At 46.4% G+C, this 72089-nt stretch overlaps 2 protein-coding genes and 1 long non-coding RNA gene across 3 annotated transcripts in view; 2 read left to right on the plus strand and 1 right to left on the minus strand.

Moving 5' to 3' along the window:
• The window catches only part of LOC135821575 (uncharacterized), a 1458-nt gene extending 1245 nt beyond the window's left edge, over positions 1 to 213 (minus strand). The window contains exon 1 of the mRNA XM_065334573.1: positions 1 to 213. This exon is cut by the window's left edge and continues 1245 nt beyond it. Coding sequence (XP_065190645.1) covers positions 1 to 213 — 213 coding nt within the window.
• A 9136-nt stretch (positions 214 to 9349) lies between these two features.
• On the plus strand, positions 9350 to 35019 carry LOC135821515 (zinc finger protein 263-like). Its single transcript, XM_065334516.1, has 6 exons — positions 9350 to 9543; positions 17104 to 17324; positions 18643 to 18791; positions 19296 to 19644; positions 31815 to 31942; positions 33637 to 35019. The coding sequence occupies exons 1-6, from the start codon at positions 9435 to 9437 to the stop codon at positions 34313 to 34315; spliced, it is 1635 nt and encodes a 544-aa protein (XP_065190588.1). The 5' UTR covers positions 9350 to 9434; the 3' UTR covers positions 34316 to 35019.
• Positions 35020 to 65548: 30529 nt separating this feature from the next.
• On the plus strand, positions 65549 to 67535 carry LOC135820614 (uncharacterized). Its single transcript, XR_010554139.1, has 3 exons — positions 65549 to 66122; positions 66640 to 66788; positions 67323 to 67535. It is a non-coding gene; the product is annotated as an uncharacterized LOC135820614 (long non-coding RNA).
• Positions 67536 to 72089: the final 4554 nt, after the last annotated feature.

Here is a 72089-nt window from a genome sequence, read left to right on the forward strand (position 1 = left end):
GTAAGCGGGAGATAGTGGATCGTTGCTCTTCTCTGCGCCTACGAAATGGTCTGAACAGATCCTGCTACTGTAAGTTGGCTTCCAATTCTCTCGTCTCATAGCCGCAACCCATAGTTTGCGCCGCTCGTCCGCTACAGGAAACTTGTAAAACTTCACAGCCGTTCCAGGATCGGCACGATTGCTACATCCGACGGCTGCACAACTCTTCGGCATGTTGAAGGCTAAAAACTTCAGCAAGCGAGACACCAGCGGAAATCAAAATAAAAGTGAGGAACGATATGTCGACAACCAACAACAAATTTTACTTTTCCTCTCAAAGACTAGTAAAAAATAGTTCAAGCAGAAACGACTTCATTTTGCCACCCCTGCCACTCGCAGCCGCCTTGGCGCTCCTCGTGACGTCATTCGCATAACCTCTATAAAACGGTGCACAAGTGTCATCATTGTCCGAAAGAGTTTTCTAGAGCATCTAAACTTCGTGGGAATGAACGGGTTCATTCCGGAGAACGACCATTCAAGTGTAATGTATGCAACAAATTATTCTCTCAGTCAGGACATTTACGAGCGCACCTACGTATCCATACGGGAGAGAAACCATTCACGTGCAAGGTTTGTCACGCAACATTCACGCATTCATCAACTCTACGTCGTAACGAGAGTACACACTCAGGGAAAAGGCCTTACAAATGCGAGACATGTGACGCATCGTTCAAGTCAGCTTGCAACCTACGCACACACTGTATCGCTCATAGAGGAGCAAGTCGCGTACATCGAATTGCAACAGACCAAGTAATCGACCTGAGCAAAAACGTGAATATACAAGAAAAAGGTCGTTCCGGGAACTCCCAACGTCTTTTCCTCATGCCCGAACTCGTACAGAAGACAAACTCCATACATGTATTGTGCTCAAACATCTAGTACTAACATTCATTTCATGAGCATGTGTTTACACATACAGGTGTGCTTGCAAGCAGTCCTATATTTCCGTGAATACCTTACCCTTAGAATCATTGACTCCACACAAACACATTCATAATAATCCCGACCAGACATTGACTATTTTACTCCGCTTGTGTATATCTGCTTGTTTGTTATGACATACAACATCACACCTTTCTCTATAGCAAGAGCCCGTTTTTTTTACCGTCGTGCTACAAGTGGGAAAATTTGTTTTCGTATTACGAACAGCTTTGATTTTTAGCACACGTCTTGTCACGGTCCAATTAGCAGTACATACTACATCGCTGCACACATCTATTGTAAATCATGTTCTGTGTGTGTGTGTGTGTGTCTGTGTGTGTGTGTGTGTGTGTGTGTGTGTGTGTGTGTGTGTGTGTGTGTGTGTGTGTGTGTGTGTGTGTGTGTGTGTGTGAACTAATTCTTCCACTCAATCGTTTTTGTAGAGTTCTTTATTCATCATGTACTTTCCAGATTTAGTTTCGTACTAATCATCCCAAAACACTTCCGAAAGCTCGCTTTTACAAGTGTGCTACCTGTGTTTCCGAGGAACCGGTAAAGGATTCTACACAGGGTCCCAAAAGGGAGCTGGTTGGACAGTTTTGATCTACTTGAAGAGACAAATAAATAACCTTTCAACTTGGCAAACAAGTATGATAGCAGAAGAGCATTTGCCCTCACATGGAAATACAGCCCTTCCGGTAGATGAGAATATCAAAGACTCCATACATATTGATTTCTAATAATTATAGTTTTATACCTCACTCCATATTCACCCACATACAATTCGCCATCTACATGTACATAAGTGGTGAATATTGCTGAATATTCACCGCATATATTCACCACTTACCTCATATTCACCACTTCTCGATACTTACATGATTGTACTGTCAAGAGAGCAATACTCGGTGCTGCGCTTGATTCCTCTTCAGCCAGCGCACCAGAGCTGTCGAGTGCCATCGAAAATTTCTACGCTAACTTCCGTAGACATGGCTTTTCTGAGTATAAACGAAATAATTCCTTGCTTGCCATTGCCTCTGGATCCGCATGTGACCAGGTGCTGACAGTGAGCATCTTCACGGACGGAGCGTTCCAGCGAGCAAACAAGGTTTTGGACGCTCAACATGTCAATGGCCGGATGATTGCGGATCAAGCTGCAAGCCAGGAATTTCGTTTGTACTCAGAACAGCCCTGTTCAAGGACGTTAGCGTAGAATTTTCCAAGGGCACACAACAGCTCCGAAGCGCTGCCTAAAACGAAAAGAAGTGAGGGTAGAACAGCTTGGCTCACTGTTATAAACCGACTCCTGAATTGGCGCGATGATCGCGAATTGGTCAAATTTTCGCGTGAAACGAAACCTCTCTCTGATTGGTCAAATCTTCGCGTGAAACGAAACCTCTCTAATGATTGGCTCCCGCCACAAAGCTGCACGAGGGTGTTCTCCATGGTGATTGGCACGAGTGTGTTCTCCAAGGTCGTCACCTCCCATTCCACATGCACCAGTACGTGTACACGATCAATTGAAAAAGATTCTGGACACGCCGCCCTCCGATTCAGGCAAGAACACGCCAGTCGGTCTGAAGGCTCAGTGAAGCAACAACGACTTACGTTAGTTCTGCGTACATGTACATGTATGACCAACAGGACTCGTTTGTTGGGTTTTAGGGACGAGAGGGTGAATATGGAGAGGTATAAGTCTAATATTACCTTCAGCCTCGTGAATATGGGCGAATATTCACTAGTTGAATAAACCTCGGATTCGCCTCGGTTTGTATACTAGTGAATAATCGCCCATATTCACTTGTCTTAAGGTGATATTATAATACATATTCCAAGTATTACTCAATCTGCGGACAGCATGCTGTTTCGTTCTTTTTGAACTCATCAGCGCAGCACAGAGGAAATGAGGCCGAACCTGATAGCAATGGAAATAAAAATTTCCAATCAGGCCCGAACGTACCTTGCCAGAGTGCTCAAACTGACAAGTCAGTGAGCTCTGCATAACGCAAACAGCAAAGGCACTACCCCACGCAAGAGTGCTCAACTGCTACAAGAGCAGGAGCGAAATACTCAATCTGCGGACAGCATGCTGTTTCGTTCTTTTCGAACTCATCAGCGCAGCACAGAGGAAATGAGGCCGAACCTGATAGCAATGGAAATAAAAATTTCCAATCAGGCCCGAACGTACCTTGCCAGAGTGCTCAAACTGACAAGTCAGTGAGCTCTGCATAACGCAAACAGCAAAGGCACTACCCCACGCAAGAGTGCTCAACTGCTACAAGAGCAGGAGCGAAATACTCAATCTGCGGACAGCATGCTGTTTCGTTCTTTTTGAACTCATCAGCGCAGCACAGAGGAAATGAGGCCGAACCTGATAGCAATGGAAATAAAAATTTCCAATCAGGCCCGAACGTACCTTGCCAGAGTGCTCAAACTGACAAGTCAGTGAGCTCTGCATAACGCAAACAGCAAAGGCACTACCCCACGCAAGAGTGCTCAACTGCTACAAGAGCAGGAGCGAAATACTCAATCTGCGGACAGCATGCTGTTTCGTTCTTTTCGAACTCATCAGCGCAGCACAGAGGAAATGAGGCCGAACCTGATAGCAATGGAAATAAAAATTTCCAATCAGGCCCGAACGTACCTTGCCAGAGTGCTCAAACTGACAAGTCAGTGAGCTCTGCATAACGCAAACAGCAAAGGCACTACCCCACGTAAGAGTGCTCAACTGCTACAAGAGCAGGAGCGAAATACTCAATCTGCGGACAGCATGCTGTTTCGTTCTTTTTGAACTCATCAGCGCAGCACAGAGGAAATGAGGCCGAACCTGATAGCAATGGAAATAAAAATTTCCAATCAGGCCGGAACGTACCTTGCCAGAGTGCTCAAACTGACAAGTCAGTGAGCTCTGCATAACGCAAACAGCAAAGGCACTACCCCACGCAAGAGTGCTCAACTGCTACAAGAGCAGGAGCGAAATACTCAATCTGCGGACAGCATGCTGTTTCGTTCTTTTTGAACTCATCAGCGCAGCACAGAGGAAATGAGGCCGAACCTGATAGCAATGGAAATAAAAATTTCCAATCAGGCCCGAACGTACCTTGCCAGAGTGCTCAAACTGACTCAAACTATTCCAAGTATTACGTAGCTGGGGTAGTCAATGACCACTTTGCGTGGCGGTTGAAGGGATATATTTTGTTGCTCCCCTATAGCGTGCAGATTAACTGTTTGAATGCAATGACTTCTGACACTAAAGAAAATTTAATTCCCGTAGCTATGCAGAAGACGTTACTTCAGTAACGTCTGGCGCTATAGCCAGGGTCCACACAGCTTTAATTTGGTATTTGTGTGTTTGTTTGTTTGTGTCACGCCTGGCGCTATCCCGTATCTGTCCCGTACTGTACCGTGCCAGCAAAGACAGCTGGCCACAATATTTTTGTTTGTTTGTGCCATCAACATGCCTGGCGCTATCCCGTACCTGTCCCGTACCATCAACAGTACGGTACCAACTCTTGAATGAGTATATATGCGAAGTGTATCGGGGGAATGCATTCAGTGCAGTAACATTTTGTGTGGATTTGTGTGCGAGGCCGAGATCCCACTAGCAGGCTGGCAGGGCCGCCTGTCGACCAGCCCGGGAATCGCATGTAGGCGGATAGCATGATAATTATAACGTTTATACAGTCATGTAGATGTATAGCAGGGAGTCATATTATGTAAACGACTCCCTGCTGTATGGGGAGATTTTCTGGAAAGAACTACGAAGTAGGGAGACGAGTAAATGCAATCAGAATGGATGTTAGTTGCCGTCAGTATAATAATAAGAAGAAGATAAACTCCCGTGATCGGCAGAGTCAGCGCCGGTCCCAGGAAACGTCAGGACAGACATCCCGTCGATTCCAGAACGCCCGTGATCGGCAGAGTCAGCGCCGGTCCCATAGCTATGCAGAAGACGTTACTTCAGTATCTCATTGAAACGTTTTTGCAATACAATGATGTAGCTAATCAAAGGAAAAAGCATTTCCATCAGCTCTAACAACATGCACGAGGAGCTAGGCAACAAAACATAGCGCAGGGCCCTGAGCTTCCAAGCTCTCTCGTTAACCTTGCACGTATTATACGTATTATATGAGTTCCCTTCGGGAACGGATACGATAATTTACTTACTTACTTTTACTTTATTATATGTTGCCATCCCGTTGCCTTTACCATTTTTAGTCCCATAAGAACATTCTTGATATGCGAACTAGTGCTTCATTGGTGCCCACAGTTTTCCATGTTACAATTATATTCCTTGTTTCACAATCTGAGTTCTCAGTGCTTCATTACTTTGAAATATTTACAGAAAATGAATCAAGCGTGTAGAAGTCGTGTTTTCGGTTTCTTTTCCATCCTAGTATATCCATAGAGGTATAGAAATTCTAGCATAAGGGATTCGAGTCCAATATTTGCGGGTATAGAAACACTGACAACATGAAATGGAGACGGCAGTGCGGATACTAGCATAGCAACATATATTAATTAATTTTAATAATAGATGGAGATCACATTCCTATTATCGTAATTGGCCGAATGTGGACAAGTAGAGCGACCGTCAAGCCCCCTAGAAGTGAAAAGGGCAATCGTAGAATCACCGATAGATATACAAAAGGACGCGAACAACAGAGTGGGGCTGCACGCAGCAGCAGTGGCGATGTGGTTTTAGCAACTCCACCGACTAAGTTTCTGGGTATCTTTGCCGTGGATCTGAGTGCAGAACGATACAAGGGAGTGACGTATATGTGTACGTATTAAGTTGTTTATCAGAATCAGTAATTTAGTAGGTTCTTTTGCGACCAGACGAGATCAAACCGCATGCGCATACCAGCGCGAAATGTTCACCAGCAACACTCCACTGCAGGAAGTAGTTACTCCTGACAAGCTTTCTTCTTTCCATATTGATATAGTGGGATCTCACCAGATGAGAGGAAGCGTCGAATGAATCCGGGGGTAGTAAAAAATACTTTTTCTACAGCAGATTAAGATACTGTCGCAAAGTAAACACTCTCAACTAACACACATATGTGACAAACCAACAGAAACCAAATAGTGTAGAATGGAGGTGTTTGAACCCTGCCAGACACAACTAACAGAAGTTCTAATTCACTACCAAAGAGAAAGAGAGGTAAATAATAAGACTGCGCTAAAACTAAACATAGATATTGGGTGTTAATAGAGAATGTGCGATGTAGAATTGACTTGCACGAGTTTCGCCCTTTTTCTGAGGATGAGGTACTTCGGCACCTTCAGAAACTCGACGGTACGAAAGCGCCTGGGCCAGATGGTCTCCTCCCGAGCATCCTGAAGGCCGTTGCATCAGTTATCGCCTTCTCCCTCACCCTAATATTTAATACCTCTTTGTGCACTGCTGTGTTTCCGACACAATTCAAGTTGGCTAATGTCACGCCGATATTGAAATCCCGTATGGGCGATCCTACTTCTCCTTCAAACTATCGTCCTGTGTCACTCACGTCGATTCTGGCTAAGACTCTGGAACGTCTGGTTCTAAATCAGGTATGTGACAGTTTGACCATCGAAAATCACCTCCACGATCACCAATTTGGGTTCCGACCAGCTCGTTCCACGACACAACTGCTCACACTTGCTGTAAATGATTGGAAACTGGCCCAAGACCGCGGAGAGGCTACCAGTGTAGCCTTTGTCGACCTCAGCAAGGCGTTTGATGGCGTCCAGCATCAACAGTTACTCATTGCGCTCCATGGCATGGGTGTTCATGCAAGCGCCCTGCGTTGGTTTGCGTCGTACCTCGCCGGGAGATCTCAGCGTGTCGTCACGCAAGCCAGCCAGTCCTCAAGTCTTGCAGTGTCTCGAGGAGTTCCTCAGGGAAGTATTTTAGGCCCTACCCTCTTTAATGTCTACCTGAGGGACCTTCCCCGGCTTGCGGAGACAGCGGGTTCAAAATTACTGATGGTCGCAGATGACAAGACAGTCTACTCTAGTGATCCGTCGAAGGCGCGTTCCGAAGCCAAGTTGTCATCGGCACTGGAGATACTAAACAACCACCTTGGCTCCATTGGTATGCAGATAAATACCGACAAAACCGTTGTCATGCAAATCCATCCCAAACGTGCCACAGGGAGTCAGCAACAACAACAAAGGCAACAACTGCAAATCACCTTGTCAAATGTTACGCTAGGGGAAGTGGAAAGCACCAGATGCTTAGGAGTCGTTGTTGACAATAAGCTGTCCTTTGACCAACACATTAACAATGTCGTCCGGAAAGCCTCACGGAAGATCGGTGTACTGCGTCGATCTTTCCGCCAGATGAACCTGTTTGCCCGCCGTAATTTCGTTGTCGGTGTTATTCAGCCTGATCTAGAATATGCTCTCCATGTATACCTTTCGTTTATATCCGCTAAAAATAGAAACAAGCTAGCCTCACTCCACCGGCGCGCTGTACGAGTTGCTTGTGGCGCATCACCCCAAGCTAATATCACGCCACTTCTTCACCACCTCAATGTTTCCTCTTTCCAATATCGATCAGTATTTTTGTTCCTTGTATTCATTTTCCACTGTTACTGTATTAAGCCGGCTGTTTGCTTGCAGTCCCTCTTTCCCATCTGTACGTCTACCCGAACTACTCGCGGCTCTACAACTCATAACATGAGTATCAATCGCTATAGATCTATGTCTGGCTTTCTGTCCTTTTCAAGTAAATCGGCTCTCGTTTGGAATTATTTACCAGACGACCTGAAGTCCTGCACTACTATTGCAGATTTCCGCGTCAAATTGGCTATTTGGCTAAAAGACAGCTTAACTCTTAATCATTGTTGTGATTTGCTTTCAAGCAATGTGCATAATCAGTAACCGTTGCTGTTTTTGTTTTTTGTTTTGTTTTTTGGTTTCCCGTTCTCGGGGCCTTCTATTCGGTACTCTTTGTAGTTGTACTTCTGTACTGTTGAGCTATCCGAATTCAAATAAACATTAAAAAAAAAAAAAAAAAGCCACATGACAGCCAACCAAATCATATTGGACGTCTAAAGTGACATGTGAAAATCGCCAAATGCACAAGAAAAATACATCAGCAACTCACAAGTCAGCGACGGTAGGTGAAACGAAAGGCTGGCAGGGTGTGGTGTATATGTGCGAATTGACCAACAGTGATTTGCCAATGAGTTTTGTCCATCCAGATCATCACTTCAGGGCGAGCGTCTACCACTTGGATCCTTGAAGTAAATTTTATCCCATAGTACGTAGGAAACCATGGATTCAGCCAATCAGCAGCCGTTGTCTCCGGGGAATAAAGCAGTTCATCGGCGCAGTCCATACATATCCTCCGTGCCAATTTCAGATTTGTTGGTCCCAGAGAAATTATATATATATTCGATGATGTCATCTTAAATGGTCAGAGGATTCATAGTATTACTGGGTTCGTGTCTCGTCGTGACGAGAACACACCACACTTTCGAACATTTTTTCAACAATGTTTGATAGAAAGTATCCAGGTACTTTGCGATTACGAAATGCTAAAATGGCAATCGTCATCAAGTAAATCATCATCATAATAAGCTGGTATGGCTACCATTTACAATCACTTCAAATAGTTAGCGTCTGGGGTGAGACTGGGAAAAGTCACCTACAGGTTTGTGGGTTTACATCTGGGCATCGTGCAGAGAATAAAAATAGCTGCACTCTATTTTTTTGAGTGACGATGACCCACACCTTGATCTAGAGAGCGGAACTAGGAACGTTCAGTGTCAGCCGTGTGATGTTGGGAGACGGACCGGTATAGCGCGCGAAGTACTAGAATATCTTCGTTGATCTCTGTTTGGCTGAGGTGTAGAGCAAATCTTTGCTAAATTGGCCCTTCCATTTGAATACCCATTAGCGTGCCAGGTAGGCACGATCTTGTATACCCTGTAATTCAGTTGACCAGGATCAGGTTTACTACACGTCGATATTAATTTTGTAGTGCTGCACAGTTTAAGTGATGCAATTGAACATCACTGAAGTATTACCACGATACTGCGTGACAAACTGACTTCCTCCTTGCCTACTCTTGTGCCGAGCCAGTGCTACATACTGGGGTCTGTGCAGTGTAGTTGACCTTACAAGAAAGAAAAAATATAGCACAATACTGGTACTGGAAATGCATATCCATGTTCACACTATGAGAAGGTACACGATCGTGCAGTACAATGTCACAATGAGACTGGCGAAATACCACTATTACACTCTCTTACCATAACTTCGATGATTGTTACTGTTTCTGCTGAGATGTTACACCATCAACAACGGGGTGATACAATCTTCAACACTACGCGGCCAAATAAGAATTTTGAGACAGTGCTCATTATTTTCTGAAATTAGTTGAGTATTGACGTTTCTATTTTCAAGTCCGTGTGTTCATCAGCCAATGAGTCTCTTTAGAAGTGTTTTCCTCTTCGTATTCGACAACACACAGGCATAGGGTCATGGAAGACCGGAGAAACAGTGGTATTGATGGTAGTGACCAGAAAACGGGACATGCGCAACAAGAGTCCGATGATGAGCTGTTCTCGTACCTCAATTACCCGACGGCACGTAAGTACATGTACATTGTATACAAGTTGTTGAAAACTAATGGTCCTGTTCCAATATTCTAAGGAGTGTAGCCCAAATCCATTGTTGGCTGTTTCATTGCAAACTAGGGTACCAAGCTCTTTGAAAGACCAACATTAATACTAGACTTCCCTTCTTTTCACTTTGCTGACTCGTACAGCTCTCTCTCTTTTGTTTTTTTGGTGCGCGTTTTTGGCCGTGATGCCAATACCTCAGGTTGGCAGAGCCATCAATGCCCTACCATCAGTGCTGCGTCTCGGTGCAGGCCCTGCTCAATAGTGGTCACGTTCGTCCTGGACGCAGTACCATTGTCTTTCTTCATTATTTTCGAGCTGGGAGTGTGAACATACATGTAGCAAAAAAACTTGGTCTGGATTTAGAACTGAGTTTGCGAGCAAATGTTTTCATGGAGAAAACAGGAAGGACAATATATTATGGGTTATGATCAAAGTGCACCAAAGTGACCATATGATCATAATACATGTAGATACACGTCGTCGAATTGCAGTAAGACCAGTATGGCCAAATGTCCCGCTAATGTCGTTGTCGTTCATAGACTTTTGGTTCTCTTCGTTGCCGTGGGACATAGCTAATGCCTATATCCTTTGCTCCTTCCTTCCCTTCATTCGACCTCCCCCTTCCTGTGCTTCCCAAGTTCACAGGTTATGGGTTTCTGCCTCGAAGGCGTGAAATACCGAGGTGTCTAGTCGCTGAATGTACTCTTCTAGTTCGTTGTGTGCCTTTCATCGTTCTCGTTCATAGCATAAATTTTATGATCTGGTTACCTTGGTGCACATTTAATCATAACTCGTACAAGTAGTATAATGTAAATGTAAAATGGGTGCAAATGTGATGCGCCCGAGTTCGTTTTATCATGTTATTATTGTTCGAATTAGTGGTTGCGACTTCGGCGATGATTTGTAAGAAAGGGTTTGCTCCCCACACCGGAGCTCGCGCTATTCCGCCGACTTTATTGTTGTCAAATATAATCTTAAAGCTGGTTGTTCCAACGAGGAACCGCGGCACGCTTCTGCTGAGCTTGACCATTGACTTACTCATGACTGCATTCTGAGCACACGAAGAGCACTTCGCACCTTCCACTCGGCAAACCTGCAGAAACGCGTCACACCACAATTCACAGTGTTTGGGGTAATTCACCCCTCGTCAGTTGAGCTTGAGTAGGCTGAGGAAGATTGTGCCTGAAAATCACCACATATATAGTGCCCTCCAGATCAAACCATCTCCAGGGATACAAACTTGCAGAGACACTTTGTTTTGAGCGCGACAAACACCTTGTTGGAGGTGACATCGTTTTCAAGAGCCGATAGCTCTCAAAGACTGCTTAACACAACTTCATGAGCGACTCTGACTCAGGCATAACCTTACTCAGCCAAACAAAAGCCAACTGACGAGAGGTGAATTTCCCGAAACACTGTGTATTGAGGAGGAAGTGGTGCTTTCTTGCAGGTATGCCGAGTGGAATGTGCGACGTGCTCCTCGTATGCTCCGGATGCAGTCATGAGTCAGTCAAGTGTCAAGTACGGCAGGAAGCGTGTGTTCCTCTTTTGAACAGCCAATTTTAATGATTAACACCGCCGAGTTTGTAACTTCTAAGTTCATATTATGAACTTTACGTAATCTGTAAGAAGGACCGAAATGGATCAGGTGAGCGCATTCAAGACAAAAGCATGCTAAACATCACAGCAAACTGAGAATATTCTCTATGACGAGTTGGAAACGAAGACAAAAACTACGGCACAGAACAGGAACGGCTTACTTCGAGCACGCGAAACAAAGACCACCCAAGTTGGGCTGCTCATGTGTATCGGAGATAAGCAACAAGGTTGGAAGTTACCCGAACACGAAGTGAGACAGAATGGTTGGTAAAATCTCTTCGTCCTAAACTACATATAGAGTGGAATTTGTGGTGGGATTACGAACGGCAATAACAGGTAGTATCACACGAAGTAGGTTTGGCCATCTGGATTCTGACGACTCATCAGGTGTGAATGTAAGACTCGGACGGAGAGCCAAGAATCATTGTCAAAAGAAAATACCAAAATTTTAAATTGTGGCCGTAGTTTGTGTCCAACAATAGCAGAAACAAGTCAGAAGGTCCCGCAGCTAACACAATACTGAATTGTGTGGTACAAGTTTCATTCTAGATTTAGTTAAGTCTCGAGTCTTGCTTCCGCTCACCTTCCCCTTTTTTCATGGTTTATTAACACGCATGCACTCGCTATTGCAGACCAGTGGAGAGCACACATCATATGGAGGATTCATGGAGTGCTGGGCAACCGAATCTGGCATGTGATAATCATGTAGGATAGTCCACGCACGAGGTGCAGCCCATGAAATGGGCACCCATGAACTGGGCGGAGTGTGGACGGCCTGTATGATAGTGTGTATGTATGTCCACGCACAAAGTGCAGCCCATGAGATGGGCACCCATGAAATGGACGGAGTGTGGACGGCCCACGCACACGAGGTGCAGCCCATGAAATGGGCACCCATGAACTGGGCGGAGTGTGGACGGCCTGTATGATAGTGTGTATGTATGTCCACGCACAAAGTGCAGCCCATGAGATGGGCGCCCATGAAATGGACGGAGTGTGGACGGCCCACACACGAAGTGCAATGCCCGTTAGGAGGCAGGAGTGTGGGAGTATGAGTGTGATAGCCGAAGGCAACCATAGCTGGCCCATGGTTGCCCAGCCTCCATGCTAAGTTGTGACACATTGCAATGCACGTGAATGACACTGTTGTTGCTATCAGCGCAGTTTTTCAGCACAATCCTAGCAGAGCAAGTTGCTGTGCTGTTCCACACGGTCAGCCGTGTGGGTACGTGCATGGGTGCGAGTTGCGTGCCCGCGTGGCGGGTTCTTACATACCTCCATGCGTTCTGTGATGCGCTTGTACCTCTGACAGCTTTTGGGTCAGCTGCCCCATGTCTGTGTCGGTTGTCCTGATGTAGCGCAAGACACTGTCGCTTCTCCATCGGCCCATTGCCCTGATTAGCCAGTCCGGGGTGCCCGCCATGGCCCCAGTTGTGGCGGCACCGATGCGGAACGAATGACCAGCGTAATCGCGTGACTTGGGTGTTCCCGTGAGTGGGAGAAGCTGTCGGAGCTCTTCTGTCAGTGCCTGCCTGGTCAGCGGCCTCCCAGGGCGGTAGCGGAAGAGTGCGTCAGTGGCGTCAGACGAACAGACTGTAAAATATGCCAGGAGGGCGGCAACCGGGCAAGGTTGTGAAGTGGTACTACCGATTATCTGCATGGCCCTGACGGAGTTGGTCCGTCTTCGATTGCTTGATGTGGAAGCGGATATATGTGCGTCCTTTAGTGACATCCAGAGTCACATCCTGGCGCGTGGCATGAGTGGCAGGGTCAAACTCCGCTTGAGGAGCAGTGAATTCAGCGCATCGAAGAAATCCGAAGAAGGCGAGCACCATTGCCGCCTTGAGCATGCCCTTGTCCTGCTGGTGACGCCGTTGGTCCAGGCTGAGTTGGTTGAGGAGCTTCCGCAGCAAATCAATGGTGATTGGGAGGCGAGTGCGCTGGATTGCCGGGTCAGTCGCCGTCCTCTTGATGCCTTGCATAACACGTGGCGGCAGCAATGCGTTTATCGTTGGATCTCGGAATCCGGCTTCGAGATGCATGTTGCATACTGCGGCCATGTAGACATGAATTGTCTGTGGTTGAACCGATTGTGCGAGGTGTGCTGCGAAGCAGCTGGGCATTGTGTCTGTAGCTGGCATGGGCGTCCATCTCTGCAACGCACAGACTTGCGTAAATTTCCTTTCGCCAGTGGTGTACGTGCGCCGTGTTGTCGGGGCGATTGCCATGGCTGCCAGGTCGGTGACCTCCTGCATCAGTCCAGGAGAGGGAGGCGGATTACAGTGTCCGGGGCTTGCTGTGCCGATGGTGCCAGCTGCTGGAATGCCTGTCAGAGTGATACGGAAATAGGGCTTGGCGCGGCTAAACCTCTTGTTGATATCCCATAAGCGCCGTGTAAATGTTCTGCCTGGTACGACGACGCTCGACGCAAAGGAGAGTTTCCCCAGGAAGTGATCGAGTTTGCGTTGCGTGGTCTGGGTGCAGCGTGACGGCTCGCTGAGGAGCTCGCTGGGGAGCTCGCGGAGGTCCGCCGGTTTGTCGTCTGGGAGACGGGCTTCCATGCGCACCGTGTCCAGCATAATTCCGAGGAAGGCAGTAATGTGTGAAAGCGAACAGTGTTCAGGGGAGTGGAAGTCGGCTTACTTTTTCTCAGTGGGCTTCGAAGTCTTCTCGTGGCTATCTGCAGGGCGCTGCCACCTGAAGCGGGTGGTGCTGGTGCAGGATGTGGCGGCATGTCCTTTGTCTTCACATGAGCTGCAGGCGTAGAGACGGTCGCAGGGTGTGCGGGAACAGGGCCTGCCGCGGTTGAAGTTAAAACAGACTCGGCGGGTGCTGCCCGCCACTGATGGAAAGGGCTTCGCGTGTTGAGCTGCGGCATGTGGGCAGCGGTCGCGGCTGTTTTGGAGCGTGCATTTGGTGCATGACGGACGGGGAGAGCGGAGTAGGTGAATACTCCACAGCGTCTGATTGATCACGTCCCAGCGCAGTGCCATGCTGGCGGTGTGCCTGTCCCTGGGAGCTGAAATTTTCCAGCAAGAGTTCCTCAAGTTCCACAAACTCTCCGAGCTGGATTTTTTCAATCGCACGACGTGGCGGTGTGGGTAGAACCGAGGGCTTGGAGAGAACTGGAAGTCCTGGCAAAGTCGGAAGTTCCGATAGAACTGGAAGTTCCGGGCAGGATAGGTCCGGAGCTTGACGCTCGGAGCGTGGGAGCGATCTTTCGGGTGCGGAGCGCGCGCGTGGGAGAGATCGGCTTCCAGATCAGACTCAGCACTGTCTGTTCTCCAGGCGTTCCACGCGTTCGAGAAGAGGGTGGAGGGCGTTCATCTTCATAACGGCTGAGGAAATGATGTCCGGGGAGAGCAATGAGGGCTCGTCCTGCATAGAAGCGTCGGTGCCTGGAGCGGGGTCAGAAGTCTGAACTAGCTGCTGACAGTGTGTCGGAGGCATCAGGCGCGAAGGCGCGCATGCCGTCAGTCCGCGGGTATGGCGAGGTCGAAGCCCTACCGAGCGGCGACGGGTAACGTCGACGGGATACCCGCGTCCGCGTCCACGTCTGCTTCCTCGTACAGAGCCTCGTGGCATGGTGAAAGAGAGAGAAAGGGAGTGAGAAAGGAACAAACCGGTGTTCTTCTCACTACCCAAGCAAAGGAAATATGAAGTAGCAACACGGCCAGCGCGACGTATGGTGTATGCGTTACGGGTTCAAGCTCCGATGTGTGCTGCAGCCGCATATGGCTGGTTGGCTGGCGAGTTCAGGTGAGTTCCGGCGTACGCATGTTACATGCCACCACAGCGTGCATGTACGTGTTACTTGACATACATCTATGAATAGCGTGGGATCTGCGGGCTCTTTGGAAGCCGCTGGAGCGCGTGTGAAGTGGTGGCTTGTGCAATGTGTTAAAGGGGAAGTTAAGGCAAAAATTAAAATTTCACCAGTTGTAGTCTTCGGGGTGCTGAGTCGAATGGTCTTGGTCCGAGGAAGCTGAGACGCTCCCTTCCTACTTGAATCCCAATCGAACTCGCGCACTTCCACCGAAACTGGGTGACTGCGCCCTTCGAGATGGGGATTTGTATGCAAAATTGTCACTAAAAGCGCCATTTCGTTCTTATAAAAGCACGGATGACCGCGATTGGCCCATATGTTGTAGTCTTTTGGACGCTGAGTCGACTGGTTTTGGTCCGAAAAGGCTGCGATGCAGCGTTCCTCCTTTATTCCCAATCGAACATGGTTGAACAAGTGGTCACGTGCTCCTGGGTGATCAAATCACCTGGTCACCACGCCAGCAGGCGACAAATTTCACACCAAGGTTCAACTCGAGTTCAACTCGAGTGACAGGAGTGCATCCAAAAAAGGACAAACAGGCTAGTAAGTTGTACCCTGCAGGCACGGTGACCAGGTGACTGGTGTACGCAGGAGCACTTGACCGCTTGTTCAACCTTTAAAGGGGAAGGTAAGGCAAAAATTAAAATTTCACCAGTTGTAGTCTTCGGGGTGCTGAGTCGAATGGTCGTGGTCCGAGGAAGCTGAGACGCTCCCTTCCTACTTGAATCCCAATCGAACTCGCGCACTTCCTCCGAAACTGGGTGACTGCGCCCTACTAGATGGGGATTTGTATGCAAAATGTCACTAAAAGCGCCATTTCGTTCTTATAAAAGCACGGATGACCGCCATTGGCCCATATGTTGTAGTCTTTTGGACGCTGAGTCGACTGGTTTTGGTCCGAAAAGGCTGCGATGCGGCGTTCCTCCTTTATTCCCAATCGAACATGGTTGAAGAAGCGGTCACGTGCTCCTGCGTACACCAGTCACCTGGTCACCCTGCCTGCAGGGTACAACTTACTAGCCTGTTTGACCTTTTTTGGGTGCAGTCCTGTCACTCGAGTTGAACTCGAGTTGAACCTTGGTGTGAAAGTTGTCACCTGCTGGCGTGGTGACCAGGTGATTTGGGCACCCAGGACCACGTGACCGCTTCTTCAACCATGTTCGATTGGGATTAAAGGAGGAACGCTGCATCGCAGCCTTTTCGGACCAAAACCAGTCGACTCAGCGTCCAAAAGACTACAACATATGGGCCAATCGCGGTCATCCGTGCTTTTATAAGAACGAAATGGCGCTTTTAGTGACATTTTGCATACAAATCCCGATCTAGTAGGGCGCAGTCACCCAGTTTCGGTGGAAATGCGCGAGTTCGATTGGGATTCAAGTAGGAAGGGAGCGTCTCAGCTTCCTCGGACCAAGACCATTCGACTCAGCACCCCGAAGACTACAACTGGTGAAATTTTAATTTTTGCCTTAACTTCCCCTTTAACCTACATTACCGCAAGCTCTAATGTGCTATCATACCTTGGAGTCTTCCTTGAAGTTAGATGTCAGGTCACTGAATTTTTCAGGCCTCCTTGTCAGTTTTGTGCCTTTTCTTGTCGCACTCGCTGTTCGTATATGATTTGTTTACGGTGATGGACAGTTAGAAATACAATGCTGTCCTGCTCCTGTTTTTCATTATGGCTGAATTATACATGTAAATTTGCTATTGCTGGACTTTAATCGATTTGCAGTTTTGCATTCATTGGAAAATGAATGTCAATTGAGGGTATAACCTGCTGCAGCAGGATAAGAAACACACCATGTTAAATTTGCGCTTGGTGTAATGACACATTCTCCAATGTGGTGTCTAACAAAGACGGAATGGAGAGCGAGGGCTTCGTTCGTTGTTTTTGGATTTCGAAGTACGCCATGAATGCTATTTTTATCACCGAAATCTTATTTGAGCAAACAAATATCAAAAAATAATTAAATCGGATGGTTAGCCAATTAAATTATTGTGAAAAGAGTCATCAGTCATAACTCGTAACATTTTGTCCTTCTTCTTTTCACAATAAAATAAATATTCTTCACTTTTGGTCGTGCATTCCCGTATTGTTAGGGGACCCTACTAACGCACAAAGAGAGCACGATATTTTGGATGAAATAATCGACGGATGGCCAGGTCCTGCTGTCGGCGTTGAAACAAGCTTTACGGATATAGCGCGGAACGCTGGACAGCTGGAAGACGTTCACGGGCCCACGCTGGAATCCAATCCACACATTACCAATTCGGTGCAGGCCACCAGCATGTTACAGGGACAATATAATGCACCCTATCAGGTAAGTCAAGCAGAATAGGCTATAGAAGAACACACCGAATATCAAAGAAACTTAGCCTAGATCAATTAAGTCTAGCCTTAACGTGCTTTGCCATGACAATCCACTCCACTACAGTATAGTTGCCTGCCGAAAGCTTTGTATAATGTAGTTGACTGATTTATACCACATCAGTGAAGCCTAAACTGTTTTGTTAAGGAAAACCCTATTAAAAATCAGTAATTTATAGAGGGAGAAAATAAAGAACAAGAAATCCTTGGCTCTCCAACCCAGTCCATATATCAGTAACTTAGGTTATACTAAAAAAACACAAATAGAACGCAATAATATACATGTGGCATCCGTCCAGAGAAGGGTCCGCTACTTTTTCGGTCACACTTGTGACCTTCGACGACGGGGGTATTAGGTGATCACAGTATGTATTTTTGTATAATGACGGTCGAAATACATGCAGTTTCATTCAGTGGTGTGAAAACCCTCTTTCACGAATAGGTTAAATGATCGAGAGGTGTAGGTTTGCTCCTGACATCGCAGCTCGTGCTTTCCGCCGCGTACATCTGCTACCAATCGGCGATAATGAACAAAGTGAAAGGAGACAATCTTACAATCCTAAGATAGAGAACAAACTGAACGAACACGTGGCTACTCTATTTAAACTGTGTAAATCGATACAATCATTGTGCAATAAAACGTGGACAGTATATGCAATGTATAAATAAGTTGTTCAGAAAAGGACTCCGATGGAGAGCCAAGGTTTAATAGTATAGCGACACTTGAAGTTTATTGGTCTTTCTCTTTTCTATAAATGAGTTATTAAAGAAAAAAAGACCAAGAAACCAAAAGTTACGCTATAATGTCCACTAACACCACCAGTTACTTCCCCTCCTCATTTTATTTCTATAAAATATTAATTTGGAGTGTGCATCGAAGATGTGCTAGAGCTGTTAGCCAGTTAGTTGTAGAAAGTCAGTACCGTCGGTCAATGTCGAGTAATGCTATCGGATGATCTGCCTGTTTAACTGGTGGTGTTAGTGGACATTGTAGCGTAACTTGCGCTTTCTAGGTTCTTTTTTGTTTCTATAAATTTATCCTTGGCTCTCCAGTATGCAACAAAGAAAAATCAAGAACAATTCGAACAAGATTTGGTATACCACTCAAACGGAAATATCGTTGTACAAATTGGTCAATGAAACAAGTATGTACTTTTAATAAACAAGCAAGAAGCGACACGTAGCGACATTAATGAAGTAGACATGTGTAGTTTTGATAATAACAACAATCGCGATGAAACGCATTCTTTTACATTGTTTCCAAAATACAGATTCCAAAGTTTAGTGGTATAGGAGGAGTGTATACCTCGCCAAGCACTTCCGCACCGCCAATGCCGTCTGTTCGCCCAGTGGGAAGTTTGCCTACTTTAGGACTTCCTTCGGAAACCTCCTTCCCAAAAGAACCTTCTCATGAAGCGATGTAAGTCGGAACAAAATGATTGATCAGTCAATATTTTCTAATCGACAACATTGTACATTATTCTGATATGTTGAATGTTTTGGTACGTTTTTTTGAAAACGGCTGTAGGACATTGATACTGTTAAGTTCCACTTTGGTGCTAGATGTTAGGTCGTTGAGGGTCTGTCTGCCATGTCAATGATGTGCCGAAGATTGTCGCTCTCCTTGCCTTGTATTGTTACTCATGGCAAGTATTCGAGTGATGGCTCCCTGGTAGTTGAGGGTCTACATGATTTTAGCAGCTTCTGGCTAAACAATAAAACAAGAAGGGTGGTTTGTTAATCATGACCTGTAACTGTAATGTCCAGTAAATCGTGTAAGATAGAAATACCTATTTGTTCTAACAAGTTGTATCCAATGGTCCTTCCACGTGCATAAGGATAAGGGATGTCCCAACAAGGCGCTCAGAATGGATTGATATAAAACAAAAGCCGAACCATTTTTCCCATTTGTTTCGTTCCACAGCGGTACTCAGAGCAACAACAAGCAGAAAGAACATTTGACCGAATTTGTATCCAATGATTATGATAGATATTTGAGCCAAGAAAAAATCAAAGAGCTGGGCATCTACCTCAACGAAGACCCATTTGCCGCATCATCTAGTACCAACCAGGGCCACGAAACACGTATTCGGTCCTCAGAGATTGTGACTAACATGGCCACATGGGATACTTCCACTCCTAGGATTGCTCCTGCAACAATGCACCAGGAAGTGGAAGACGCTCACTGGCCCACGCTGGAATCCAATCGACACATTACCGATTCGGTGCAGGCCACCAGCATGTTACAGGGACAATATAGTACACACAATCAGGTAAGTAAACCAGAATAGACTACAGAAGAACACAGCGAATATCAAAGAAACTTAGCCTAGATCAATTAAGTCTAGCCTTAACTTGCTTTGCCACTACACTCCACTCAATTACAGTATAGTTGACTGCCGAAAGCTTTGTATAATGTAGTTGACTGATTTATACCATATCAGTTAAGCCTAAACTGTATAGTTAAGGACAAAAGCCTAATTTATAAAAAAAATAAAATAATAAATTATCGTATCCGTTCCCGAAGGGAAGTAATTTATAGAAGGAGAAAAAAGGAGCTAGAAACTACAAGAAATCCTTGGCTCTCCAACCCAGTCCATATATACGTAACTTTTTTAATACTAAAAAAACACAGATAGAACGCAATAATATACACGTAGCATCCGTCCAGAGAAGGGTCCGTTACTTTTCGGTCACTTTTGTGACCTTGAACGGCGTGGGCACTATGTGGTTTGAAAACCCTCTTTACACGAAAAAGATAAATGAACGAGAGGTGTAAGTTTGCTCCTTACATCGGAGCTCGCGCTTTTCGCTTGGTTACACATGTGATACCGATCGGCGTTGAACGGGAAGTTAAGCCTAAAATCAAAATTTCACCAGTTGTAGTCTTCGGGGTTCTGAGCCGAATGGTCTTGGTCCGAGGAAGCTGAGATGCTCCCTTCCTCCTTTATTTCCAAACGAACTCGCGCACTTCCACCGAATCTGGATAACTGCGGCCCTACTAGAGACGGATTCGTATTCAAAATGCGAAGGACTAAAGGGACCCTCACTTAATTTTTACAGACTTTCCCGCCAAAAAAAAACATTTCGACACGCGTGTGTGCTGGACGTCTGGGCATGCACGACAATCAGTCATGTACATGTACATGTACATGTGTGCACCGCAGGACAGGACCGTAGTCTCGTACGAACGTACGATCTTACGTTTACTTTAATAAACAAACTGCTAGGAGACAACAATCTTACAATCCGAATAAAGAGAACAAGCTGGACGGACACGTGGCTACTCTCTCATGAATGACAATGTATTTCGTCAATTTTACTCCCAAATCGACACCGTTTCAAAAATATTCAAGGCTGTGTAAATCGATGGAAACATTGTGCAATAAAGTGTGGGCAGAACCTTTTCGAGTGCGGATGCAGTTTTAGGAGCTCCGCTCCTATCAGCCTTTCCGAGTCTGTAACTGTAACCTACAGGAGCTGTGACTTGTACTGCGGACTATGGCCACCAATGAGCATGTCGACCTGGCCCTTCTGACGTTCGACTGTCTACAAAACCTGGCCACCCGGACTGGCATCCCGAAAGCGGACTCCTTCTCACGGCCCGACCTGGTGGGAGCGCTCCGGAAGGAGGGGATTGGGTCCCACCCCATCCTGGAAGGTATGACCGGTATAGGACATGTCACGACTGCTTTGGCCGCATTGTCCTCGACAATAATGGACCTGAATAAAGAAATAGTGGCAATTAGCAAGGGCGTCGGAACCGCACCGGCCGGGGCGGCCATGGCCGCCCCACTTTTTCGGCCGTTTTTTTTTTTCGGCCGTTTTTTTGTTTTTTTTGTTTTTTTTTGTTTTTTTTTTAGCACACTGCAACAAAGCACGATGATCTCAGCGCAAACGTGGCAAATCCTTGTCCCCGATCGTGGTTTGTTGCAGAATCAAAAGTCCATGTACACTGAAATGGCACCAAATGCCTGCGAATGCTTGCAATTGGCTTCAATTTTTGAATTTTTTTCCCCGGGGAGAGTAATGTTTGTCCCCGATCGTAGCATCTTCTTGGTTTTTTGCAGAATCAAAAAGTCTTTCATTGTAGTTACCGTACACTGAAATGGCACCAAATGCCCGGAAATGCTTGCAATTGGCTTTAATTTTTGAAATTTTTTTCCCGGGGGAGGACCCCCGCACCCCCCTTCCATGGCCGCCCCACTTCCAAACTCGTTCCGACGCGCCTGATTAGGGTGGGAAGAGATGATGAAATTGCTTCCTTGAAGCTTGAAATTCAACAGCTGAGGCGGGAAATGGCTGACCTGCGAGATACTAGCGTACACACACAGCACGCCATGCCACACCAGTACAGCGACGTAGTACTAGGAACCGCCACACAAACTGCAAGTGCACGTGCGAGGCTCAGCACCACAACGGGCAGGTCTGTACAAACGTACGGTACACACGCCGGCAGTGGCAGCCTGCCAGGAGAAACGCGTGTGCCACAACCCAACACTATAGTCCGGGAGCTGAAATCTGTAGGATGCTTTTTATTTTTGGGGTATGCCACTTCAGAGGGAGGACTTGAAACTTCGCACAGAGGTAGGTTAGGGTCTCTAGAGGACGATTTGAGAACTTGGCCGTCCCGAAGCTGTGCACCAATGCCGGTGCAAGGAGGTTTGTTCGCTCGTAGAACACTATTTCGTTGCCGTGATTTCACAGTTTTTGCGCCATTCAGCGCTTGAAAAATGGGGAAAATCAGCGGGTTTCGCTGACGTAACCAGACATTTTCATGCGAATGACTCAATCTTGCTAGATTTTCAAGAGAAACACAAAGAAACACGAAGCGAAACGCAAAGTCACACCGTCGATGAAGCATTTTTCATTCTGTTTGTATAATTGTGTCGTTCTGAGTTCTGAAGTAACATACAGTAGCTGGTTCGTCGTCGGAGGACATGGCTGGTGTTCCTGAGATTGTCGTGCGTAACGGCTAAATGACTTGCCACTTGACCCTGATGTCGACAGGCAGGTCTCGTAGGAACTGTCCGTCTCCATCGAGGTGACTCTGGATTGTTTTTACCAATAGTGTTTTGTAGATTGATCCTCACTACAAACAAGAGCACTCCTGCTACAAACGATTTCATGCTAGTCAATGAGCGGACTGACAACGTGTGTTAAAGGTGGTAAGGTACACACCATGGCAGCTGCCTTGAACGGAATCTTTGATTATACCAGTGAACGTGGAAATGCATGACTTATCTTGAATAACGTCTCTTTGAATCATTGTTTTGTTGAAGTTTCGGATGCTGCACAATGACATGCGCGTACGTGGAAGCATTCACATTGTAGAAGATCATGGGATAATTATTTCCCTACTTCATTCAGTCCTTTGTGTGGTAAATTGAGTAGTAGTAGACGTATATTTTAGGAATTTAAGCAAACGCAATCAGTAAATGTGGCGGTAACATGTAGAATATAATCATTTTAAAACTACAGCTACGGTGCATCATATTTATGTGAACAAAGGCTGAATGCAGATATGTAAACAGTGTCATGGACGCGATATGCATCGGCACCACCGCATACATCCAGGCTAGACGATGTAGCGCAATATCTGTGTTGAACGGTTTTTGATCCCTTCATCATGGAGAACAGTATCCATTCTTCATCCGGTTTGCGATCCTCTGCTCTGTGCTGCCAACGACGTCCACTTGTTGCTCACATGTGTAGTGCTGCTGAGCGGGTTGCCACATTCGGACATGCATCGGCGAGTACCTAAAAGCCCGTAATAAGGCCCTGGGCGGAAGCGCTAGTGACGGTCCAGAACATGGGCGCTAATGATTGGGTTGTCACATTCGGACATGCACCAGCAAGTATAGTACAGGGTTGGGGTGACCCGTTGCACTAGAAGCATCCAGTGCTGTAACCTTTGCGATGTTTGCAGCTATGCCGAGCAGTTATCTCCTGGGTTCCGACTGCTGCTCCGTGGAGATGATAGTAGGGCACTAGACAGCGGCTTTGTAAATTGCCATTCTGGAATGCTACCTCAGAGCAGCCGATGATGGTGACGTTCTTGCACAGCATGTTATTGGTACCACAATCACAGCAAGTTCACTGGTGATGATTAACTTCTGGCCGCGTGTTGCATGTTTCTGAGATTCGTAGATAATGATGCGCGCGTGCATGAGTGTGTGTGTTTATATGTATGTATGCGTGTGAGCATCTGCATGTGCGCATCCACATGTGTGCGTGCGCGCGCGCGTGTGTCGTGCACATGTACACGTGTATGCGCGTGTGTGTGTGAGCATTTGCATGTGCGCATCCACCTGTGTGTGCGCGCGCGCGTGTGTCGTGCACATGTACATGTGTATGCGTGTATGTGTGTGTGAGCATTTGCATGTGCGCATCCACCTGTGTGTATGTGCGTGCAAGCGCGCACGCGTGTGTGTGCGTGCACATGTACACGTGTATGCGTGTGTGTGTGAGCATTGGCATGTGCGTATCCACCTGTGTGTATGTGCGCACGCGTGTGTGATGAATGCGCGCATGTTCGCACACATCTATGTGTGTGTGTGTGCGAACAGAGAGTCACATGTGTGTGTGTGTGTGTGTGTGTGCACTCATGCACACTCGCACACATGTGAGTACACGCTTGCGCGCGTGGGTGTGCGTGCACATGTACACGTGTATGCGTGTGTGTGTGTGTGTGTGAGCATTGACATGTGCGTATCCACCTGTGTGTATGTGCGCACGCGTGTGTGATGAATGCGCGCATGTTCGCACACATGTATGTGTGTGTGTGTGCGAAACAGAGAGTCACATGTGTGTGTGTGTGTGTGTGTGTGTGTGCGTGTGTGTGCACTCATGCACACTCGCACACATGTGAGTACACGCTTGCGCGCGTGTGTGGGCGTGCGCGCGTGTACACAAGCTCGCACACATGCACGTGCGCGCATCCACCTGTGTGTGCGCGCGCGTGTGTCGTGCACATGTACATGTGTATGTGTGTGTGAGCATTTGCATGTGCGCATCCACCTGTGTGTGTATGTGCGTGCAAGCGCGCACACGTGTGTGTGCGTGCACATGTACACGTGTATGCGTGTGTGTGTGTGAGCATTGGCATGTGCGCATCCACCTGTGTGTATGTGCGCACGCGTGTGTGATGAATGCGCGCATGTTCGCACACATGTATGTGTGTGTGTGTGTGCGAACAGAGAGTCACGTGTGTGTGCACTCATGCACACTCGCACACATGTGAGTACACGCTTGCAAGCGTGTGTGGGCGTGCGCGCGTGTACACAAGCTCGCTCACATGCACGTGCGCGCATGTATGTTCTATCTTGTTATGTTGCCTATCCCATGCTCTCCTTTGGTGCTGCCACGTAGACGTCTGTCGTAGTTCCTGTCAGAAGTGCATGTGGAACTGGCAGTGATTGTCATTCTACCTTTGTTTCAAACAACGTTACGTCTCGTTTTCGAGTTACATGATCTCTCACAGGATCCACAAAGTATTTTGTGCAAAAGCAGCTAGGCTCACCTGAACCAGTGAAGAACGAGTACCGGAACAAACAAGCTGGCAAACTGCAACGGAGTTGACACCACCAGCAGATAAATAGGCCAGGCAGAGTACCGACATGGGTGATGATGATCTTGCACGTCCGGTGACTGGTCACTGGTGCATACGGCTGTGTCACTGGCAGTCAGGACTCAGGGACGCGGAGGCCGACTTGTCAGCAAGCAACATCTCACCTACTCTGCCGGACTCTTCGCTCGACTCGACCTCAGTCAGACCTGGAAATATACCTTTGAAACTTTGCTTGCACGCGTTCAGAATTGCCGGAGTAGGCGCGAGTATTATTGTGCACTATTGCTGGTACACACTCTATGTTGCGCTTTTGTCCAGAAGCGCCATGCTTCGTGACTAGTGGACCTGACGATGGCAATACTATTCTCACTTTCAAAGCCAAAATCGTAATGAAAATGTATGTCACGCTTTGAGAAAGTAAGCTTGCAGCGTCGTCATCTTCTGGACAGGCGCATCGTCACTGATTTGGAATTTTGAGCGTGCGCACCTACTTCTCAAACCGAGAAGTCGGCTGAGAAGGAAAAACATTTGCGCCTAAATGCTTGACAATTGTGAATTTGATCGTCGAACAAAATGCGTCCTCGCGATGTCCGTGCACAGCTTTGGGATGGCCAAGAACTCGAAAGCCCTTCTCTGATAGACCCATAACCCATTGCTGAAGAGATCTTGTACTCCATCTCGCCCGACCTGGAGCGCCACTTTTTTGAAGGTCGGCTCCCTGACTACTACTACAGTCGTCGCCAAAAAAATCCGGCCAAATGCAATGCTAGCTACCGGTAGCTGTACTGGGCCGCATGCACTGTATCATACTTCATAGTTTAGTGGTACATGTAGTGGTACTGGTAGACCGGGCCTGCAGTTACTTCATCACTGTTCACATGCTGACACTGCACAGACAGGCTAGGCCCGCATAGACTGATAGAGCCTATTAGAGGCGACAACGGCTTGACAAGTCAGCCAAATTTGTATGGCCCAAACCATGCAAACCTATCATCAGCGTTGATTGTTCACTCGAAATATGTTTGTGGAAGGAAACTGGCATGTTGAAGTTTGCTCTGAGGCCAGAGTCAATCGAACTGAGCCACTCCTTTGTGTTGACCCATTGCCTCCAAGTTGCCCAATTTTTCAGAGGTGGCTCCAAATCGGAAAGGTTTTAGAGTGCACGTCAAATTCACTCTATTAGTCCGAGGCTGAAATTAGGTAAATGCTATCGCTCCACGACGGCCAGTACAGAGTAACAATAAGCCTTGTGTGTGCTTCTCCATTAGTTTTGATTGGTATGCGGTGCTTTATTGGCGAGAGGCGAGCCGCTGTTTACCTGCGACAAGAAGTTGATTTTTCGAAAGTCGTAAAACTCAAGTCGCAGTGCGAAGCAACACGTCAAAAACTCACCTGCTTGGTGTGGCGCTTCTGGTCATCGCAGAGCCATGAAATTTTGGCTCGGAGTATAAGTTATAACACATCGTAGTCTCACTGTGACATATGTTTTCTAATCAAAATACCAAGAGAGAAAGTGAATATTGAGTCCGGTCCGGTTTGCAACCTACCGGTATGCGCTATTTGAAACCATCGCCTTCTACACTCACTCAGAGTCAGACTCGGCGCAGTGCTCAGCCCGACTGCAGCAGAGTGCGGCGCAGACTGTTCAGTGCTGTTCAGTGCCAGTGCCAGTGCTAGTGCCAGTGGCAGTACCTAGACTATTAAATTTTGTAGCTAGTGCATGCCGCCATGTGCCACTCCACTCTCCACTCCAGACCAGTGCATGAACCCGCGATGAAGTACCGCGTAGATCCACCTACCATACCTATGTACGCGTATACTTGGCATTGGCCGGATTTTTTTGGCGACGACTGTGTACAAGTCGTAGTTCCAGCCCCGCAGCAGGCGTGCATGCATCCCGTAGGTCCAGCAATACTACAAGTCGTAGCTCCAGCCCCGCAGCAGGCCTGGATGCATCCCGTAGGTCAACCGATACTGAACAACAAGTACATGAATGGCAGGAACACCAGGGCAGACGCACTCAAGCCGCCCAGAGACAAAGGCACGCGGCAGATACTAGTAGTCAGTCCCAGCTAGCTCAAAGCATAACAAGGCGGGTGGAAACATCCCGCTACACCAAGCCGGCTCGTGATAGCGAGCCGGCAGTAGACCTCACGGCATCACCCCGGGCCAAACGCAAAGTGTTTTACGTTGGCAACGTGCAGCCACACTGCTCCGCATCATCAATTGCTGAATGGTGCTCTGCCCGAGGAGTGCAGATTCAGGAAGGTGTCATATTTGCATCCAAGCACTTCAGAACTGCCTACGCACGGGTGACCGTCGAGGCAGCTGATGAGAACACAGTCGGTGACAAAGGGTTCTGGCCGGATGCTCTTTCGCACACGGTTAGGCCCTGGCGTTTTGCCGCGGACAGTTTTGACACCAGCAATGCCAACCAGGCAAACAACGTCCTCTCCTCAGGCTCAGCATGATGGCGCGACCACAGCTGAATCCACTGGCTCGGCCCTACTTCCCCCCTTGCCAGGGTAAACTGACCTTGCTTTCCGTAAATTGCCGCTCAATCGTTAACAAATCTGCCGAACTGTCTGTCATTGCTGATTTCAACAAACCTGATGTCATCTGTCTAAATGAAACATGGCTAAATCCAAGCATAGCGCTCACCATCTCCGGTTATACCACATTTCGTCGCGACCGACCACCTCATGATAACAAATCCGGTACGGCAACCAGAGGATATGGTGGAGTTGCGATTCTTGTCCCGCAAAATCGCTTCGGAAGAGTCCAAGTTCGCGACGACCTTGCTCGTCCGACCTGTGAATCCGTATGGGTTGAGCTTCACCCAATCTTAGGCTCCCCGACACCCATCCTCGTCTGCTGTACCTACCGTCCGCCCTCAGTCAAAACCACGGAAATAGACCACTTCTGTGATATGCTAGCTAGTGCTTTGGTAACCGTTCCCATGTCATCGTACCATGTCATAATGGCTGGGGACTTCAACAGTAAGCACAAACGGTGGTGCCCATCGGATTTAACGTGTCCTGCTGGGGCGGCACTTTTTCGCACCCTTACATGCTTCGGTTTGGATCAGCTGGTGCAAGCCTTTAAGTGCCGTGTCCACCGTCACCTCCAGCTGCACCACTGGAGCTGGGCGACTGAGAGCCTCTAGCAGACCTCCCACAACCACCTCAGCCGTAGTGCACACACCGCATCTGAGACAGTGTCTTTATTGAAGTTTTTTCGCTAGCTTATATACTCTCCCTCGCTCTATGTTGCGGCACAGTAGCTCCCTTGTAAATGTAATAGCTGGCCTACTGTAACAATTATGACTTTGCTGGCCAAATAGCTGAGGCTGCAGTCACCTCACCAATCATCTCATATTTTCAATGTTCCTTTATTTTACTTTAACAATTTCGCAACCTCTCTCTCCCTCTCCCTCTCTCTCTCTCTCTCCCTCTCTCTCTCTCTCTCTCTCTCTCTCTCTCTCTCTCTCTCTCTCTCTCTCTCTCTCTCTCTCTCTCTCTCTCTCTCTCTCTCTCTCTCTCTCTCTCTCTCTCTCTCTCTCTCTCTCTCTCTCTCTCTCTCTCTCTCTCTCTCTCTCTCTCTCTCTCTCTCTCTCTCTCTCTCTCTCTCTCTCTCTCTCTCTCTCTCTCTCTCGCTCTCCCTCCCCACCCACTCTTGGTGCGTCTGGGTGGCTATGATGTCGAGACCCTAGGTCGGCGGAGCTCCCTAAACCTCACCACCACTGCCACGATTCAGGTTGTGCGTGCTTCCCCTAGCTGCATCTCATGTTTGGCATTAAGTGGTCTTTGTAAAAAAAAAAAAAAAAAAAAAGAGTCCAACGCACACAACATCTTCCGGAACACAGTCATGTCTAGACCTTGTCTTCACGAACCAACCCCTGCTGGCGACGGACGTTCACACAGCTTGCGCTCTTGGCTCCTCGGACCATCTCATGGTTTCATGCCAGTTCGCCGTCTCATTGCCCTCGGATCCAGACCTGCCACTTCCTTCTCGCAAACCGTTCCCATATCGCTTCCGTCGAGTTCCCTCTCAGTGCTGGGACTCTATGAACGCTGATTTCTCCTGCCACGACTGGTCGTTTCTGCAACCAGAAGGCTCTCCAACTGTTGACGCCGCGGTAGATCACTTTGCAGCCGTCCTTGAACGAGGGTTCCAACAGCACCTCTCTAACTTTGCTATCGGCTACAACAACCGGAAACATTCCAACCCAACATCCTCGACATCTAGTCCCCCATGGGTGACACGGTCCCTCGTATCTGAAGTGAAGCGCAAGCGTGATCTTTTCAGCATCTACAAGAAATTCCCAACGCCGGTTAACCGGGAGGCTTACCGAGTTCAACGCAACTTCGTCAAGCACCTTTCTCGTACCTCACACCGCTCCTTTCTAAACTCTCTTTCTGCAACACTCTCCTCCCCCGATCGCCCATCACTCCACCAATTCATTCGCAACCAGTGCCGCGGGACCTCCCGCGCCCCAATCCAGTACCTGACGGACTCCAATGGCAACCGCCAGCACGATGTGAAGGCGATTGCAGACACACTGAACAAGCAGTTTGTTTCATCCGGCATTCCGGAAGATCCGAATTGGGTCATTCCATCGCTGTCCCCAGCCCCTGAACTTAGCGCACCACTCACACGCGTCGTTACCACGACTGCTACCGTCTGTAAGCACCTCAAACTCCTGAAGAATTGTAAGTCCCCTGGCGAAGATGGCATACCCAATGAGGTTCTCAAATGGCTTGCGCCATCTCTGTCCTATCCCTTGTGCCTGCTCTTTAACATGTCATATCGTACAGGAGTATTTCCGTCCGTCTGGAAATCTGCTGTTATCGTCCCGATCTATAAGAAAGGCCAACGCTCTCAGGCTGGCAACTACAGACCAATCTCTCTCCTTCCCGCTGTGTCCAAGGTCTGTGAACGTATTTTCTTTGAGTCTCTGTACTGCCACGTCACCCCAGCGCTTTCACCATCTCAATCCGGTTTCTGCCGTGGAGACTCCACAACTTTCCAACTAACACGTCTAGTACAAGACATCTACACCCAGCGGAACCTCAGGCGGCATGTTGGCATCGTGTTCTTTGACCTAGCGAAAGCTTTCGACACCGTCTGGCATCGTGGTCTGCTTGCAAAGCTAGAGTCCGTCTTCTTGGTACACGGTCCAGCCCTGCAATGGCTCTCATCCTATCTTTCCTGCCGCCACCAGACTGTCAGAGTATCTGCCTCCCTATCAGACCCATTACTAGTCGTGTCTGGGGTACCCCAGGGGTCCATACTTGGGCCGCTCCTATTTCTACTGTACGTTAATGACTTGCCAGCCCTTGTACCAAATGTAAGTCTTTTTGCTGACGACACTGCTCTGATGTGCTCCGACAGCTCGGCAGACAACCTCACGGCCTCCATGCAGTCCGGGGTCAACGCTACAGTAACATGGATGGAAACCTGGAAACTGAAGCCTAACCTCGCCAAAACCGAGGCCATGTTCTTCTCTCCCTCGCCCCCCACTCAACTTCTGTATTTTCCTGGTCTAAATAGTACACCTATTAAAGTTGTTAACGAGCACAAGCACCTGGGCGTTATTCTCGACCGCCAACTCTCCTGGTCTCCACAAGTCCAGTCTGTGTGCAAGCGTGCGAGTGCGTCCTTAGGTATGCTACAACCCCACTGCCAACACTTGAATGATAACTGCAGAGAATTGTTCTTTAAGTCGTACATTTTGCCTATATTTGACTATTGCGATATAGCTTGGTGCGGGTTGTCTCAGACTTTACTCCACAGACTGGAGGTACATCAACGCTTGCTTCTGAAAATTCTGTTTCGAAAAGACCAAACATTTGCCTCCCTTTGTCTTTATAAACTTGCTTCCACGCACCCTCTTCTTGCCCGACATCAGCAGCATCTTTGTATCCTTGTGCAAAAAATCTTCCTAGCCCAAGTCCCGAAACATATTGCCAAGTACAACTGGGTTGTAACCACTAGACCAACACGCAATGCCTTATCACTGCCCCATGCTAGTTCCTCTCTGTTTTTGAAATCCCCTTTCTTCTCAGCATACTCCCTTTGGTCTAACCTGCCTACTAGCATTAAGACATGCCAGGATATCAGGAAATTCACAGTCCAGCTTTCCACACTGTCTCATCCGAAGTGATCCCATGTATTATTAATGTGCCTCCCTTTCTTTTTCTCTCCCTATCTCCTTTCCCTCTCTGACAGCATCTTTCTTTTTTTTCCCTTTTTAGCTTGCCGTGGTTGGCTATCACCTGACCTCTCATGTTTATTGGCAGTCTTCGGACGGGCCAGGAGATGTTGAATAAATAAATAAATAAATAAAATGTGAACAGAATATGCGATCTATAGTAAAGAAACCGCAAGTAAGCTATAATATCCACTAACACCACCAGTTACTTCCCCTCCTCATGCTCTTTCTATAACTTAGAACCTTCCCATGTGGAAGGCTGTTGGAGTGCGCATCCAAGATGTGCTAGAGCTGTAAGCCAGTTAGTTGAAGATTGTCAGTACTGTCGGTCAGTGTCGTGCACTGCTATTGCATGAGCTGATAATTTGGGGTGTTAGTGGACATTATAGCGTAACTTGCGGTTTCGTGGTTCTTTTTTCGTTACTATAAACTGAACCTTGCCTCTTATTCCCAGAATATGCAATAGTGAAAAATCAAAAATATTCGAACAGGTTTTCGTGCGTCACTAAACAGGAAACATTGTTGTACCAATGGACAGTGAAACACGTGCATACAACCAAGAAGTGACACATAGTGACATCACTGAAGTTTTAATGTGTAGTGCAATAATAACAATGATCGTGATCAAACGCACACTTTTACATTGTGTCCATATACAGATTCCGAAGTTGGATGGTATACGAGGAGTGTATACCTCGCCATACATAACCGCACCGGCAATGCCATTTGTTCGCCCAGTTGGACGTTTCCCTCTTTCCTTCCCAAAAAGACCTGCTCAGGGAGCGATGTAAGTCGAAACTAAATTGTTGATCTTTCATTTTTTCTAATTGACAACACTGTACAGTATTCTGATAACTTGAATATTTTTGTATTTTTTTGCAAAGGGTGTCGTTTTGGGAGTAAATTTGACGAAATTCATTGTAATTCACGAGTAGGACTGTAGGATATTGATGTACTCTAAAACCGGAAGGTCTAACGACCAGAAGGTTTAACGTTTTTTTGTAATTTTGGCATGATTAGGTGCAGAACGATGGCTACCTGGCCACCCATCTGTATGCGCTTCTTTACACAGACATCTTACGATAACGGTTTTTTAATAACAAAAAAATAATTGGACGTTAAAACGTCAGACTTTGTGACTCGTTAGACTTTCCGGTTTAACAGTATTTAAGAGTGTCTTTCTTTCTGATGAAGAAAGGAAAAGGACAAAATTTTAAGAGTTATGACAAACTGTCCACCAACGTAACCAGATCTTATACAGTCAGCGAGTACGACAAAATGGCACAAAACTGACAAGAAGTAATGAGACATTCGGCCACCTGACACCCAGCTCCAACACTTCTCCAAGGCGCAAACCAACAACCTTCCAACTTGGAAGGCTCAGGTTCGAAAAAGTCCAAGAAGGGAAGGAAAGCGCAACGAAGAAGAGCATGAGCTACGCATCACGGTAACAAAAAATGCCGAAAGTTACTAGATGATGACGAAACTAGTAAGACTATTGGACAGACCGGCCTTACTACAACTCGTCGACGCAAAGCAACAGACCACCCAACTTGGGAGGCTCAAGTTTATGTAATAAACATAGAAGGGGAAGCTAAGCGAAGTCAAATTGTGACAAACCGAAACGCCAACATCCTACTGAACTCCACTATCATGTATGATGGACTAGTTATGTACAATAACAAGTAGTTCCACAAGACGTACGTTTCGCCGTATAGGTCATGATAGGTCTTTGTTGCCGTGATGCGTAGCTCATGCTCTTCTTCGTTGCGCTTTCCTTCGCTTCTTGGACCTTTCCGAACCTGAGCCTTCCAAGTTGGAAGGTTGTTGGTTTGCGCCTTCGAGAAGAGTTGGAGCTAGGTGTCAAGTCGCCGAATGTCTCATTACTCCTTGTCAGTTTTGTGCCATTTTGTGGCACTCGCTGACTGTATAAGATCTGGTTACGTTGGTGGACAGTTTGTCATAACTCGTAACATGTTTCTCCTTTTACTTTCTTCATCAAATATATATGGGCTCACTATCCGAGTCTTTCTTTCTTTTTTTCTTTTTTTCCTGATCACGATAGTGAATGAAAAACGTAAAATGTTTGGCACCTATGAAATCAGGGGATGGCCCACGGCTGGTAAAAAAAGTGTCCGTTTCTGCTATGTCAATGTTGTGCGTAATTTGTGCACTTCTTGGCTGAGCAAGTGGGGGGATTGTTACTCATGACAAGAATCCGAGTGCTCATTCCCAGGTAGTTGAATATGTGTCTGTTTATTTCACTTTCTGGCTAAATAATAGGGGTGGGTTGTTTAATCATGACCCGTAGCCATACTGTTGTCCAATCGTGTAAGATTGGAATATTTATTTGTATTAGTAAGTTATATCCAATTGTTCATTCACGTGCACAGGCATGAGATAGTGTCCCAGCTATGCTCTTAGAGTCCTTTGAAAATGAAAAATAGCTGTACTATTGTTTACATTTGTTTCGTTCCACAGCGGAACTCAGATTGACGATCAGCAGAAGGAACCAAGGACAGATGTGGTATCAGATTATTATAATGATGCTGATATGCGTTGGAGGCCAGCACAAATCAGGCAGTTGCACAATCACCTCCACGGAGACGCACTGCTGACATCGACACCGATTGCATCTTCCGCTGGCATTCCGTTTGGTCGTATGGGAAGTTCTGAAAAGCAAGGACAAGATCCGTGTAAGGAAGGGGATGAGAACGAAAGTCAATTAGAACCCAGGCATGACGTCCTGCATCAGTCCGCAGGGTCTCCGGCTACCACTACCGTTTCCAAACAAGCCAAGCTCTCTAAGCATAAAACGTTGCACAAGTGTCAGCATTGCCCGAAGGAGTTTTCTTGTCTATCTAAACTACGTCACCATGAACGTATTCACACAGGTGAAAGGCCTTACAAGTGTAAGACATGTGATGCATCGTTCAAGCAAAAATACGATCTAGGTAGACACATGCGCATTCACACAGGGGAGAGGCCTTACAAGTGTGAGACATGTGAATTATCGTTTAAGCAGGGGTCTCATCTTCGTGTTCATGAACGTATTCATATTAGAGAGGGGCCTTACAAATGCAAGACATGTCGAAAATCGTTCACGCAGTTATCAATTCTGCATGCTCATGAACGATTGCACACACTGGATCGTTCATAGAGGAGCAAGTCGTGTAGATCGTATTTCAACAGTCCAAGAAATCGACCTGAACGAGAACGTGAATATGCAAGAAAGAGGTCATTCACAGAATTCTCAAAGTCGTGTGCTCCTGCCCGAACTCACACAGAGGACAAACTTCATTTACAATATGCAAACAAATTAGTCTCGAACTCACTGCATGACTATCCGCTCATACATACAGGTGTGAAAGCGATCAGTACTATAATTTACGTCAACTAGGTGCATACTTTACCTGAAGAAACATTTACGCCACTCAAACACATTGATCATTACGACCAATTGTTGTCTGTTTTACTCGGTTTGGGCATACATGTATCTCCTTGTTTGCTATAAAATACAAAATCACACCTTTGCATTGCCACAGCCCACCTCATGACCATCCTGTTACAAGTAGGAAAATAGTTTTTACATCAAAACATCTTTGTTTTCAGCTTACGTTGTCACTGTCACAGCAGTAATACATATAATATCGCTGCACACATCTATCATAAACATTGCCTGGGAACCAATTCTTCCCAAAAATCACTTTTTGCATTCTATATCCATCAAACATCCCAGTTTTGTCCCATACAACTCAATCCCCGAGCTATGTAAAGTGGAATGTGCTTAAATCATCACTTCTGTCTGTTATTTCAGTTCTTTAAAAACAGGGTTATACTGCCGGATAAACAGTTCCTAAAGCCGGCTACACTTGTGCTCATTTGTTTGTGGGACCAATTCTTCCACCTAAATGATTGGTTTGTGAAGTTCAATGATTTTTCATCGCACTGATGAATTCTTTAGTCTTTAGGTTCTCGGTCAGTACCCCTAAAATCATTTCCTCGAGTGACATTTCGTTGCCGTCGATTGGTCGAAACGGGGTCTATGCTAGGGACAATTCTCGAGAGGCACACTGCGCCGAATTGCTTTTTAGGCGATTAAAAGTTACGATGTAGGAGAAGGTTTTTTCGACTCCAGAGGACTTCGTTGTTCTCGCCCCACATATACTGGCAACCATAGAGACATAGACCGCAGTAGCGACAATACACAAAGTGAAGGGTAGTTGGCCATTGCCAGATTTGAACCGGATAACGAGTGAGGTATGGAAGCAAGGACTGAGAACAGAGTGTCTCAGATAAAATAGGCGTGCCAGTGGATAGCAGAAATAGGCCATGATGCAGAACATCTTGGTCAGATTAATTTTCCTGGACCGAGCCAACCGGGAAAAAACCCTCGCGCCAATGGAAGCAGTTGGGAGGGAAAAACCGGGTGTATATCCCCAATGGCGATCAGGCATCATGTAGGCATGGCAAGCACATCACGGAAAAAAGTGATACACAAAGCAATGATAATAGGCACAGAAATGAAGGGTGGGAGGGCAGGGACACTGGTGAGACTCAAAACTGACTGAAGAAGTCTGAGAAAGAAGCGACAATAAAGAACACACCAGATGCCATATTTGCAACTGAAAATATTTCGCGAGAAATCATTTCTTGCCTAACTAGCTGCGCTCGGCCGGCGAGAAATACAACTTCTCGCTCCACATATACTGGCACACATAGAGACATAGACCGCAACAGACACACTACACAAAGTGAAGGGTAGTTGGCCGCAGCCAGATGTGACTCAGGAAAAGCATAGCGCGGCGACAACGAGAAGGTATTATTTTTATTATTATTACGTAGCATGCAGTGAAGAGTGTTTGTGCACACCCTCGTCACGACTAGAAACAGTCATGGCACCCTTATAAACTCATAACAATCATTCTGGAGAATGAATTTGAAGACACCACTGCAGCTGTACTTATGGTTGATAAATATGGTGGTAAAGACACACCTGGCAATATGGCGGTAAACACACGCCTGCACACACACGCTCTCTAGGCTGCAAAGTTCTGGCACACAGCTCTCCTTCTCACCACCACCACCATCAGTTTGCGCCTGGCGCCTGGTCGATGCATGGTTGGCGGTATCCGGCATAGCAGGCTGGTACATCAAGTAGTGCATGGCACATAGCAGATGACACAGCAACGACATAGCTCGATTGCGACGTACGTTTCGTCCCTGCTGGACTCATCAGGCAATCTTCTTCTTGGATGTCTTCACACGGAGCTTGACTCGGGAGAATGAATTTGAAGACACCACTGCAGCTGTACTTATGGTAGATAAATATGGTGGTAAAGACACACCTGGCAATATGGCGGTAAACACACGCCTGCCCACACACGCTCTCTAGGCTGCAAAGTTCTGGCACAGAGCTCTCCTTCTCACCACCACCACCATCAGTTCGCGCCTGGCGCCTGGTCGATGCATGGTTGGCGGTATCCGGCATAGCAGGCTGGTACATCAAGTAGTGCATGGCACATAGCAGATGACACAGCAACGACAGAACTTTGCAGCCTAGAGAGCGTGTGTGGGCAGGCGTGTGTTTACCGCCATATTGCCAGGTGTGTCTTTACCACCATATTTATCAACAATCATTCTATAATAATAATAGCTATGAAAAGTATGAATGCCGCAGACATCACCACGCAACATGACAATTTGTTCAAGGTTTGGTTTTGTGTGTTTCCAAAATCGATTTTCACGCTCCGATCATCAGTAGAAATACGGAACTAAGGAGATCAAGGGAAAAACAAAGGTTAAAAATCCAAAGAAGTGTGACACATGACGGGTAACTTGTGGTAAGTATTACAAAAAGTGAGAACTAAAATAAAGAGTAAGTGTGACAAACGGGCATGAACAGTGCAGAAACAACTCATGAACACGGGGTGCAAACTCACGAAAATAACCTAAGTGCTAAAACTTGTTCTTTTTGCTTACACAAATCTGGCTTATGCGTACGAATACAAACAGCTTCAAGGACCTTCAACTGCTGGACATAACGGGCACGACACAGTACAGAGAAGTGGGAATCATCATACAAACTCAAACAATCGAGACGAGATAACAAATGCAAGTACACAGCTGACTTCTTACGAATTTCACCCTCATCAGCTCCATCACCTTCCCTGCTACCTGACTCCTCCTCGTCCGTTTTATCACCATCACCACCAGATGATCTCATCGTCATCCGCCGCCTCGTCATCACCCGCCTCGTCGTCATCTGTATCCTCGCCGTCATCCGCCTCGTCGTCATCTGTATCCTCGTCATCCGCCGCATCAGCACCCAACTCATATTCACCACCAGTCAGTCGTCTGATACCATCCATGTTCTCCTTCCTACGTCTGCCCCGTGCCACTGTCCTTACCTCATCTACGTCCCGAGATTGTGTTCCGTTTTGCCCCCGGCTTCCGGTCTCCTTCGATGCTCCGCGTGGGCCTTGGCCATTCCTAGCGTATATTTCGGTTGAATAATTGGCGGTCGACCTCCGTGGTCTCTGGACCCACGGATCAAGCGCCGGAGGGTGCTGCGGTGTCCGCACAGCCGGATAATGTGTCAAAGAAATGGGATCAATTTCTGTGATTGGCGGTACTGTCGTTGTTGCCGACTCCTCCCCAACCCCAGCCACCAACGGCACTGGTGGTGGCTCCGGTGGCGGCAAGGGCAACTATTTGAATCTTTTAATAATTATCTGGAAACTGAACCTCGTACATTTTCATTATCTCGCCACCCATTGACCATGATGCTATATGAAGAGACAATAATGATGACGTTTTTCCCAAAGATACCAATTTTATGACGCTCCATGTTACTCTATGTTACTGAATTGCTAACTTTGGTCATTGGTTTGTAGAGCCCCATTCTCTAGGAGATATCTACATCTGCTCTGTTTCAATGTCCAGCATAAGCTAATGTGTGGATCAACTGCTTGGTTGACGCTGCCGCGGAAATGCGTATAATAATTACGTAGCTGGGGTAGTCAATGACCACTTTGCGTGGCGATTGAAGGAATATACTTTGTTGCTCCCCTGTAGCGTGCAGAGTGACTGTTTAAACGCAATGACTTCTGACACTAAAGAGTATTAAATTAACCTTGCTCTTATATATGTTGCCATCACGTTGCCCTGGGCATTTTAAGTCCAATATGAGCATTCTTTTAAAATTTGCGAACTAGCCTTGGCCATCAATCGAGGACATCTGGGAGTTGTAATTTTTGTACTCCTCCGAGGTGTGATTTTTGGCGTGCTGGGCCAAGCACAAGGAAGCCACCTGTCAAAAAATGAAGAAAACGGTTGTTGTTTGATCCTTTGGTGCAATCTTTGTAGCTAGTCGAAGTAAGTTGCTGTTTGGAGCAGAAACGCTGAAATTGACTATTTTCTGCATGTACTGGATAAGAAAAAACTGTCACTCACACACTTTCAGTGGTTATTACTAGCCACACGACCTTTTTTCTTTTTACTTTTCAAAATTTTCGTATTTTTTGAATGGCTCACTACATGCACAGTGCGTACTCTACGGCACATGCGCCCAAAAAACTGTTACGGATAATCGAATGGTCGGATAGTCGATGTGTGGATAATCGATGTTCAACTGTACTCACAGCATAGATATTCTCTGACTGGAATTCCGAACTTTTCCGTCTGAGAATTTTTTTTTCCTTGAAATTAATCCTTGCTGGGTTTTTTTCATCTAAATGTCCCGTTATTATCTGCAGAGGTGATTTCTTCCCTCGTCGATTTCTTTCCTGCTTCTATACCTCGATATTTAGGTACTTGTTTCCCTTCTTCCCATGCTTCATCTTCCACTCTCCTCTCCCCCATTTCCCCATTTTTCTTGCGATATTTATGTGGGAGACTTCCGTGATAAGCATCCATTTGCTTTTGGAGAATCCTTTTAAATAAATACAATACAATACAATACAATACAATACAATACTCATGTACTCAGGCATGCAGTCCAACTCGTATTTTAGCTCTTTTTCAGGAATGGATGCTGCTCTGCGTCCCTTGGTGAACATTTCCGGCGCTCGCGGAGCAGCTGAAAAGGACCACTGTTATGTCTGGTTCCTGGTTTGAAAGTGGAGAGTCGACTTTTTTGTCTTGAAAAAGGAGTAGAGAGTAATAAAGGTACGTCTGTAGCTTATTTTGAGTGCTCCTCGTACATTTTTGATCGTGATAGATATTTTCAGACCAAAGTCAGCGCGTTGATTGCCGATCAGTTTTCTTGTGGATTCTTTGGTTTACCGACCATTCCCCGAATGACAACTCACCGAAAGACACTTCAACGAAAGACACTTCAACGAAAGACAAATCATCTAATGGACAATCCAACGACTGGACAATTCACCGAAAGACACTTCACAGAAAGACATTTCTCCGAATGGCTATATCACCGACAAGACAGCTCACCGAAATTCTACTGTAAATAATTGTAAGGACTGGTCAGGCTAACTTCACTGGCGCTCAGTTTCGCCGGGCTGAAATGCTGGCACTGACATACTGGCGCTGGTTGCACGTAATGTGGCAAATGTAGTACGTGTACAGCCAGACGTCGCATAACCAGTGAGTGCATGTGCATGTGTCGGGTTTGCGTGCAAAATTGACTACATTTCCACGGTTAATTTGTGACCAAAATGGTAAGCACAAAAATACGCAAGCGATCTATGAGGAGCTACTGCAGGTGCTAATTGGCCACAAGGAGGCTTTGGAGCCAACCACCGTCGTTACCGACTTTGAATTGGCAGCTATCAAAGCCTTTAAGGTGAAGTTTCCGGATGTAGTGACGAGAGGATGCTCTTTTCACCTCTGCCAAAAAATCTATCGGCATGTGCAGGCGTATGGCCTTCAAGAACGGTAGGGCCAAAATCCTCTGTTCGCTGTGCAAATTTGGATGTTGCCAGCATTAGCGTTTGTGCCCACAGGCGATGTTTGGAGGACTTTCTGCCAGATGAGGCGGGGGCCCTTGAAGTCGTTGCCTACTTTGAGCAATATTACATCTGAACGCCAAGACGAAATCAGTGGACAACGACGGACGCCAATGTTTCCGATCCCTCTGTGGAACGTGTACGAATGTAGCCTTGGTGGAGAGGACAGGACTAACAACGCTCACGGAGGATGGCACAGGAGATTCACCTCAGTTGTTTTGTGCCGCCACCCGACGATATGGAAAGTTATCGGCGAATTTGTCCAGGAACAAAGCTCAACTGAACGTGAGGGCGGGAGGCTGTTGGCTGGCTACGGTGCAGCGAAAAGAAAGAAGAAATACGCAAACTGTGACAGAAGGCTGAGAACCCTACTTCACTCATTCGAGGTACGACCACCTTTGAATTCCTCAGAGGAATTGCACACAACCTGACCTTCAACGTTGTGGAGTGATTAGCTGGAATTGCAACATTTTCGCTGCTTGTCTATTGTTCCTCGTTGATCTGCTCACCTCTGTACATACATGTAAATGGAAACCGCCTCGATAGGCTTAATGGCCTCTGGGGAATCTTTGAAATATATTTAAAAATTCAAAATTCTCCCTCCTTCTTTATTTTTTCTTTCTTTCGGTGAAATGTCTGTTCGGCGAATTGGCCGCTCGGTGAACTGTCATTCTGTGAGTTGTGCATTCGGTGAAATGGGCATTCTGTGAACTGGGTATTCGGTGAGCTGTCGTTCGGTGAGCTGTCAGTCGGTGAACTGTCGCTCGGTGAATTGTCGTTCGGTGATATGTCGGGACACCTTTAGTTGTTTCGTCTCGTATCTATGTCAGTATCGTGATGGTGAAGTGGAGAGGGTGATTTTCTTCCTCTGGGCTTCGTTCGGGGGACTTTGCTTCGTCCTCGTTGAAACGTGCTGCTCAAAAAAGGTCGATTCGAAAAATTGTGTTGATTTTGAATGTACGTGATGACATGCGATTGCTGGCTTAGTGCTTCATTTGTGCCCACAGTTTTCCATGTTACCATTTTTTCCTTGATTCACCATCTGAGTTCTTAGTGCTTCATTACTGTGAGATATTTACAGAAAATGGATCAATCGTGTAGAAGTCGTGTTTCGGTTTAGTTTTCACTCTAGTATATCCAGAGAGGCATATAAATTTAACATTAGGGATTCGAGTCCAATAGTTGCGGGTCTTGATACACTGACAACATGCAATGGAGACGGCAGTGGTGATATTAGCATGATAACATTTATTTACTTATTTTATTACTAGATGGAGCTCTCATTGCTAAATCGTAATTGGACAAATCTGGACAAGTAGAGCGAACGTCAAGCCCCCTAGAAGTGAAAAGGGCAATCGAAAAAGTGCCAATGGATATGCAAAGGTACGAGAACATCAGATGGGGCTCCACCCAGCAGCAGTGGCGATGTGGTTTAAGCAGCTCCACCGAATAAGGGTCTGGGCATCTTTTCACCCACTCCAACAAGCAAGGACTTCAACGTTAAACTACGTACATGGAACTCTACAGACCCGTCTACAGCAGAAGGCAAGCTTCTACTCAAATCATGAGACCGGTTTGGATTCATCCAACTCGTCCACAACACCCCAACTAGATATTCTGCCACTGGCCGCCAGGGTCCATCGCTCCTTGATCTTGTCATCACAAACACACCACAGCATGTATGTGACTTTCAAGTGCTGTCCTCCATTTCCGATCAGTGTCCCGTTGTCTTCAAAGTTGCTTTGCCTTCCCTTGCCCAGTCATCTCCCAGTCAATCACGTGTCGTTCCTGATTACGTAAACACCGATTTTGATGCACTCAGAGACCACATATGGAATCTTCCACTTTCGTCTGACATCAGTAGGATGTCCTCAGTTGAGCAAGCATGGGATAGTTGGCATTCCTGCATTACTACGGCAATCTACTCACACGTGCCGATGAGAACTATTACCACAAAGCGAAGAACAGATACACCCTGGTACACTGGCCTCCATGCCACTCTTTGCAAGAAAAAATACCGCCTTTTCCGTTTAGCCAAGCGTACAAACTTAAAACAACCCACTGTGTTGTCTTTAAAGTTGCCCGCAATGCCTATCTAGCCTCCATCTGACGTTCTCAAGCGATCTACCTGGAGAACATGAGCGCACGGATTGACAGAGAACGAAGTCCGTACCAGTGGTGGCGCCAAGCCAAACAGCTCTCGAATATATCTAAAAACGCGTGCACCAATTCCATCCCTTGAGTCTGGAGGCGAGGTTGTAACCACAGACGCCTCCAAGGCGCACTTGCTGGCTGACGTGTTCTCCAACCAATGCTCCAACACCCACGCCCAACAACTACCTATTCCGCACCCCCCACCTACGCCAACATCCCCTTCGATATCTCAGTTATATCTGCCTACGACGTCTTTGATACTCTCAAGAGATTGCCTGTCCATAAAGCTGCCGGTGGTGACATCCCGAACCGCATTCTGAAGGAGACCGCTGGTGTCATTGCCCACTCCCTCTGCAAAGTCTTTAATTTAAGTATAACACAAGGCCGCCTGTCACTATCGTGGAAAACGGCGCAAGTTGTACCAATATAATTATAAGCAGAGAGGTTCCACAGCAGAACCCCAGAACTACCGCCCTATTTCTCTCTTGAACTCGGTCGCCAAAGTGCTTGATTCGATTGTAGCGTGCGCCGTCTTAGCAGGTTCCTTAGGAATGAAGATGTAATAGTTTCGGATCAGTTCGGGTTTGTACACGGTCGGAGCGCAGTTGACCAACTGATACATTTAACGGCTAGCGCCGCCAAGAGCATGGACAGCGGCAAGGAGTATGATGTGGTCTTCTTGGATTTTGCCAAGACATTTGATCGCGTCCCGCATCCTACCCTTCTGGCCCTTCTACAACCACCATGCAAGTAAACGGCTACTACTTGGTTTGCAGGTTACCTTGAAGCTCGCAAGTTACAGGTCAAAGTTGGCGAAGACCTTTCCCCCCTCGCCCCTATCTCGCCGGGAGTTCCTCAAGGTTCCCACCTTGGCCCCATCTTAATTATTATTATTAATACCCTCCCGAGATCAATCCCTGATGGCAACAGGACGGAAACATACCTCTATGCTGATGATACTGCGCTGGGGTTATCCCGACCGCCAACAGCAGCACCTAAAAAGCTACAGTCAGCAGTGAACATGGTGATGGACTGGGCTGCTATATTTGGTGGCAGGTTTAATGCCGCTAAATCTGTGCGTGTTGTATTCGGCAAACTTGACCCCGCCCAGACTCCTGCCCCAGCACTGCCTGTGGATGCTGCAGACCTATGTCCCTCGACTACCCACCGCCATCTAGGAATCACCCTGGATCCCCGCCTGTCTTTCCAGACCCACATCAATAGTGTCACCTCCAACTTTCGTCGTCGCGTTGTTCTGCTATCCTACATGTCACCCAATCTGACCCCTGCCCGCCTATACTCTGCCTGCCCCCCCATTGCCCGCCTCTACAAAGGATACGTCCGTCCCTCCATTGAGTATGGTTCACCTCTGTGGAATAACAAACTGGCCGCAGGAAATATTGACACTTTGGAACGATTGCAAGCACGCGTGGCCAGGCAGTATTTTACACCGTCGGAGAGTTCCCATTCCTCTTGGCATGGAGAACGGGTTTGAAGATGCTGAATGGGAAAGTCTTGCGTTGCGGCGGCATATACATTGCCTCAAACTGTTTTACCATTTCACCCGCCAATACCCGGAAACCCTAAATAATCTCAACATAGTTCTATCCAAGAGTGCACGACGTCCCCACTCTTACCTCCTGCCCACTCACACTGGTCCCTGTTTCCGATCCACTCTACTACATTCCATGATCACCACGTGGAACTCCCTGCCTACCGAGATTAGGATATCTGAAACCCGTAGTGTATTTTGCCGGCATGTTAAGTCCCATTTCCACAGGTATAGATTCCATCCTCGAGGTTTCCTCACTTCCTGATTGCCCCCCTTCTTTGCCAGTACCCTTTTCGCTTGCTTCTGCTCAAGCTTCTTATTTAACCTCTTCACATTAATCTTTTTTATCTTAATATTTTCTTCCTTTTAAGAATTGCACCCTATTGTACACGCATTGTACACGTGTATATATTTATTCTCGGAGACCCCCTTGATTTAGGCTTCGGCCTTTGGGGAATCCCTCAAATAATAATAATAATAATAATAATCTTCACTAGTTTGAGGGAAAGAGACAAACGGGAAAAGTCTGAAGAAAAAATTGACTGTCACCACCAGGACTCGAACCAGGGACGCTCGCTGGTAGCTAGCGATGCTCTAACCACTGAGCTATGGTGTTGTCGTCATCCCAGCAGAGACTGTTCAACATTTTCTTCAGACTTCGTAGCTCACACTTCCTGTGAATCCACACAGGCGGGTGGGACGCAGCCCTCACTGTACCCACACACTTCACGTACACTCTAGCACGCGGGGAGCCCCAAGTCATAAATTCTTCACTAGTTTGAGGGAAAGAGACAAACGGGAAAAGTCTGAAGAAAAAATTGACTGTCACCACCAGGACTCGAACCAGGGACCCTCGCTTGTAGCTAGCGATGCTCTAACCACTGAGCTATGGTGTTGTCGTCATCCCAGCAGAGACTGTTCAACATTTTCTTCAGACTTCGTAGCTCACACTTCCTGTGAATCCACACAGGCGGGTGGGACGCAGCCCTCACTGTACCCACACACTTCACGTACACTCTAGCACGCGGGGAGCCCCAAGTCATAAAATCTTCACTAGTTTGAGGGAAAGAGACAAATAATAATAATAATAATAATAATAATAATAATCTTCACTAGTTTGAGGGAAAGAGACAAACGGGAAAAGTCTGAAGAAAAAATTGACCGTCACCACCAGGACTTGAACCAGGGACCCTCGCTTGTAGCCAGCGATGCTCTAACCACTGAGCTATGGTGTAGTCGTCATCCCAGCAGAGACTGTTCAACATTTTCTTCAGACTTCATAACTCACACTTCCCGTGAATCCACACAGGCGGGTGGGACGCAGCCCTCACTGTACCCACACACTTCACGTACACTCTAGCACGCGGGGAGCCCCAAGTCATAACATCTTCACTAGTTTGAGGGAGAGAGACAAACGGGAAAAGTCTGAAGAAAAAATTGACTGTCACCACCAGGACTTGAACCAGGGACCCTCGCTTGTAGCCAGCGATGCTCTAACCACTGAGCTATGGTGTAGTCGTCATCCCAGCAGAGACTGTTCAACATTTTCTTCAGACTTCGTAACTCACACTTCCCGTGAATCCACACAGGCGAATAAATAACGAATAATAATAATAATATTGACTGGTTTTGAGGGAAAGAGACAAACGGGAAAAGTCTGAAGAAAAAATTGACTGTCACCACCAGGACTCGAACCAGGGACCCTCGCTTGTAGCCAGCGATGCTCTAACCGCTGAGCTATGGTGTAGTCGTCATCCAAGCAGAGACCGTTCAACGTTTTCTTCAGACTTCGTAACTCACACTTCCTGTGAATCTACACAATAATTTTTTTTATTTTTATTTATTATTATTATTTTTTTTTTAATGAAGTGCAAGCCTCTTTTACGGGCAAAAATTAACACAATGTATTAAAATGCAATACAACATACACTGGAGAAGAAATCAGGAAAAAAAATATGAGCTCAAAAATGGAACGAAAAATAGCAAATAGAATCAAAACTCACGATGGAATCAAACTCACGATGGAATCAAACTCATGATGGAAACTACAACCCAATGAGTTGGAAAACCAACCACAGAATTAGATATTGGGAATAGAGTCAGACACAACAACGACCGAAATCAGTACCCCAAAAATCTGTCCTACAAAAAACAAAGGAACAAGAAAAACAAGAAAGACGAAGTACAAAGAATCCCCCAAAAAGAGGGGAGAACGGGATGAAAGAGGACCGGAGAGCGGCAAACCCCAGGAGGACTTAGCGTCACGTAGTGGCGAGAATGCGGGCCTCCACAGAAACAGCATCCACATCCGCTGCCAGACCAGGTGCACGGAATGCACGGCGACTCCCACGAACCATCAGGACGGAGTCGCGGACAAGGCTGAAAGCCAGGTCCGTCCGCAGCTTTCCCATCACGAGGGGATAAGGCTGCGAGAGCTTGGTGGAGAGCTTCGTTCCGAGCAGCTTCAGGAACCGGGTGGCCTCCTTCGCCAGGGCACCAGCAGAAGACAGGACGATCGGGGTGAACGACGCGTGCTCAACTTCCCGGATCCGGGCACCGTATGCCGACTGCTTCTGACGCTCGTGCCATTGGAACACCTCAGCCAGCGGGAGAGATCGGTACGACTGTGCGTTGGGATAGAACACCCTTACATCAAAAAATGCATCAGTCTGTACCGACCAAACCCCCCTGGCCTTGATGTTCGGTCTGGCGTCGTCCGCAGTGAGCAGGGCAGGACCATGGTCAAACGTGCGGACCGTCGGTAGAGGTTGCAGCGGTGGCTCCAGCTGCACATCCTCAGACACTTGAGAAAGAAGTTGGCCCAGGTAGTTGCGGACATGGTTGTGCCGGTGGATGGGATAGCCGCCCAACTTGCAGATCATTGCGTGGTCGATGGTGAACGGCCGGCCGCATGGACACTCGGTAGGTGAATCGTGGATGGTGAGGCCATACCGAATGCATAGGGCATCAACGAAGGACCGCCGGTCGAGGGAGTATCCATGCTCGCGAACAGGAAGACAGGTCAGCCATGCACCTGTTCCCTTGGCCTGGAGGTGCTCCAGAAGCATTGGTGGTAGGGCCTCTGGACCAGCTGTCTGCAGGACGGTCTTGGTTGTCACAGACTGGGCTTGCTTGGCAGCAGCCTTGGCGGCGCAAATGGCTGCTGGGTCCACGCTGTAGAGGGAGGACTGGTCCGCGATAAGTTGCTGGAGACTGCTCGTGATGGACAGTGATGCTGTCCGCTGTTGCGGGGCAGCCTCAACTGGATTGAGCACTGCAAGGCCACCATGACGCACAGGCAGAGCAAGAAGGCTGCGTAGAGGGGCAGGGACGACTGGCACACCCAATAGAGCTGGCAACAAGACGGAGCGAAGAGAGGACTCGAGAGGCTCGAAGACGTCTGGTGCACAGCTCGACACGCGCATCAGGAATGTCCAGCGGTGACGGTACCCAAAGACCAGTGCGGCATACACGGCTTGGGGCTCGGCCTCGGCCACGTTCGCCAGCTCACGCATCTCAGATGCCCAAGCCTCCACTCGAGCATTGCAAAATGTTGTCTTGAAGGCTTCCGAGCCCAGAGGAGCACCCAGGTAGGGGCGGCCCTCAGTGGTGATGTGGACATCGGTGTCGGCGAATGCAGCGTTGGCAGCATCGAGATGCTCGGGCTTGACAACCAGCCAAGTCTTGGCAACGTTTGGATAGTAGCCGAATGCTGGGCCAAGTTGACAGATCTGGTCCCACCAGGTGCGAAGGCGCCACAGCAGGCCAGCGGCTCCCGCGTTATCGGCATACCATAGCTGGATGGTCGAGGCGTCCGGTCGAGCAGCGGACGCACCGACGCCGGCTGGTCTCTCAGGCACAATAATAATAATAATAATAATAATAATAATAATAATAATAATAATAAACTGGAACTATCAGCAAACAGGCCCGATCTGCTCCTTGTTGATGACAAGGAGCGCATCGCCTACATTATAGACATCAGCGTTCCTGGTGAGAACAACATCAATAAGAAAATGGCTGAAAAGCGCTCGAAATATTATGATTTGAAGCGGGAGATTTCGAGGATTTGGTCCCTCACCCAGGTTGACGTGGTCCCTGTGGTTGTCGGTGCCCTGGGAGGCTTGGTGGGGGAGACTCCTCAATGCCTTCGGACTGTGCAGGGAGGAGACCTGGCTATTGTGCAACAGGAGGCTATACAAGGTTCGATTAAAATACTGAGAACTATCCTTAACATGTAGATGCACCTCTGCTGCGTTTGCATGTTCAATAGCTAAGAGACTTGAATAACGACTGATAAAGACTGATATTTCCTTTGTTACTACTCCCTTCATTGGTTGATGTATTTTTGCCTGTCGCTGCAAATTCTTTATTATTGTTTTGATGTTGGAGTTCGGATTGAGTTTCTTTCCTTTCTTCCTCTTCCTTCAACTAGTTCTTGTCCCTTTGGTTTTAGGTTTTATTTATTTATTTATTTTTGTTTTTGTTTTTCACTTTCTTTTTGCTGTCCCACCCATGGAAATATTTCCCGGTGGGTCTGGCTTATCGCCTTCGAAAGAAGTGAATAAAGTAGAAATAATAAAGAGACCTTCACAGAAGCTGAGACTGAAGGTGGTAGGGGTGGTCTAGGCGAATAAACTGGTACACGTGCCGTAGATCTGAGTTCAGAACGATACAAGGGAGTAATGTGTATGTGTACGTATTAAGTTGTTTATCAGAATCAGTAATTTAGTAGGTTCTAGTTCGTCCAGACGAGATCAAACCGCGTGGGAACATCTGGCGCGAATAGTTCACCAGCAACACTCCACTGCAGGAAGTAGTTACTCCTGACAAGATTTCTTCGTTCCATATTGATAATAAGTATAGTGGGATCTCACCAGATAAGAACCAGCGTTGAATGAAAGGGGATGGACAAAAGAATACTGTTCTACAGCAGATTAAGATACTGTCGCGAAGTAAACACTCTCAACTAACACACATATGTGACAAACTAACAGAAACCAAATAGTGTAGAATGGAGATGTTTGAACCCTGCCAGACACAACTAACAGAAGTGCTAATTCACTACCTAAGAGAAAGAGAAAGGTAAATAATAAGGCTCCGCTATAACTAAACGTCAATATTGGGTGCTTATAGAGAATGTGCGAAGTAGAAGCCACATGGCAGCCAACCAAATCATACTGGACGTCTAACGTCGCATGTGAAAATTGCCAAATGCACAAGACAAATACATCACCAACTCACAAGTCAGTGACGGTAGGTGAAAGGAAAGGCTGGTAGGGTGTGGGGTACATGTATGTTTTGGCCAACAGTGACCTGCCAAGGCGTCGTGTCCATCTAAATCATCATTGCAGGGCGAGCGTCTAACGCTTTGATCCTTGCAGTAAATCATATACTCTGTGCCAATGGAAGATTCCCTGGTCCCCGAGAAGGTCACAGAGGAGATACACACAGTTCACAAACATGGTAAACATAAGGAGTATTGGTATCCAATCCTCATTCATTTTTGCCAGCACCGTTTGAACTTTGACTGTGAACCTTGCCTGTGACTAGTACGAGTTCTGTGATGAGGCGGATAAAGGTTGTGTGTAACACAAGTCATGTACTACGTAAGCAGGGCTGCAGGGACTGCAGGATGCATGGCGCAGTCCCTTACGCCAACTGTCAGATTTCACTTGCCACGACTGTACCTCCATATCTGTGAAAAGAACATTCTGACGGTGAGAAAGGGAAGTGGAAACCTAGGTAATGTATTATCAAACTAAAATCACTTTGTGCGGAGTAGGCATGGGTTACCCTGTGCTCACGAAAATATTCACAGCTTACTAACTCTCTTGTATGTAATGATGGATCCCGGGATCTGTAAGGTCGCTAACGGCTGATGCAGAAGGACATCCTATTCTTGAAACAGTTCGTTTAGTGATACGGTCAAATCAAATGGACGATTAGGATAATACAATCTCGACACTCTACGGTGTGAAATTTGGGCTTAGAGGTCTAACTCACTCCCTGTGTTAGCAGGTCGCACCATTTGTCACGTGGGCTTCTACTGATTTGCAATTGAAATACCATGCGCAACCATCAAGATGATTTCTTTTCCCTAAAGTGCTGAATCTGACTTGTACTTTAGTTTTGTTGGTGTTTTCGTTCCGCTAGTAACGTATAGTTCATCCCTTCCTGTACTGCAGTTTTTGAGTGAGAAATGGAAGACTTTGAAGGGTCGATGTCTGACTGCAGTGTGGATTCTAATGAGCTGCCCCCAATGCCGCCATTAATCAGGATCAACAGGAATATATCCGAATATGGCACACTTTCTGCTCAGACATCTTCCGACTCACCTATCACAGGCGTTGATCAACGTATGCAAAATGCAGTAGCAAAGGTATTGCCCGACATAGTTCCAGGGGACACGCTCTCTTTCCACAAAGTAGATACTTCCGGGGCATCGCCTGTACCGCCTTTGGCGAGACGAAGTATAAAAGGAGGTAGTTCAGCAAGTGCTTTAGATCATTATGAAATTTGTATATCATCCCCAAGTAAAAGTGGACAAGTCTCGCACGATGAAAGGAAGGGCGCTCGACCTGGAAAATCTTTTAAATTGGGATTCGGAGACGACTCGCCTTCCAAGTACAGTGGTAATGCCGACCCGGAGCTGCCTGTACAACCAGTGCTGATATTGACGGCGAATACAACTTTCTCCAGTTATCCGTTGGATCACAGTATACTTTCTGAAACGGGAAAAATGATGACATCGGAAGAAGGGGGTGCAATCGACACGCAGGGAGTACGCGGACATGATATCAGACATCACCCCGTTGGGTCTCAAATTACCGCTATGGTTCCGGATCATGGAAAAAGTTCTATTGATAAAGCGCTACACAAGTGTCGCGAGTGTCCCAGACAGTTCAAGAGCGCATTTCATCTTCGTCGCCATGAACGTGATCATACTGCAGAGCGATCATTCAAGTGTGATGTCTGCAGCAAATACCTTTCTCATTCATGGAGTCTAAAAGTACACAAACGTTTTCATACCGGAGAGAAGCCTTTCGCATGCAAGGTTTGTCAAGCATCGTTCAGGACAACATCAGATCTAAGTAGGCATGAACGTGTTCACACGGGGAAAAGGCCGTACAAGTGCGCGACATGTGAAGCATCGTTCAAGCAATCGGCAGATCTTCGTTATCATGAACGCATGCACACAGGGGAGAGACCCTACAAGTGCGAGACATGTGAAGCATCGTTCAAGCATTCCACACATCTTCGTAATCATGAACGCATGCACACAGGGGAGAGACCCTACAAGTGCGAGACATGTGAAGCATCGTTCAAACAATCCCCACATCTTCGTGATCATGAACGTATTCATACTGGGGAGAAGCCTCACCAGTGCAAGGTATGTTGTGCGTCGTTTCGGTGGTTATCAACTTTACGTTCTCATGAACGCGGCTCGCATTGAATTGTCCATAGAGGAACAAAGCGTATAGATCGTATTCGATAGACCGAGAAATCGGCAAGAACCAGAAGATCAACGTACAAGAAAAAGTTATTTTGTAAAATATTCAACTGGGTGTACCCTTGCCCAAACTCATAAAGAAACAAACTTCATACCTGCAATATGTGCACACATCAGTCTTGTCCTCAAAGTTACTGTATGGACATGCGTTTCACGTACATGCGAGAAATCCAGCAAACCAGCAGTAAGTTAAGAATGATGATGATCGTTGTCTATTTTATTGAGTTGGTGTTAGCCATGAATTTTAAAAGTCCTGTCTCTGCCTTTAGCCGCAGGTCATTTTATAGGAAGTCGGTCGAGAGTTGGATGATTAAGCGCTACTAAGTTCCTTGTATTGGCGTGGGAACATAGTTAGTTTTACATGCTTAACGCCACTTCCACCTGTTCCTATGGTTTAGGATTTCCGTCTGAGACAATTTTCCCAAAATCACCAACTCAGGAAGGGATGTAAGGGAGATAAAATGTTTACGTGTCATTTTGTTTGTGAAATACACTCTATAGTATTCTGATACATTGAAGGCTGGATAGGTTTGTTTACGCTGGCGTAGTGCAGTAGGAAATGGACGTATGAAAAGCTGTTAGCTTGTTTGATGTTTTCTTTATTGGAATTCGCTAAAACCAAACGGACAGAACTGTCCAGTGAAAAGGGAGCGAATGATGAGCGTCAAAATCATTAAGAATAAAAACATCCCGCGGCAAAGTGAGACAGACTATAAGGAGGGTTTGCACAATACTAGTACATAAAGGGGAGTACGAGAAGTACACAGTGGGTTGGTCAAAGACCATGATTGAGATACGAGAGGTACCTGGTTCAAGTCCTGCCTGGGAGCGGTTTTTCCAGCCGTGCTGCTATACACAGTCAACTGGGAACTTGTGGCCAGGCACAAGGGGTACATGGATGCAGCTAATGGGGTCGTTTTCGGCACTTGTGCCAGTGGTTGTGAGACTTATCCACTCACCCCCACTGTTAGGCGCTGCATCTGCCGCTAGAGTTTATCGGGTGTTAGCGGCCGTCGTGAGTTCCCTTTAGGAACGGACACGATAATTTACTTTTTTGTTACGAAAACAAAGGCGCGGCAGAGGTTCAAGCAAGAAAGCAATCAACTCAAAAACAGAGAGAGAGAGCAAGACACAGAGGGAGAGAGAGAGAGAGAGAGAGAGAGCAAGACAGAGAAAGAGAGAGAGAAAGTGAGAGAGAGAGGGTTACACGTGTTAGGTACCTCCCGTGCATTTTCTAGCTGGCCTGCAGGCACTTGCGCACTCACCTTTTGTCTCCTTTTGTTCCGTTGGCCTGGGTAGCTACTTGCGCGCCCATATTTGCCATAGCTACCCAGGTCCTTTATCTTGCTGTTCAGACTTGATCTCTCTCTCTCTTTTCTCACTCTTCAATGTAGTCGTTTCGTTCGTCTTGGTCTCCTGTCTCGTCGTCTATAATATATGTCGTTCCCCCAACCTACCTGTTCCCCTTGTAATGTCTGGATAATGTGTCGTCAGTCGTCCTGTTTCGAACTCAACACACGTATAAAGTGTAACAAATGAGGGCTGAGACCCCTACAACTGGGCTGTACGTCGTAGTTTCACTTGGGGCTAGTTGTTTGGAGCGTGAAGCTCTTTGTGCCATATCAATGTTTTGACTCCTTTTTTTTTCAATTTCTGGCTTAACATTGTCAATTATTGGATCTTCACTTATGAATCGCATCCGAGTGTTCACTTAAGAATCTGCGGGTTATCGGAGGTTTTCAAATTTCCTGTCGCTCCCAGAAAGCACTCTGCGGCAACGTCATTGTATGCTACGGTATCCATTGGTCCTTCCACATACTGGAAAATGTGCACAAGGATATGGCATAGTCCTGAATTTGTACTAAAGTCCGTGGACTTGAGGCAAAATAGCAATACCATTATTAATGTTTGTTTCCTTCAACAGAGATTTTCAGCAAGAAGAACTTTGGCCCCGAAAATGTAACCAATGAATGTGATATCCGCTGGAACCAATAGAAAATCGACAGAGAGTTGCCCATTTACCTCAACGAAGATCCACCGGTTGTACCAAATATTTCCTACCAGGGCCAAGATGCGTACAGTCGTTCAACAGAGGTTGTTACTAGTCTGGCAACTTGGGATGTATCTACTCCTGGTGTAGCTGCAGCGACCATAAACCAGGAAGCTGTGGCATTATCGATGGATGTTCGTGGTAGGTTGAACGCACAATGCTTTCCATCTTCTAATGGGAAGCCTAACAAGTAGCCTGTCGTCACATTGATATCAACGATGTCAGTCACGGCTCAAGCAAAGCTCAAGCAAAGCCATTTTGAAGCCCCGGCCATAGGGAAGTGGATGTACCAACGTCTGCTACACCATCTGAAATGTAAGACGGGGAGATCGCGTTTTTTAGGTTAAGCTATTATGAGCAGCTTGTATTTCCCGTGCAAGCATCTCTGTAATTTAAAATGGACGTCTCAATTCCAAACTCAGCGTCATTCACAGGAGTTTCTGCTGTGAGGATACGTGAGACATGGGAGAACCCTGATGCGTTTGACATGTCGGTTGAACGCAGTCGTCAGCTCAGACAGCATTCGGACTCGTCTAAGGTTATAGATCAAAATCATAAGCAGTCTCAGTACTAGTGTAGAGCGTTCCAGATTTGTCAGTTTTGCCAGAAAGAGTTCAAAACAGCTTCTCGCATCTGAGTGAATTCATACTGGTAATCGACCATTTCAGTGTGAGAATTGCGGCAAGTGATGCCATTGGTTGGAACTTCTACATGGTCATTATCGCATACAGTCAACTTCGCTAATAACGACTGCGGATATAACGACAATTCGCGAATAACGACAGAATTTCCATGCCCAGAGCAAAGTCCTATGTACATAAAAGAGAAACAAAACTATACATGTAAAGTGTGTGAAATGTCTCACAGGTAAGTACCAACTTTGTGCTCACATATACTTACTGGGGAGACGGCGTATTTTCATGAGGTTTGCGAGAACTCTTTCACGCATTCATTAAATCTCAGAAGGCATTGTAGCGTGGCATGTAAAGGCAGAATGTGAAGGAAAAAAGGAAAGCTTCCGAAAAAGGTAAGTTCGAACCCCACATGCAAAGAATACTAGTCTTATTACTGTAGATGTTTTAACACACCAAGCTACAATGACACAGGTACTAGACTACAATTATTATTTATTAGTATTACGCACACACTCATGGCCAAGGCCAATCAAGGAGGAGATGAGGGCGACTATAGCCAAAAATATATAAAGAAAAATAAAAATGAAAAAAGAAAAACAAGCGCAAATCAGAACAACAACAATAAAAGAAGAGATTGGACAGTAATTTGTTGGGTCGGATTTGCTGCCTTATTTTTGTAAATTAGGACAACAACGGAGCGTTTCCAGACAGATGGAAAAACACCAGATGAGAAGGACAGATCAAAAATTCAACTCAATGGATCGCAGATTGACGGACCAAGGATCTTTAGTAGTTCGTTTGTGATACCATCCAGGCCAGCTGCCATGCGCAGCTTGAGGCGTTTGATGTACTTAGCAACGCAGGTAGGAGTTGTTCTAATGTCTGTGAAGAAGGAGGTACTATCTGCGTCAGCAATGGGCGGGATAGTCCACTCTGGATTGTTGAAGGTGCCAAATGCTACGAACTGCTTGCTGAAAACATTTGCAATGTCAGAAGGAGATGTAAACGTTTCATCCTGAATAGTTAGTTGCTTTGTGGGCTGTCGCTGGCTGGGTGGAGAACGTAATGATCGGATAAAGGTATGTAGCGTTGGCCGTGATGTTGGCGTTGTGGCCTGTGAGTACAGTGTAAGGGAGTTAGCGTAAGCATGGTGCTCTGAGCGGGAGAGTTTGCGGATGTTGTTCCGTTCTGTCTTGTATCTGGCCTGATTTGCGGGTGTTGGGAATTTTTTGTACAGACTGAATGCATCACGTTTACGTTTGATCTGAGATAGCAGGGCTGGTGTCAGCCAGGGAGGTTGGGAAAGTTGTGGGCAATTGGATGGCTGTTGGGTGCGGCGCATATGAACGTACGACGATATTGTGTTCATCATTATGGTTGAGTAAGTCCACTGAATGGGAAGGGTTACCAAGAGGAATCTGGAGCTCGCTGAACCAATCGATAGTCGGTAAGCACTGGCCAACGAGAGACCACTCTTCGCAGGCTCTGAGGGATGCATCGAATGAAGAAAACTTGAACTGACTTGGTTCGTCAGGGATTGCAACACTTCGTGTGTCTCGCTGATCTTTTAATGGGAGTTTGGCGAGGACAATGTCGTGGTCGGAGGTACCCAGCGGTGCGGCAGTTGAGAGGTTAGAAAAAAGTAGTGAAGGGTTGGTTATAACCAGGTCTAACGCACTGGCATGACCGCTGTGTTGGGAGTAATGCGTGGGAAAGGTAACGAGCTGTGATATGGAGAGCATTTAAAGCAGACAAAGCAGTTGATGACCAACGGCATCTGTGGTCGATCCATACCATTCCGGGCAAGGAGCGTTGAAGTCCCCAGAGACGAGAAGCATGGAGTCAGGCATTGATAAGCGTTGCAAGATGGATCGAAATTGAGTAAAGAAATTATCGGTTGGCGGTGTGTCAATAATGGCGTCCTATACACCGATCCTAAATATAAATAATAGAGTTTGGTGAGCTGAGAGTTGGAAGGTAGGGTAAGTTCAACCCACGTTGCCTCCAGTTCGGGAAGGCGTAGGTCAGTCCGGTGACGGACTTTAGTAAATATTCCAGTGCGGATTAAAAAAGCAACCCCACCGTAGCCCCGTAAATCATTCCTGTTGTGCCGGTTTTCCTGTGTTGGCTAGTCCCTGCAGTAACAGTAATAGCCAGGAACTGTGAGAGGCTGGCTTGCGGATTGCCATGTTTCTGTGAGACAGACAACTAGGGGGTTGTATGTCATAAGAAAATCCGCGAGATCAGCCAGTTTGTTATTTATGGAGCGAGCATTTATTCTGGCCACAGAGTAGTCGAATAGATCAGCATTTGCGTATGAAGTTATGTGCGTCGTTGTGGGTGCAGAACGCAAAGGTGAAGCCAATGGGTTGAGTGTTAAACTCATTGTTTAAACTCATTGTTTCTCGTCTGTTGAGTAGCGACGCTGGTCTATACTGCCTGAAGTGCGATCATCATCGGATTGAAATTCCAGGGTCGGGCAGAGACGTTTGCAATGCAATAGGTACAAGATTGAACAATCTGCATGCTCTACAGCATGAAGGTCATCGCAAACATCACATACACGCACCAGTCTAGTGCGCTAAAAGTACGCCGTACTCTTTCAAATATAAACCTTAGTGTAGGGTGCGTGAGCACCACTTTGAAAATAGAAATATTCCTATTTCGAATTTGCTCAAATTTCTCGGCAGCAAAGTAGTTGTTGTATTTGTTACTGGTTGTGCAATTAATGTCATTGGATATTTTAGTTTGAAGAAGAGCTGAGGCTTCCTGCAGCTTCATCTGTGAAAAGAATTCGGGTGGACACGCCCATTCCCATAGCGCTGCATATCACATCCGAACCAGTTCCGTTATTTTTACAACGTTTCGGCACTTGGCCATCATCAGGTAATAACAATGAATACCGTGGAAGGCAGACAAGACCAGTTTATACGCAGAGTGTAGCGCCAAAAAAGATGCGAATTATGTCACCTAGTATGCAGGAGGGGGGGGGGGGGCAGAGAGAGAAAATAAGCGCAACTAGCACATCACGGAGGAGAAGCAGCAGAAGGTAGCGTGCATTGTGCTCTGTGAATAGCGTTACGCAGAATGTAGCGCCAAAAATTAAAATGATGCGAGTTATGTCACCTTCATACAGAGGGGGGGGGGGAGAGAAGGTGCAACTGTCCACATCACGGAGAAGAAGAGCGCGCCGTTGTGCTCTACGAAGTGAGGGTCCATGCCAAATAATTATGGTGTTAATTCTAGCACGGGAGGGGAGCACGGAGCCCCATGAGTCAATGCACTATGAGGTTAAACTTCCATGCCAAACTTTTAGGATTTATAATCTTTAAACTTACTAGCTACAACCTTGCAACGAACTTTATTTATTATTATACGAAGGAGAAAGACCAAGGAACTACAAGTTACGCTATACTGTCCACTAACACCACCAGTTACTAAACAATCAGCTCATGCGATACCATTACACGACACTGACCGACGGTACTGACGTTCTAAAACTAACTGGCTAACAGCTCTAGCACATCTTGGATGCGCACTCCAACAGCCTTCCAACTCGGAAGGTTCTAAGTTATAGAATAGAGTCCATTTATTATTATTAATTTATTTATTCCTGCACCTCGTAGCATTTCAAGACAGCCAATTGAATGGAGGAGAGGGTGAGACCAACCACGGAAGAAGAGAAAGAAAGAAAGGAAAAGCACATACAGAAGAGGGGTAGGGATTTTACAATTTACAAAGCAATGGGATGCCCAGCGAGCTATACAGCTGAGATGGTGTGGCTGTGATTTTGTTTACTGGAAGATACTGAAGTGCTGTCTGACGAGGGTACGGAATTAACAATGGTTTATAAGTTGCCTGGTGGTTTTGGAAAACTTTGAGCAGCAATATGTATTTTCTTTCCAGTACCGAATCAGGTTAAGTTATCTTGTCAGCATAGAAAACAATGTGATAACGTTCCATCCTGTTGGGTAAACATTGCTCATTCAACCGAAAACGATAACTCGATGCTTGGTTCTAATCGGTGGCTGCTAGGTACACGTTCACACTATTATTTGGGACAAATGCCGGTCAGCAAACGATTTAATCTCGTAATTGTCGACAACTTTACGAAATTTACGAAGTTAAAACGACTGCGATTCACAGTATACCAAACACGAAGGATAAATCCTGCTACAACGCCAACTGGAAAAGGAGATTATCAAAACACACACACACACACATCCTTGTGTCGCACTACATTTCAGGCTTATTGAGTTTTCTCGCACTTGTACCCTTGTGTCATTATTGCTATGTGTATAGGTCTCGCATTTTCGCTGTTTACTTTAGCTATCTTCTTCTTTGCGCTGTTTTACCACCTCCTTACTGTACTTAATCCACTGTTTCTGTTCCTTTTCCCTTGCCTGTATTTCACCTGACGAGAAGGCTTGAAAGTATACTTGTGAAAACAAAAACTTTCAAGATGTTCTTAGTAAGAGTGTCCTTTTTATGAGTATTATTGCATTTTGGTCTCAGAGGAAACTGTTTACACATCCTTGTATGAACTGATCAAGGAATAATGGCAATTTGAAAGTATATCCATCTAGGGCTATCCACAGACCCCAAACATCTACATGAGACACTACGGCCATTCTATGGGTATGGAGGGGATGTTTTTGCAACTCCAAAAATTATATCTTTCAGGATGCCAACAAAAACGCAGTTTTTATGCTCGTTAACTGAAATTAAGCTTGCAAACTTTGGACACGCACAGGAACTTCTAGCAGACAATCGGGTCTTTACACACGCTCAAACAATGCTCTAATGTATGGTACAGCAATGGGCATATTCGTACTAATAACCGTGGAGGCTCATCTAGCAAGGAAGTATAAATACAACAGAGTATAGGAATGGACCTGCAACACAACAAGGTACGGTCAACACTGAGATCATAACATCTTTAGTGAATTACACAGTGGACTACACCAAGTGTATGACAGGCTTGAACTACATGTACAGGACTGTGTATGTAAATACATGTAGGAAGCAGGCTACTTGATGTCTGCTGTTCAAGCAGCATCGCTGAGTCAGCCGGGATTGTATTACAGCATCAAGGAAAGCTAGTTTTGCCCTCCAGGTTGCGCAAAAGCGGAAAGTAGTAAAATCCCAAATCAAATAACAAATCTTCAAGTAATTCTCAATTGTGCGACTTCAGCTATACCATTCGAATTTTATATTGCTCCCCACGAGAAGGTTTGCGCTTTTTCTGCCGACATGAATATAACGGGACTGACTCACGACTGCGATCCAGAGCACTCGAGAAGTCGTTCAAACCGTCCAATCTTCAAATTTGAAAGAAAGCACCACTCCCTGCTTAATGCAGATCTAGATCAAGAGGCCGCGCTCTCTTTCCACAAACTTTATAATTGTTATGTGTGCACGAATTAGTCTCTAATTCCTTGCACGAGCATGCTCTCACACATACAGATGTGATTGCCAGCAGTCCTTCATCCAGGAGCATATTAACAGCACACGAACACATTCATAAAAATAAAGTCCAATGATTATCTGTTGTACTCGGCTTGTGTGCATCTTCTTGTTTGCTGTGAGATATAAAATGCCACCTTGTCTTATAGCTTCAGCCAATCTTATGACCATCTTGCTGCAAGTTGGGCAAATTATATTACCCTACAAACACCTTTGTTTCTAGCTTACGTCTCGTCAGTGTCCACATTGCAGTATACAATACATCGACGCACACGTCTATTATAAATCATATTCTGTGAATCAATTCTTCCACCCTAACGTTTTTGCAGAATTCTGGATTTACGTGCTTGAAGTACTCTCCAATTCAAGTGTAGAATAAATCATTCCAAAACACTTCCTTGTTGATCGCTGCACCGCTCGACTGGCCTAGAGGATCGGAGCACTGTGGAGGTTGCGTCGCTGCTTGACTCATCAGAGCCGAGTTCTCTACTTTAAAGCGATCATCATGTCTGACCTGATGTACGGATCCAATGCGTTTTCCCCGCTTCTTACTGCCAACCAATTGGATCGGCTACAAGTCATGCAGTATCGGGCGGCAAGGGCGGTTTTCGGACTCTCGCATCATACCTCCGCGCGTACCCTCCTGCTGCAATTGGACACCTACAGAGTATCCGAGATATTCAGGCAGAAGTTCATCGTTCTGGTCTGGAGGTCTCGGAATGAGCACGCAAGTTCTGAACTGCAAGCCCTCCTAGTTCCTTCGTCAGCTGGCCCAACAAGGTTGCACTCCACCATGGGTCTGCGCCAACCGCCAGTTTCCACCAGGTTCGGCAAGGGTTGCCTCGCGTTCCGGGGCGCCCAGCTGTGGAACACATTACCCAGCGATGTACGTGCCATCTCAACGCTCCGCCAGTTCCGCGCCAGCATGATCCCGCACACACTTACTGGCCTTAGTACCTAGAGTACCAAACGTCCTGTTTGATGATCAGCTGCCTTAGTTTTTCTCCACCTCTATCCTAATTACATCAGCCCCCAATTTCATTTATTACTGCTTTCTATCTGCATTCGCCACCTTTTCATTGGGCAGATCTGCCCGTTTGGTTTGCGAATTAAAGTAAACACAACAACAACAACTTCCGAAAGCCCTCTTTTTAAAAGAGAACAGGTAGGCGAAAGCCAGGAAAGCTGGGCTGGGCCACCTCTTCTCTTTCCCTCGAATTATGCAAAAATGTTTCTTTTCGGGTCTACAACACACGGTGACTTCATGTGCACCATCTAATGACATGGCGTCCTTTCATGCGGTTTACCTCACGGATTTATGAAGTCAGACATATTCCGATTTATTTGCATCAATCGCACAAAATTAGGTACATTTCTCTTGTAAACCCTGTCAGTTTGAGAATTTAAACAAACACCGAACAAATTTTAGCCGCGACGAGGATCGGGAGGAATCCATCATTATTATTTTTACATAGCTACTACCATCACGTCGACCGAGTGAAGATCGAAATGATAATGGAGTGGAGAGAAGAAGACCTGAACTAGAGTGCTTGAGAGACTATGTAGTGTCACATGAGAATTGCTTCGTTAGGAAGGCTCTACTTTTGAATGGAGAAGCCCAACGTCGCTGATTTGCATCGCCGTTTTCAAGCGCTGATCTGCAGTCGGAATGTTTTTGTAAATTATTCGTAGTTGTGGACGTGGATGGATTCAGCGCTCTGTTCTCTCAGCAAGCCTACTCAGTCCAACACGAAGGACTTCCATGAGCGAAACAACGTGCTCCTCGAGCAAGTGCAGCTCGGGGTAATATGGCCAATGCCACGGGAGACCACCTCGTGCCTGCATAAGGCCAAGAATTGATGGCAAGACATCTTTGATGAGCGCCTTCGACTTCAAGGACGCAATATATCTCCTCAGCAGTAACTGCAGCGCTCTTGCTGAAAATATCACTGCAAGCATGCACTAGGCATGATTTAGTGAAGAGCTACTTGTACTAGCGATTGGAGATTTGGTGTTGGCTTCCAGGGCTGAGCATATCTGCTCCCTCATGGTAACTGGTGCGTTTGTCAAGGCAGTGCAGTTTCTGCTGCTGTTTCACAAGCCATATGCGCATATGCGCAGTGAGTAGGAATTTGTTGTATGATAGCTGAGGATCACCAGCCTTCATGGACAAACCTATATTGGGACTGGTTGCTGAACAGTGCACACCTAAATCTCTCAGCAAGCTCTCTTGCTCAGCTGGTGACGAACACTATATACCCGCTGCTTTGGGCTTGCAGCCCCGTCTCCCGACCGTAGACCGATCGAAAGGCTGTCACGGTCCTGTGACCATCGGCGTACAGTTGACGCTGCTGGGCATCGGATAAAGTGCTGGCGTCAGTAATTGTCTGGTATACCTGGAATCTACATCTACAGCTGGTTTTGACTTCCAGCCATCCTTCGTTAGTTATGCTTGTGACTATCATGCCAGCAAGTCGATCAGCAGCATCACCTCGCATCTTTGATGGTGAGGCCTGCAAAACGTCACCGACCAGTGACGATGCTCAAAAGGGCACCCTACCAGAGCTGGCGCAGTGTATGGTGCAGTCTTTCATGAATCCATGAACTATGCTGTTTGGCTGCTGTAGCTCTGACGCTTGCGTGTGTGCCTTACATTAAGGGCGGCGGGCCGTCTGCTCTAGCCATTTGCCAATGCATGCACGGCTGAACGTCTACCAGCAAGCTGCAAACACTTCTCTCCCTACCACACTGTGACATAGTGGACATTGTGCGTGTGTTGTTGCATTCCTATCTGAACTGAACTGTTCTGGATGCAGAGATTTACCCACTAAGCCCTAGAGAAATATGAATAAATACTATACTACTACTATTACTAAACTTGGTATGCGGGTGTGACGCGCTGCTGCTCATCAGATTCGGTCCATGCGACGCTCGTGTTTTTAGTTTTGTTATTTTGTCTGCCTTTTTTGAATTCGTAAACCGAACAGACTAAACTATCCAGTGATCAGGTACTGGTGTGGTGGGGCGAGGTTTTGTTGGTGATGCTGCTGTCAGTGGTGGCGGCGTGCATGTGCTCGTGCTTGCGGGCGATGGCCCGCGTTTTCTCCCACGCCGCAAGTTTGTCTTGCGTTTGTGTTCTGCATTTGGACTTCCTGCCAGGCTTGGGCTTGCATTTCAAACAGTTTCTCCCACTGTGTGGCTCCCAGTCTTTGAGCGGTGTACATCCACCTCTAGAGCTCCAGAGAATGTTGGGCCCCTGGCAGTAACAGTGCATTCCATGGCCAATTTTCAAGTGTGGCAAAAATGTTCAGGGTGTATTTGGTTTCATCCACATTGAGATGAAACAATGCCAAAATGGATTCAGTATGATCTGCCACACGATACTTCGTCTGTCTACTCCTTGACGCGAATTTCTCCCCTCCAATACGACAACACGACGACAGGAAGCTAACATGAGCCTCCATTTCTGAACAAAATTACGTCTCTAACATGGCCACGAAAAGCTACAGTTATGCACGTCAAGCTTAGGACTACACGAAATCGAAAGGCTAGGACATCGAGGTATACTAGAAAATTGTCTGCGAGGCGGAGAAAATTCGCTGACGAGGTTGGCGAGCCCTTGAAATCGAGCGACGATCCAAAAATAATTGCACCCACGTCGAGAAAGAAACCATGCGTAGCGCGTGGGTAACCCAAGAAGATCGCTCGAGCGGCGGCACAGTCGAAGGCAAGGCCAGTCCAAGCTCTAAACTCTATCGAATGACCTGGCAAACACCCGTGGTTTCGGTTGACCTTGCCCGTTTGAGATGGAAGTCGAGCGAAATTGCAAACATACGACTAGGCCAGATCGCGTAAAAAATGAAAAAGATTAAAATTTGGCCGCCATATTTAATGAACGCGCATCGCATGCATGGGACAGCCGTGAACAATCATGCAAAAGGACTTTTTGCACAACTGACGAACACATTGGGACTTTTAGACTACCTCGAAATAGGCCCATAATGCGAGTGATTTTTTGGGTCCAAAAACAAGTGCTCGTACAGAGTACAAAATGGAGGTAAGAACAAACCACCACCATGCCACAATTACCTCACCTGAGTAGTATTTACATCACCAGCATATAGAGTCATGGCTTCATCCAGTAAAGCAATGGCAATTTATAGAGGAGCGGCAAAGTAGCTCTGCACAATTGAAGAACATAATGTTAAGTACCTCGACCCGTACGTTCTACAGCCTTTTCCGACTGACAAATCTCAATGTGAGACCGATATGTTTGCGTCCTGAAACTGGCCTTTGAGTCGACCACCACATGACATGCAGATCGAACGATTTTATAGGGTTCATAAACAACCAAGATAAGTATCAAAATCTGGAAAATCAGGTTGATCATCAACATGATTTTCACGATGTTATGATGTATGATGGCATGTTGCCTGCGTGACAAATGATCACGTATGCACTGGACTTCGTGATATGGTGCTACAGTAAGATCGGGCGCCGAAGAACGCAGGGGCTCGAGCGCAGCCTAGGAAAGTTCTTAAATTTTTGATTCTAGCCAGACCGTTCTTATTCACACGCGCGCGGCGAGTCGAGTGACGTCATGACGTTTGTCATGTACATGTATATGTAGTGCAATGTAGTACTTCTAAACTAGTGGGTGTCGTAAATGGGAATGACTGTACATGTAGCAGTTACTGTTTACACGTGTACATGACATGTACTCACCTCCCATACATGTAGAATGTTCCAAATTTTAAAAGTGTTCTTAAATCTGTAGTTGCAACTTGTTTTCCAGGCAGCTTAGTTGCCATTTTGACAACGTACTAGCCACAAGTTTGAGCATGCGCTTTTCAGGTCCTCTTCGAGAGATCGAGCTGTTGGGTAAAGACGTAAATCCACGGCTATAACGTGCATCTGGTAAGTTGGTCGTGTAGTTCGTGCATGTTTGAGGAGGCTAACAGTAAAGAGAATCGTTCTGATTTCTATGGACATAACATCCCCATTCCCATCTGGTCTATACCATTTTATTCCTATTGCAAGCCCAGTCTCTTGTAGAAACCCAGTCTCTATAATAAGCGCATTCCAAAAGGGCTTCGATGATATACTAGAGTAGTCTCCAACATACCCGCAGGGCTAATATTCAAGTTATAATGGAGACCTGTAGAGATCATGTCCATGCAAGCTTGATGTCGCACATTGTCACATAAACACATGCCTTGGTAAGAGTCTGTATTGCTGCAATCAGATACCGTGATCATGTCAACACATGGTTGGTGGTTGGAGCATTGTCATCCGAGTCCTAGAAATAGAATTTTCATTATGAGCTGAATTTTAAAATATCCTCCTTGCCGGATCGATGGAGTCGCGCTGAGACCAAACTCTGCATTGTCAAACGGCCCTGAATGTTCACTGATTAAAGTATCGATATGTTAGAGACGAACAGCTGCTAGACAAGAAAGCAACTTCGAGTTACAACAAGCAGACTTACACTGGCTTCTCACCGGACCTGAAGAAAACCCACTCCTCGCCACATTCTGCGAACTCCCACCACTCAGACTGGAGTCGCAAAAAGGACGAGCATCAGACCCCAAAAAATCGTTCACCATAAGTTCGATAATTGTTCTTGTTTCTCATGAGATTTCACCAATGGTGTGCTAAACTCGTCAACCCTTGCATGTCACGTAAGATAATGATTTCAACACAGGTAAGGATGATGCCGCTCTTGTTTTGAAGGAAGTGCCCATTGATGGTGAAGCATTCACAGTTTTTGCAATAGAATCTGCATGACATAATAGTTACAACTCTGTTAGGTTCACGATCTCACATATGCACGCACTCGCACACTCGTACTCACCTTTACAGGCTCGTACTCACCTTTACAGGCTCGTACTCACCTTTACACTCTCGTACTCACCCTTGTCCCCTTTTCTAACCTTTTCTTCCGTTGGCCTGGGTAGCTAGATTCGCGCTTTAGCACATTCATTTCCATAGCTACCCAGTCCCTTGATAAGCTCTGACTTTTGACATTTTCTCTCTCTCTCTTTCCAACGAATCTATGAATTTTGAACCGTGTTCATTATGATATTATTATGACCTGAGTTGAGTTTTGGAGTTTGTATTTTCAAGCTTGTGTGCTCATCTGCCAGTCAGTGTCTTTAAGAGTGGGGTTCTGTTCATTTTCGGCAACACGAATTGGTTTCTTCTTGGGATTCAATTGTACGGGGAAAGTGCAATGGAAGACCGGGAAAACAGCGATCCCCAACGAAGCGATCAAGAGGATTTAGTCAAAGATGAGGACAATTGCTGGAGCCAAGAAAATGTCGATCGAGCAGTTCGTACATTTGTCTCTATTTGTCTTGGCGAGGAACGACCATACGAGTATAATATCAACCAGCAGAGAGCGAGGGACGCGGATTCCAGGGAACAAAGGGTGCAGACTGCCACCCTCAATCCTCTTGAAACTCAGTCACATGTCCAAGCAAGTGCCGGAGATTCCCGAGAAAAACATACACAGGGACTGTGTGGTGACGATTCCAGGACGGCTAAAAACGACTACACAAAGGACAATTCAAGGGGCGCTGCTAGCCGGACAGTTTGCGACCTTGGACAACGTGGACACTATGTGAAGGCAGTATGTTTTCTCTATAATGAGGTTCTAAACACATGAAACTACATTCAGTGGGGGGGGGGGGGGGAGACTCTCTGTAAACGGCAAAAGCATAAGAACTCGAGTTTGTATTTCAATTATAGGAAGAGGGTTTGCTCCTTACACCGAGATCGGTGTTATACATCATTTAACTATCAGCTTCGATGAACAAACTGCGAAGGGACGACAATTTTACATTCGCAAAAACAGAACAAGCTGAACGGACCTGGGGATATTGTATAGAAACACTGTATTAATAGTGGAAATATTGTGCAATAACAATGAGAAAAGAATATGCAATCTTGAAAATGAACAACGAATCCAACAATTTTTCGTATGCCACTCAACAGGAATCATCGTTATAGCAATGAACAATGAAACAATAATGTGCTTTTATTGAACACCCAACATGTGCCACATTGTGACATCACTGAAGGATACATATGTGATAATAACAATGATCGTTAGAAAACGCACGCTTTCACATTATGTCCAAATACAGCCTCCGAAGTTGGGTGGTATAGGAGGAGTATATACCTCGCCATGCAGTTCCGCAACGCCAATGCCATCTGTTCGCCCAGTCGGAAGTATCCCAGGTTTAGGAGTTCCTTCGGAAACTTCAGTCCAAAAAGAACCTGCTCTGGAAGCGATGTAAGTCCGAGTAAATTGTTGATAATATCAATTGTTATAATTAGCAACACTGTAGAGTATGCTAAGATCTTGAATGTGTTTGTATGTTGCTTGGAAACTGTGTCGTGTTGGGAGTAGATGTGATGAAGCACATTGTCGTTCATGAGAATGACTGTAGTATACTGATGTATTTCAGAGGGTCATTCTGCCTTGTCAATGACGTGCATAATTGTTGAACTTCTTTGCAAGTGGTGGATTGTTAATCCTGACATTAATTCGAGTGTTCACTTCCAGGTGGGTTAATGTGTGTCTGACTATATCAGTTTCTGGCTAAACAATAGGGGTGGGTCGTTTAATCATGTCCCGTAGCCATGCTGTTGTCCAAAATTGTAAGATTCGAATACCAATTAGTTCTACTTGTTGTTGTGTGGTAGCAACTTGTATCCAATGGTTCTTCCACGTGCACAAGCATGAGGTATTGTCCCAACTATGCGCTTAGAGTCCTTTGAAAAGGAACAAAAGCTATACTTTTGTTTACATTTGTTTCGTCCACAGCGGTACTCAGATTAACGATCAGCAGAAAGAACTTTGGACAGAAGTTATATCAGGCTATTCTAATGATGCTGATATGCGTTGGGGTCCAGAACAAACCAGACAGTTACACAGCTACCTCCACGAAGACACCCCTACCGCACCGTATACATCCGATCGCTGCCAAAACAAAGATACACAGAGTCGTGCTGCAGAGATTTTTGCTGATATGGCGGCATGGAATGTCTCAACAGCTAAGGTTGCTGCTGCAACAATGAACCCGTATGATATGAGATCATCCACAAACACGTTCATTCATCAAAAGGCCTACAAAGAAGGGACGAATGAGGCAACACCCGGTATATCTGGTATGATTAGAGACGGAAGAGACTCATCTTCAACGTTTTGTGCCAATATTCATCGAGCACCGCCTGGACAACTGCTGATGGAACCGCCAACATTTGCATCTTTAGCCAGCCCTCCGTTTGATGCTGAAGGAATTTCTGAAACACGAAGGAAAAATACGGCAAAAGAAGAGCATGAGAACGTGAGGCAAGTTGGACGGGGACATAATATCCGACAGGAACCTGTAGGGTCTACGGCTGCCACTACGGTTTTAGATCAAGAGACGCGCTCTATGTCTAAAACATTACTCAAGTGTCGGTATTGCCCGAGAGAGTTTTGTAAGGGATCCAGACTTCGTGAGCATGAGCGTGTTCATACCCGACAGCGAACATTCAAGTGTGATGTATGCAGCAAATACTTCCCTCATTCCAGCAGTTTACTAGTGCACCGACGTACTCATACCGGTGGGAAACGATTCACGTGCAAGGTTTGTCAAGCATCGTTCACGGCATCATCTAGTCTACATATCCATGAACGGAATCACACAGGTGAAAGGCCTTACAAGTGCGAGACATGTGACGCATTGTTCAAGACATCTTCCGAACTACGTTGCCACACACGTATTCACACAGGGGAGAGGCCTTACAAGTGCGAAAAATGTGAATTATCATTCAAGCATTTGTCAACTCTTCGGGTTCATGAGCGTATTCATACTAGAGATGGGCCTTACAAATGCAAGACATGTGGAGCGTCGTTCACGCGGCTATCAAGTCTACATTCTCATGAACGCATGCACAAACTGGATCGTTCCTAGAGGAGCAAGTCGCGTAGATCGTATTGCAACAGACCAGGAAATCGACCTGATCATGAACGTGAATACAACAGAAAAAGGTCATTCAGGGCACTTGCAATGTCGTGTCCTCATGCCCGAACGCATACAGAAGACAAACCCCATACATGGATTGTGCTCAAACATCTAGCGCTAACATTTACTCTATGAGCATGGGATTACATATACATATTGGAAAGCTAGCAGTCCAATATTTAGGTGTATGGGTTACTTGTTGAAAGTTTACACCACACGAACACATTCATACTAAAAACGATCAATCGTTGCATATTGTACTAGGCTTGTGTACATCTCCTTGTTTGCCCTGTAATACAAATCACACTTTTGCCTATAGCAACATCCCATCTTATGACCATCCTGCTAAAAGTCAGACAAATTGGGTTTTCATAACAAACAACTTTGTTTCTAGCTTACGTCTCGTCATTGTCCAGTTAGCAGTACGTAATACATCGCAGCATACATCTATCGTAAATCAGGTTTTGTGAATCAATTCTTCCACGCAATCGCTTTTTTAGAGCTCTTTATTCATCATGTGCTCTCCAATTTTGCTCTCGTACAAATCCTTCGAAAACACTTTCGAAATCTCGCTTTACCACGTGTACTACGTGTTTTTTCGAGGATCCTACTCCGGATTCCAACAGAGAGCTGTTTGGAGAGTTTGATCTACTGCAAGAGAGATCTAAAGATACTTTCAGCTCTGAATAACAGAAGGATATTAGGTAACAGAAGATCAAGTCCCCATCACTTGGAAATACAGCCCTGCCTGTGGATAAAAATATCAAAAACTCCATACACATTGATTTCATTTATTTTAGTGTGGCGATTGCAGGGTACACCTTGTTGATTCCTTCTAGCAGAGCGCAGAATGACTAATTAAATTCAATGACTTTTGATAATAAAGAGAATACTCTTCACCTTTTTTATTCCACCTTCCTCTTGCAAAGGTCAAAAAGAATGGTTTCACCAATTATAGAAACATACGTTGTAACGCTGCGTTTCATGCACGTAGCTAAATGCTAAGGCAATCATCAGACAACTAATGCTTTTGTCGCGGGATAGCTTGTTCTTATTGTGGGGGATACGCATGGGCATGTAGAGGAGGTGTGAGCTATCAATGCAGGGCATGCATGGAAAGAGCGAGTGATAATAATTACATCACTGGATGGGCATGCGCAGTAGGCGCGAACTATGCATGAAGCGTGCACCTTCCTCTTGTGTAGATTTCCACTTCATAGTTCTCAGCTACACTAATATCAAACAATAGGAGGACAGAGGAAGTGTTTTTACTCAGAGTTTCACGCGCTAAGCGATCATCAGAAAACAGTAATTGGAAATCTGGATCAGTATTGGTTTATATACTCACAAAGCAAAGTGTAAATAGTGGCAGTGCAAAGCGTGAATGACAGCAGTGGTGAAAGGTGACAACCACCGGAGCTGGTTGTCTCTTACTTAATTAGGTGATGGCTGTAGATGGTTTAAAGTTCCGAAGGTAGTACCTATTCTCATGGCGACACTTCGATACAAGCTCACTCCTTTTGTTGAGAGAGAGGTGCTTGGGTGCTTGCGCGATTGCCAATTTTTCTGCCAGGCACAGGTTGCACCTTTTGCTTTTGTTGCTGTAGGCCGCTGCTCTGCGGTGTACCGCCCATTGAATGCTGCATGCCTTCCCTTCATCCTTTTTGGTCCAGACGTACTGCGATAGGCGGGTGTCCTTCTCGTGTTGTCTGTGGCGGAATGAGGATTGGTGGTTATAGTAGCGTTGTTTGAATGTTGTTGCTGTTAATCCAGTATATTCCTTCTTCTCCATACCTGCGGTGACTCTTGCCTTCTATACGATGCCCTCCGTTAGACACGCTCCGTCCAGTGGACACGAGTCTTTCGCCCGACAGTTACAAGTCCTGGTATCGTTGTCACCTCCGTTAGCTTGTTTCTTGGGTCGCATAATCGTGTTATTGTGTTGCTTGATGATAGTGGCCATATTCTGCATGCAACTGTAGCTAACCTTTACAGAGTTCCGGTTGAAGATTTTGTTGAGGCTTGAGCCTTTGGGGAAGTGTTTGGCCACTAGCTGGAGGAAGCGATGTCCAACGTTGGTGGCGACGTTCTTGCTAAATGGTGGGTTGAACCATATGATGTTCCGAGGGCGATTCCTTTTTTTCTTCTTCTTTGACTCGTCCGTTTTACGCTCGTCAAAATACTGTACGTTCTCCCGGTATCCACTCTTCCTCAGCGCGTCACTGTAGATCGGAGTCGCATCTATGAAGACGTCTTCATCATTGGAAATATCTGTTAGTCTTCTGCTGATCGATGCAGGTAGGTTCTGGATGATTGTAGGTGGATGGTTTGACTGGCAGTTGATGTGCATCGGCTTGTCGTTCGGTTTCCGGTAAGGGCAGTACTTTCCGGTGGTCAGGTCCAATGTCACGTCCAAAAAGTCGACTCTCTTCAGGTTTGTCTGTATCGTTTTCTTCAGTCCGAGGTTCTGGAATATTTTGTTCATCTCCTTTCTTATTCGGTCAGCTTCATGTCCTGATGCATTCCTGAACACAGCCAGGCCGTCGTCGCGATACAACCCGACTAATTATCAGTAAAAACTGCACTTATGTTAACCTGTATTATGTCAGCGCCTATTGACACTATGTACGTCAATTATCTGTACATGTATCACACTGACCGTATAGTACTCAGCAGTTTCGGTTTTCTTGTATTGTTGAAGTCAAAAGGTGACAGTTCGTGTGCTTTTGGACTGTTTTGATATATATTTTCTTTCTTTCCTATTTTGCAGTTGCATGCGTATTACTATTAGCACCTCATTGATCCCGCTCGTTCCGCATTCTTCATTCCATTTGGCCTAGGCGAAGACTAGCCAAGCTTGCTTGGCGATGTAAACGTGCAAAGGCTGATAATAGTAATAATTAGTTCGTCCAGTCAGTGCTACTCGCGTGCCAGTCAACACAAAGCGACCGAGCCAACAGCTTTTGTCGAGCATTGACATGAAAACAAGGGACTTTTGCTGTTGGACTATGTTCGGGATTGCAGGAGGTAAGTGTGAAAGATGCATAACTCTCCATGCTGTACGGGGGCGTATATTTAAACGGCTTGCTGCCATTGAAACACTCCTAGGACAGTTTGTGGTGGCTCCCAGCAGATCAAGCAGGAAATTCAGCTCATCTTACCTCTGCCATCACGGTCTGTTCCGAGTAGCGTTCCAGGCACGTTCGCGATCAATGGCCGCGTGTCGTGATCCACGAAGCGTCATCCTACATCACAGTGCAGGCGGTCTCACCTTGCATCTTGCAATCAAACTCAAAGACTGCGCTCAGGACTTCAGTCCCTTTTGCATCAACAGTCGCACAAAGAAATATTGTTGGCGCAAGGAGAAGCTTGTCATTTGGAGTGACAAGTGATCACGGTTGCTTTTCATTGTCAGAGCCAACAATACACTTTGTTCCGCGGCCTTAGTAGTGTTGGAGTAGAAATTGCTGAGGAGACGTCGCGGAGGGGCGAGATTTCCTGCGCAGGTATGACTTTGGCCGTATTTCAGCATGGTCGAGTGGAAAAATTCCAAAAAGTTTATTTCAAGAAAACCCCAAAAG

Source organism: Sycon ciliatum, chromosome 7 (assembly GCF_964019385.1).
Source record: "Sycon ciliatum chromosome 7, ocSycCili1.1, whole genome shotgun sequence".
Classification (NCBI taxonomy): Eukaryota; Metazoa; Porifera; class Calcarea; order Leucosolenida; family Sycettidae; genus Sycon; species Sycon ciliatum.

Coding starts and splice junctions, on each gene's coding strand:
- LOC135821515 (XM_065334516.1), top strand. CDS start 9,435: ATGGAAGACCGGAGAAACAGTGGTATTGATGGTAGTGACCAGAAAACG. Junction 18,792..19,295: donor GAACCTTCTCATGAAGCGAT/GTAAGTCGGAAC, acceptor TTCGTTCCACAG/CGGTACTCAGAGCAACAACA. Junction 31,943..33,636: donor AGACCTGCTCAGGGAGCGAT/GTAAGTCGAAAC, acceptor TTCGTTCCACAG/CGGAACTCAGATTGACGATC.